The sequence below is a fragment of the Strigops habroptila genome, chromosome 8 (assembly GCF_004027225.2).
Source record: "Strigops habroptila isolate Jane chromosome 8, bStrHab1.2.pri, whole genome shotgun sequence".
Lineage (NCBI taxonomy): Eukaryota > Metazoa > Chordata > Aves > Psittaciformes > Psittacidae > Strigops > Strigops habroptila.
Window position 1 is genome coordinate 2,380,136 of NC_044284.2, and position 64,169 is coordinate 2,444,304.

Below are 64,169 nucleotides of genomic sequence, written 5' to 3' on the forward strand. Positions count from 1 at the left end.
TTCTATTAAAAACATTAGGTTTGTGGAATAATTCTGCAAAAACCAGGCAGCTAAAATACAGTGCCTTATTTTCCCTTCTTAAATTGAACACTGACTTTCTTCAGTAGGTAAGTCTGGAATCCCACAGGGGCTGGGAACTGCAGGACGAGTGCTTCATGTGAAGCTGAACTGCGTTTGAGATGGGGCAATGGTAAGCATGACACAGGCATGTGCGGTACCATCAGCAGAGGTGCCAGATGAGGTGAGGTGTCCATAGAACACCAAGCCCAAAAGGTTGCCCTTCATTGCCCAGCCTGCCCTCACTGCAGCGCTTCAAGCCCCACAGACAGGGTCTCTTAGCTTGTCCTGGCTGTTCCCTTCCCTTCTGTTCTTAGGCAAGTCACTCAGGCGTCATCTTCTTCCCACCTGGAAAGACACACATCCCCTTTGCCTCCCAGACAAAGGCAAGGCAATGCTGCTCCCAAGGCCCATCTGGAGGCCCATACAGATTATATATAGCCAGGGACCTCCTGTGGGCTTCTGGCACAAATGACTCTGTGGAAGACCTAGACCATACTAGCAGGAGGTGACGTGGCCCATACTGGGCCACAAGAAACAGCAACTCTGCAGCATCAGCATTTATAAACACGACTGAGGGCTGCTATCTGTCTCTTTCATATGATTGCTGGACCACAGACTACGGACCATCTGCCTATTATCACAATCTGCATGGAAAAAAAGCCAGAAAACAAGCAAAAAGCAAGCGACAAAACTGTGGTCAACCACTGCACAGGAGGTGCAGCGTCCTGGGTGGTGGGCTTGCTGTCGCTGAGCAGAGGGTGGCAATGTGTGATCAGCGGAGATGGGGTTTCTCAGTGCTGTCTGACACCTGCAGACCATGGATGCAGCAAGGGACTATCCGTCTCAGAGGATCCCACTGAATCCCTAAATCCCTTCTGGGCTGACGCTGTTACCATGAAGCTGGGGAAAGGTTAGGTCTTGGGATTTTACACTCTCCTCATCCTTGCTTCCATTACATGGCCATCGTTTTGGAGCTAAGCTGTTCTGCACACAGCCCACCCTTTGACAGGCTCTACTCCTGGGATGTCACCTTTGGTGAGCCTTCAGGAGAAGGCTGCCTGGGAATGCCATGCTTCATTCCACTAACCGATGGTCAGGTAGGGAATGGGCAGGAGTCCTGTGTACTGAATGCTCCAAGGAAAGCAGGAGGCAACCACTTCCCAGTGCTGAGTACTGTGAGGGTGAGAAGTGATGCTGCCACTTCCACCGTGGGACAGTCTCAGTTTGACCAGTGCTGTTGTCCTGGCTGGAGACCTGAATACACTGTCTGTGTGTACTCAGGTACCCAAGAGTCCTACCTTCCCCAGGTTCCTGTATCATGCTCCGGGTGGGATTCTACAAGGATCCCCCCAAATGGGATGGAGGAGCTGTACAGCATGCGACAGCACCGCCGGGCTGAGCCAGCACAATCCAGCAGAGAACACTTGAAGAGCAATAAAAACCATGCACATGCAAAAACCCTGCACAAGGCTTCAGCCTCGTCTGACTAATTAGTGGTTTCTTACAACAGGGAAACAGTACTGAAAGTAAAAATCCGACTGCCTTAAAACAACAGATACTCTCAACACATTTCTAATTTATGCATTCTTGTCATATGAAAGCCACTTGCTTAAGCTGCTTTTCTATGTATTTGCAGTCTATTCAGACACACAATGCTCAGTGGGGGTCTGTCTCCATGATTCATTGGCTCAGATTTCCTATAGAGTTTACATGATGTCTACTAAGCCCCATACAGTTTTGTATCCATTATAAGCAGGGACAAGCAAGCAGGGCTCAGGAGGCTGAGCATCCATCTAAGAATAGCTTCCTGTCTCCCAGCTCTCTTCACAACAAATGAACAATGGTTACATTTCATAGGCTAGCACTGCACGGTGAGGGGAAATTACAGGAACTTGTCTGAGTTAAATAAGGGAAGAAGCATTTAGAGTGAAGCTCCTTAAATGAGCAGGTCAATAACTAGTTTACTGAGACCAAGGCACATAGCTAATGAGAGAATAAAGAATTATTCTTGTCAAGAGAGAAAAAGACGCTGCCCTGGTTTTGTGCTAAATAATTACATTCATTATGTTTAGGACAGCCCTGCAAGTGGTCTTTTGCACTAGTAAATTCATTAGCAAAGCTAATAGGCAAACTACTATTGGGGCAAATTTAAACGATTGCAGTAGGATGGATGGTAAAGATGGGGAAAGGTAGTATGAGAGCTAAGAGCCAAAGTTAGCTGTAAGTATAATTGAATTTATCTTCTCATCAACTTTAAGGCCTCCTTCTGGGCTTGAAACAAGGAGAGGAAAAGCCATTGAAACGAAAGGATATTCACTTGATTGGATTTGTTGCTGTTTTCCAGCTTACTAAGCTCTCTAAACTGACCTCTTGACACATGACAACAATTATAAATCCAACAAAAAATAATGCATTAACTAAATTGGCTCAATGTTTCCAAATGACAAAGGACCTCCAATGTGTCAGGAAGACATCTCCCCAGCAGAAACACTGAAAAAGTAACCAGGCTTTGAATTTACCCATGAAACTCAGCTGGGCAGCATGAAGGTAGGCTGCAGCATCTCTAGGCAAGAGTCATGGTTGCACATGGGCTGCAGAGAGGGCCACCTCCCATGGCTTTGGAGAGTAGCAGCATGTGGCCCCATGCTGAGTACCACAGAGCACTGGCAGTCCTTCCTGAACGGCAGTGATGGTGGTGGCAGTCTTCTCTGCCTGCCCAGGCTGCAGCCCTCCCATCAGCACAGCCTTAGGTTCAACACACAGTAGAATCATAGGACTAACCAGGTTGGAAAAGACCTTTAAGCTCATCCAGTCCAACCATTCCCAGCACTGCCAAGGCCACCACTAACCCATGGCACTGAGGAGCTCATCTACACGGTGTGTGAACACTTGCAGGGACGGTGACTCCAGCACTGCCCTGGGCAGCCTGTTCCAATGCCTGAGCACCCTCTGGGGAAGGAATTGTTCCTCAGCTCCATCTAAACCTCCCCTGGTGCAGCTTGAGGCCGTTTCCTCTTGTCCCATCCCTTGTTCCTTGGGAGCAGAGACCAGCCCCCTCCTGGCTCCATCCTCCTGTCAGGCAGTTGTAGAGAGCGATAAGGTCCCCCCTGAGCCTTCTCTTCTCCACACTAAACCCCCCCAGGTCCCTCAGCCGTTCCTCATCACACTTGTGCTCCAGGCCCTGCACCAGCTCCGGTGCCCTTCTCTGGCCCCGCTCCAGCACCTCAATGTCTCTCTTGCAGTGAGGGGCCCAGAACTGAACACAGGGTTCAAGGTGCAGCCCCACCAGTGCCCAGCGCAGGGGGATGACCATGTGCACACACGTGGCCTCTCTGGTACTCTGATTCAGGCTGGCTGCATATTCATGCAGAAACCACTGGTGTGAGGTATGTTTAACAAAGGTTTTCTTTACAGAGACATTTTTAAACAAAGAAGTTAGAGTCTGATAAAACTACTGGATGAGCTGTGGGCTCATTAAAGTACTTCTTTAATCATGCCCTGCCTAAACTGTAATCACAGGCGCTTCATAGATATGAATGGAGCACATTCAGGTGAGCACATTGAAATGGTGGAAATCAATTTAGCCAGCCTGTGGAGCAGAGTATTAACACATGTAGGACAGAGCAGACCACTAATGGTGCTTCCAGCAGTGTTGGCACTAACCACCATTTCCAGGCAGGGCTACACAGCCCTCCCTGCCCCATAGGGCTTCCTTTGCCCTATGTTACAGGGGAATGGAGATGACTCATGTTGTTGGGCTCACTACAGGACATAGCTTTGGCTGAAAAAGTGAAAGGGATTTCTTTCTTGTAATGTTGAAATATTCTTTAAAAGTGAGATTCCAAAGTGTTGTGGGTTTTTTTATTCTACAAGTAACTTTAACCCTATGAAATGAAAATGTATTTTGATTGACCAAAATACTTACTAAAAAAAGAGGTGGGAAAGCATCCAATATTTAAGCTCTTTGCTTTGGATGTAGAATAAAAACACCTTCTTTACCTTTCTCTTTTGTTAACCTTGCAAAAAAACTTTTTAAACTGTCTGATCCAGGTTCAGCTGGGTTGGGTTCAGTTTTGCCACTGGACCAGAAAGCTGTTACATATCAATCTGTGTCGAGCTGTTTAAATGGACAGTCAGCGTATTAGCTAAAGGCATCAAAAAAGTAGCTTTTCAGTAACAGAATTTGGGAAAGACAGCAAAGAAGTAGCTGCAATGAAGCCTATATTTGAAAGAAAAAGGGAAAAGAAAAAAAATAAGAAAAATAAGAAAAAATATCTCCTTTGCCAAGTGGAAATGGGAATAAATGTTCTTGGCTACTGCTGCAGCCTGAAAAGCCAGAAGGAGCCTGAGGCTCCCCAGAAAACCTAGTTTAGAAACCTCCTCAGCTGATCTCTTATTTCTTCTGGCTAGTTGCCTTATCCAGTCAAGTTAGAAATTCAGGATCTAAGTCTCTATGGAAAATTGGAAAGCAAGATATATTGTATGTCTGAAAGAAGACATCCAGAGAATTAAGTGTCTTTACCTAAATGAAAGACTGGGGAAATGCTTGCCACCTTTGTCATTTCAGCAAGAGCTGATCCCTTCCTTCTGGCCGTCATGGTCCACCTCCTTTGACAGCAGGTCTGGACTGTGTGGGCTGCGACATGAAAGGCTGCTGGAGATCCCGAAGAGCCACAACACCTCTGTCCACTGCCAGAAGAAAACCAGTGATTGTCAGCCTTCTCCCCCCGCCTTCTTCCATGCATCTACAGCCTTCAAAAACCAGACTGAGAAGGTGGAAAAAATCCCATGAGGTCTCTAGAGAATGGCAAAGATTCCTTCTGAATGGATTTTTGAATAATCATTCCCACAGGGAAGATGAGAACTGATATGTCCCATCCCTGGGATTGTTAAAGGCCAGGCTGGATGGGGCTTGGTGCAACCTGCTCTAGTGGAAGGTGTCCCTGCCCGTGGCAGGGGGTTGGAACTGGATGAGCTTAAGGTCCTTTCCAACCCAAACCATTCTATGGTAAACCTGAAAGATAACTATTAAGAGTATGGGAAGGGTGTTATGAGGTGTTCTACTGAGGACAGGCCTTAAAACATGGGTTTGTGAGAAACCGGCACCTTGTTCTCTCAGAGGTCAAGACCAGGCCTGGACTTCCTCACTAGATTTTTGCAGTTATTAAGTAATACAAACACATGATGCAGTCTTTCTATTTTTAAAGTCTAAAAAGTTCAATTATATGGCTGTTCTAGAGTTGTGATGGTCAGAAAAGTGACTATAAAAATGTCACTGTGTTCCTGCACTTATCTGTTTCCCCAGGTGTCTGCTCTGCTGTCAGTATATGTCTGCATTAGTCATTAAGGTTAATGGAAACCAGGTATGCCAATCAGAGAAGACTGGCCTCTTAAGCTACCCCTATTTTGCCAGCAAAGCTTTATTCTCATTCCAGAACTGGTACACTTGTTGAAGGTTAGTGATGAAGTACAGTGAGGTCATAAAACAACTGAGCTTCATTTTCCTCAACTAGACAGAGCAGCAGGCGCTTAGAAGAAAAATAAATATATATATACACACACATACCAGCTTGTAAATGGAACAACTTAATATGGAAGTAACTGATTGCAAATAAACATAAAATGCCAAGGCAACTTCTCTGTCACTTGCTGTACTCTGTTCCTTCCATTTCTTTCAAAATCAAAGCTAGTGAACTAGAATTTATCCAATCTTACCAAAGAAATCAATTTAGAATGTGAAATATACCCTTAAGAAGGGAAAACTCTGCTCCCTGGCAAAAGAAGGACTGTATCCTAGGCTAGCAGACTAGCAGATCGAGGGAGATGATTCTCCCCCTCTACCCCACTCTCATGAGACCCCACCTGGAGTTCAGCTCTGGAGGGTTGGAACTGGATGAGCTTAAGGTCATTTCTAACCCAAACAAACCAGTCTATGATTCTATTGAAAACCTTCTCTACAGAGAGTGCACTGGGAAGGTCTAAACACATGCAGCTATAGCTAAGATCTTCCAGCCACATAGCTGGAAACACTCTACACTGCCATCCTTTGACAAAGTCATTTGTGTGGCAAAACCTCCTCAAAACAGCAGAGCCTAAATGGTATGAATGATAAAACATCTCCTTGTCTCATTTCTTCAGCTACTTCCCACGTTCATAGATCGTTTCTCCAAACATGCCATTCTTTCACACATGCTCTAACCACCTCCCTCTTTCTTTTTGAATGACATGATCATTGTTATCTACTGCAGCTAGTGGTGCTTGAACCTAGTCACTTCTAGCAGCCAAGACTTTACTTCCTGACTTCCTGCAACGAAAACCATTGGTTTCTGATGGACTCCCATTGACAAGCGAACACAGTCTCAGTGCTGCATCAGTAGCAGATTTTTTATCAATAGGTTTAGCCATAGAAATCTGTGTGTAGCTCCGAGAGGCACTGGCTCTAAACAAAATCATGTTGGAACTGAAGAAACTGCTGAAAACACACATTTAACCTCTAAGTGTGATTTCTGGGCCCGGGAACAGCAGTGGAGCAGGGTCTCAGGGAGGCTGTATCATCTCCAACTTGGAGGTTCACAAGAACAAAGTGCTGAAGGGAACAGCAACAGACCTTTCATCTTTGCTGCAAACCACTCAGATTAGTATTCTGCATTCACTGCTGTTTATACCCTCTAAGTTCGTGATACCTATGGCTGAGTGAACTTGTCCAAAACCCCTCCTTGCTTTATGAGCATGGATTTAGTTTTTATGTTCACTGACTGCTAATGAGGCATCTTCCTGCCATAATCCTGCATAAAATTAGGTACCTACTGTAAAATTCTCCTCCCCACTGCCTTTCATTGATTGCACAGGGAATTAGGATCTGGCAACCACCAATAACAGCTCACTGCTCTCTTGATCTTATAAAGTGAACTTAGTTATAGCAAGTGGTCAGAGCACAAGAAAGAAACTCTTATGAGTCAAAACATAGCAGTAAGGATCCTTGAGATCTGCACAGAGCTGAACTTCAGCAGACCTGAGCAAAGTGCCAGGCAGCGCCAGTGCCCAGACACACCATGACACTGCCACCACTCACTGTCCGCTACCCACTATTGACAGTTTCTGAAGGCACCTTGTGAAAATACAGCAAGTGTTATTATAGCATCCATGGCACAATGCTTCCAGCTTAAGCTTTGCCATGTAGCCAATGCAAAATAAACTGAGCAGCTCCCCAGACGTATCTCAGTTGACTCAATAAATCTGCTTTGGAAGGAGAGGAGGCAGGACTACAGCACTCACACATTTTCCTGTGTGCTGAGCCAGGCTATGGGCTTGGAGGAGGTACAGGAGCTAAGGAAGGAGCTTTAGCTCCTTCTTACTCTGCTGTGCAGGTTGAAAAGACCAAACTCTGGGTCAGCTTTCCACTAGCGCAGATCTATGGGAAGAGCAAAACGCAGCAAATGAGATTTGACATAACAGTCCTAAATTGGTGATGGAAAAGCTGGCTAGCACATCTGGGGCAGAATTTAGTCATTCTGTTTGATGTAGCAAATTATACAATTGTATGTGATCTATATTCTTGGCCTTTAAAACAAAGGATAATCTATGGCTTTTAGATTTCAGTTTATCCTTAAATGATATTAATGGCTGTCCACAGCAGGCACAGCTTCATCGGGGGGAGAACATTGGAAATTTGAGGAAGAACATCTCCATCTAATAGCCTACCTGTAACTGAGAAATCAGCCTTCTTCCCAAGAGACAAAAAGGCTGAGGTTAATTAGGTGATCATTGAACAACGCACACAAAGTTCCTTTTGCAAAATGTGATTTTATAAAGAATTATAGGCACATTCCCACCTTGCCACAGTGCTAGAAAATGAAGGAGAACACAGCACATACCGCCAAATGGATGATGACTTCATAGAACTTGCTCGGAAAGAAAGCAGCCTGTTGTTTACTGCATTTATCGACAATCTGTGAAAGTAGACCAGAAATCAGTCTAATTACCAGAGTGCCAGTTGTGCTTGTTAACACCAGCTTTGTGACCAAATGTTATTCCACAGTTGTCACATCACAAGAAGGTTTCATTACTAACATAATAGTGAACAAGATCACATGCCTGGCTATTGATTGATCTGCCACACAAAGGAAGGACGTTGTTGTCTCTATTATAACCAGTTACATCTTTGTCTGCCTGTATAATATGCACAGGAATGTATCATGAGCAGTTGCTGCAGTGTTTCCTAATTCCTGCCTGTTAGCCCATTAACAGCCCATTAGGATTTGCAGACTTTACCACCAGAGAAGAAATGACCTTGCCACAGTTCAGCCTTGTACAAGCTTCAAAAAGAACATTTTCATCAGCTTTCCTGCAATGGATCCTACAAGGACTGAGACTTACTCAACATTTGCTTTATAAATATATCATTTCTGCCAAATCAAAAGATAGTTTAATTTGTTCCAGACACAATTAGGTAACACTGCAGGAACAGTGGAAATATTCATCATTACTGCAGTTGAATGGCCCTGAAAGAACTATATCTTAGACCAGAGAAATATTCTGCTAACAAGCACCTCAGACAAAATGAACTAAAATTGACCCTCAGACCATCAAGATATTGCTTTCCATTCACTGACCGGTCATAAACACAAACAACAGCTTTCAGGCCTGTTGTTAATATTAAAAGTGAACAGTCTTGTTTATTTTGCTATGAACTCAATAAATATTCTAGTATAAAAGTGGATTTGTTTATCATTGTGAGTCTACAGAAAAACAAGCACGCCTCATCATCTTATCTGATGATGAATGATTTATCAGGCAGAACGTGAATCTGCTTCTAACTGAGTCTATTTTCCTGTTTATGCTTGTTGAACAGATACAATTTAATGAAGAATATAAAGTACTTAAAAATCTGTCTACCATTAATAGTTTAATTAAACTGACATGTACTTCAAAAACAGAGAGACAGAAAACATTCATTTTGGTTAGAAAGGGCATGGCATTATTAAAGTGCAATTAAAAACAACATTCACCTACAATTAATAGCTAAAACAATTTAATTATTAACATCTGATTGTCAGTGCTGGCTAACTTTGCCACCCCAAGGTAGGTATGTTCTTAGATCCTCTTGTAAAGTATATTACACAGCCGCTGTCACACTGCAAAGACTCAAGCACAAGTTGCTCCTGTGCAATACCATACTGTAAATCCCCTGACAAACACCTCACTCTGCTATTATCCCTTCCCATGTCCTTGAGGTGCCTTGAGTTCCCAAAGGATCCTTCCCTAAGCTCTCCTGTGGGGCAGGTAACAGCCTCTGCTGAGGCTGGTGCAAAGTCTAGGGACTGAGTGGTAAACTGGCTCCTGACTTTTGGATTACTTTTCCCTGGTAAAAACACTAATTTGGATCCCTTGGACATACTCAAGCACCAGGTTTCTTCCTAAACTTCATCTCTCTTACAACTACCTCTTTCCATCAAACTTGATGGAAATTGGTCAACTGGCTCAGCAATGATTTGAGGGAAGGCACTGGAAAAGAGGAGCAAAGAAAAGCAGCTCAGCCACACACGGGGCTCGTTTCGTTTGGGAACAGGAAAAAAAACCCACCTCCTGCCAAACTTGAAGTTAAAACCTGAAGCTGCAAAGTGAGAGTTAGCCAAAGAATTGTTGTGGACTGCTTCCCAGAAGCATAAATCCTTCTTGAACAACATAGCAATGGAAATGCCCCTGAAATTCAGCCTATGTCTCTTAAGAACATAGCAACAAACACAGTCAGTAGTTTCTTCAGAATTTTGGGGCCAGAAGAAAACCCAGACTTAAAACACAGGCCTAGACAAAAACAAAAACCAACCAGGAATTCTGTTCCAAAGGATATTTCAGTAGATAGAGTGAGAAGAAAAATCACAACCCTACTGCACAGCCATCCACCTGGGACAGGAGTAACCGTGTCTGGATTAAACCATTATCTAATACACAGGCCACCAAGCATCTGGCTTATCTGGGATACATGTGGGAGGAAGTCTGCTTTCCATGATTTTCTTTTGAACAACTATTTCATTGAACAAGCCTCAAGAAACATTGCTCTAATCGCAATTAAAGAAAACCAGATGCTACAGCTTGTTCCATGTGGGCAGAATGTCATGGCAAGTTCCATGGTTCTCAGCAGGACACCACAGATCTCAGAAGTTCACTCTTTCAAGGGAATTGCAGAATTAATATCCTAGTAACCAAGCACACGTATTCCTGAACACAGCCTGAAGCAGAAGTTGTTTCAGGACTATTTAACTACTTCCTATGAATCCGGTTTTTTCGTTCCTTATGAGTTGAGGTGTGTGGAGTGGTTGCAACTGCTCCCATAAATCAATGGATACAATCCTCTATTCCACCCCCAGGAGGAACAGAGGGAAAGACAAATTATAAAATCAGGTGGAGAAAAATCCAACTGCATAGTTAAAATCTTCACAAAAGCTCTCTTTCATGCCTGTTTACCAATCCAGACAGCGTCATAGCTCTTGTCATGTCTCCTAAAGGGTGCTGACTGGAGCAAAGGTTGGACATGATGATCTTAAAGGTCTCTTCCAACCTAGTTAATTCTATGATTCTATGACTGACTGCTGAAGCTTAGAAGTCCTTCTGCCCATACTGCTGGTGGCTCAGCCAAGCTGGAGCCTCCGGGATTAGACAGAGCAGTGCACTGAGCTTTTCGAGGACAGCTTTCACATTTGGGACCTAGACCAGGTCTCCAGACCTTTACGTTGTCCTGCAAGTTGATAGGACAAGGGGTGATGGGTTCAAACTGAACCAGGGGAAGTTCAGGTTAGATCTAAGGCAGAAGCTCTTCCCTGTGAGGGTGCTGAGGCGCTGGCACAGGGTGCCCAGAGAAGCTGTGGCTGCCCCATCCCTGGCAGTGTTCAAGGCCAGGTTGGACACAGGGCCTTGGAGCAACCTGCTCTAGTGGAAGGTGTCCCTGCCCGTGGTGAGGGGTTGGAACTGGATGATCTTAAGGTCCTTTCCAACCCGAACCAGTCTGGGATTCTATGATTCTATAAGTTGGACAAACACACAGTGGAGGACAGCACCTTGGCTTCCACTGGTAGATGAATTTAGCAGAAAGTTGCTTGGGGAAAAAAATGCTTTATCCATGGTTTTATAGAGAGAATTTTAATGACAAAATATTTTTTATACACCATACCCGTAAATAATGTATAAAACTCAGTATAAAACAATGTATTCCTGCTCTTAAATTGCTCCATGGAGAAGGAACTTAATTTATCTTAATTATAATCTCAGTTAAATTTCACACTTAAATATCCCTGTGAAGAAATTGAAAGGAAGAGAGAAATGGCAAAGGGTGGGAGTTAGAAGGATTCATTATAAAACCCCCACCAAAACCAAACAAAACATAACCGGTGTCTGTCTTTATCTCATTTCCTCTAAAGAGTATTATAATAATAGATGTATTTCCAATGTAGTCATTAAGTCTGCCATCTTCACATAAAACCACCTGCACTGACACAGCTAAGGCTTTGAATTCTGATAAGTTATCCCCAAAAGAGTAAATATATACATAAATGGTCAGAGCTAAAGCATTTCAGCCCACCAGAAGAAATGCTTATGAGAATGGATGTTCACTTGAAGATCTTGTGAGGAATTCACCAACTGAAGTATTGAGGAGTGTTCACTGAGGAGGTACCAGATACCCTCACCGTAAAGTTAAGAGCTGATTTTGCACCAAGTCAAGCAGGGAATGGTGGCTCTTGAGGGTTTTGAGGGTTTTAATGCCTTTAAGGGTTTGGGTTCTGCAATCTCTAACCACATTGAAACCTTGTTCACATTCTTTTCAAGATCTGTAACTATGAGATGTGATTGAAATCTATTATAGACCACCAGAGTAGGCAGAAGAGAGTATTAAGTCTGGAAAAACATTTGAAAGTAAACCAAGAGGTATGGACAGCCTATACACCATTGGATAGAAGCTAGAACTAAAATCACTTGTGCCTGAACCAAGCTTCTTTGCTTGCATGAGAATCTCTATCAAATATCTCTAGCCACACCAGTAATCAGATGTTTGCATCTACAGAACAAAACACCAGGCAATTACTGATGTTTATTTTCTTCATCTTCTTTACTCACTATTACGCGACCAATGCAGCCTGGAAAATCTTATGAAACACTGTATTAACTGACCACGGGTTTCAATCTTTTCTTTAAAGACAGAATATTGCCTGTCATTCAGTACTTCATAAATACACTTCTCAAACTTTACACATTAATAATATCTTACAGGTTTTGTTTTTAACTTTTCTTACAAGTCTTACAAATCATCGGAAATATATTTTTAGAGTGCCAGTTATAAAATTATAGTTTGGATTCTTTTTCTTTGGTTTTAAACAGTGCAAAATCACATTCAAATACTATGACCTTCTAATTAAGGCTCTTCCCCCTCATAAGACTCAGGCAAAGCATGTCGAAAGTATTCTGACATAAAACCTTCACAAAGAAACTTCCTAAAGTGTGTGCTTGTCTAGGTGGCTTTGCAAGTGAAATCAAGGCACTGGATGTAGATCTTGTTGTTATGACTGTGTTTAAATTAGGCTTAAAATGCTGTGCAACTGAAATGAAAACCAGAAGCAGAGCAGGGTATTGTTTGGTTTCTGAATATGAAATGTAATCAAAAGGTAATGGTACTCAGAGATTTTTTTCATATACAAACAGATTTATGGAACTGATAAAAGCCATTTTCTCATCGAGCTTCAAAAATCTGGACAGTTTCTTCTGTGACTAAACAAATAAGTTAACTCAGGCAGCTTCTTTGGTGCAGTGCTACAGACATACAGGCTTTCTACTTAAAGAGCTAGTATTGCATAGAGGTCATCTGTTTTAAAAAACAAGGAACTTTACCATATATGTCATTTAAGATAATAAGACAAAATATAGCGTAAAAACTAAACCAGGTTGATAGTATTCACAGCTGATAAAAATAGCAAGTCAGCAAGTTTCATTGTTGTTGCTAATCCATTTTGCTTTCAGGTTTGCTTCCTTGAGAATCAAGTTACAACACCTGAAGGCAAACACCATTTACTGTCACAGATTTGTTTCTACATAGTTCATTTTGATCATTTTACGAAGATAATGTTAATTAAAGTTCCTGGAGAGCTTTTTTCAGGTCAGACGAATCTCTCACAGTTGTTTTTCAGCATCTCTGATTATTTTCAGCAACCTGCTCTCTCAGTAAGAAAAAGGCAGTTTATTGACCCAGAATGTTTCTGCGAGACCTTTTCAAGAATTAGTGTTTTACCAATATTAGTAAAATCAGCATTAGTATTGACGTGGTTTTTTATGTTAAAATAAGCCGAATTGTCCTGCAAACCTTAGGGGCCCTCGTGTCTTTTCAAGACGCAGGATGCCTCTTCGCTGTGTCAGTGTCACAAGGATGCTAAATAAGGAGAGAGAAATCCCTTCTTTCAGAAATAAAAACCAACAAAACCAAACACCAACCTTAAAATACTGGAACATTTCAAAACTGTGGGAAGAGGTTTCCGAATCTATCGGCTGTGGTTTTTATATTCAGGTTCTGTTTGCCAATATTTGGGGTACTATTCTGAAGCTGTGTTTTGAGCCCTTAAGGACTTCCTATCGCTTCAGCTCAGGTTTGACTCAGTCTGGGAAATGCCAGGACAACAACTGGGATGAAATGTCACAAAAGCAGCTTTTCCTGTCAGATTTTCAACAAATCTAAGTTGAGAAAAGCATGACGGAAATAAAAAAAAAACAGATAAACACAGGAATCTGAGAGAGTAAAACCTGGAAGTGGGAATGGGGTAACCAGAACGGGAGCGAGGGAATACACGTGTGTGGAAGGACTCAGGAGCCAAATGGGGAAACTGAGAGAAACACTTGGGAAAAAATCTGAGGAGCAGAAGGCTGACAGAGGAGGCAAAACCTGCGAGGGGGGAAAAGTGGAGGGAAGCAACACACAAACACAGAGAGGAGTCTAAAAAATAGCGCTGAGAGGAGGCAGAGGAAGGACAGAGGGCACAGAGACAGGAACTAACCGAGTGAAACCAAAATAGCTGGGCAGAGAGGTGGTGGAGAAAGTCATTTGAATGCAGGGATCAAAAATGCAGGCCCAACTTATAGAGCATCCCAAAGTTTACAGGAAGTTCGTTCTGGGGAAAGCCTGACACATTTCTTTACCTTCTCAATCTGGGTTCAGGTTAACAGAGCCTCTGTTTATAGCAACCGCAGCCTATTGCAACCGGACATGGCATAGCTATTGCCTTCTCTCCACGAGCAATGCAGGCTCCTCCTTTTGTGTCCTGCCTTTCAGAACAGGAGGAACAAACAGGCAAAATACAATTTACAGTCTTGGTTTATCTGTATCCACAGCCCATCTGCTAAGTCAAACCGCAGCAGAATGTGTATGTGTGCACTCAGAGAGATAGCTGTCATTAGACCAATGAAGTTAAGCTACGTATAAAAGCCAGGATCAGATCAGTAATAAAGTTTACACTTCATTAAGGATGTCAAAATCCTTGCTACAAGGATTTAGCTTATTGAATTTCACAAGCAAAACCATCCAGCGAGCAGTCAGGAATTGGTTACTTGGAAGCATTCAGGATTGAAACCTGAAAACGGATATTCCCTTAATAAATTTACAGAATTAGAAAAACTGGACATATTAACATACATCTCTGTATTCAGGGCTGTAAAATGATTGGATTCTTGTCTCATCAAATTTACATTGTGGAATCTGAATATAGTATGATTAGGCATTATTTTAACAACCACATTACAATACAATTTCAAATAAAATGGCCCTTCATATCGCACTAATATCAGTGTTTTAAATAACAAAGGGGATTTTTTTTTTTTTTTTTTTTTTTTTTTTTTGGTTAAATAAAGGAAAGGATTAGCATTTAGTTTCAATCAGTATAAGCAATGCTGTACCAGTTGGTGTCTCAAAGATTCAGGATTTTATTAATATTCCAGAGATGCATTTGTGTTGCCTCTGGGTACACTGAAAAGCCACTTAAACTGCACTTAAAGCAGCACTACAGGATCAAATTGATGTGCATCAACCATTTACAATAAAACTTGATTATTATAAAGGCATACATATTTGCATAATTACATGTTTGATTTTTTGATAATGCAGCATACACTACAAAATGTTGCTTCATGTAGAAAGGCATCGTCAAAAAGCACCATCTGCTGTAGTGTTTAACGCACTGCAATGCCCGAAACATTCTGAAGGTAGATTTGTGTGGATCAAAGGGGAAAGCAAAGGAGTTTTGCTAGAACAAGAGGCTCAGGGCTGGAGGAGGGGACATGGTATGATGTGGACTTTTTGTTAGGCTGTCATCTGTTTCTCTCTGGCTATTTTTAAATAGAATTGTCAGGGAGAATTGTTAAATAGAATATTTTTAAATAGAATTGTCAGGGAGAAAGGTAAAAGACAACAGAGCAGCACATGCTATTGTCCCCAGAACACAGGATTCGGCACTTGAGAGCATTTGCCATAAACACAGTTTTGATATTTTCACTCAAAACAAAATCAGTATCCAATATATGCACTGAAGAAATCGGACCGCGGAAGGTGGCAAACAGAACAGATAGATTCTGATTACTTTGACAAGAATGAATCGTTTTAGGGGAATATCTATTAAGCAACACAAGAGCTTAAAAGACACAGAACTTGAAAGTAAAAACATCTCCATATTTGATCAATTCAAAAGGCAAAGCCATCTGTTCTTCAGTAATATCTGACCATAAACCCTAACAAGAGCCCAACGTGTGCAGGAAGCCCACTGTTAAGATTGCAGAAGTAAAAAGCTTTCCCTGGAGCACAAGGGAAAACAAGCACTTCTAGACTCAGCACACTTAGCCCAGAGTTTTTGCATCCTAAAAACATGCATCATTTTGATTAGCACTGCGTGTCTATCATTTTAATACCCGAGGCTGTTTTTCAAAGCGGATTTTGAAAGACATTAATCAAATGCAGTTGTAACTGTTTCTAATATTCTGCCATCCCAAGGAGTTTGTATGCCTGCATCCAGAAACACACACACATACACAAAAGGGTCATCTCTGGCTTTTTCTTAGGCTGCTGCTACCTCCGAGCTACCCTGTGAACATTTTTGGACATTGTTCTGAGCGGTAAATTGCAACACAGAGCCAAGACAGGGAAGATCTGGCAGGGATGTCAATAGGCATGTACTAGCCTGTTGCTTCCCAGTAGGAGCTCATTCCTTCACAAATTGGCCTTTGGTAAGCAGTGTGATTCATTGCTCAGGGACTGGATTACAAGCTGGAAACCAGCTGCCAGAATTTGGGCAACTCATTTCACTTCCCCACGCTTTCCATTTTCCTTCCTCCTGTTTTTCACATCACATTAGTTGAAAATATAAAACACTTCAGGGCAAGGACTTTTTCATAATACAACTTTCCAACACGCTGGGCATTAAACTAGCTTTTATCTCCACGGACACCTCAAGGTACACCAGGATACCAACAACAGTTGGATTATTTGCTGTATGTGGGACAAATACCGAGTCAATTAAAACCACGTTTAACCCTTTAACAACATAATCTGACTATAAAGTCCAGCAGTCAAGAATAGCATCTGGCTCCAAGACATATTTGACAGTCCAGTGACACAAAAGAACTTCAGGAACAGGCAAATTTTTGGCCAGACACCTGAAGGAAGAACATGGTGGCGTATGTATGAATGCAAATATCTCAAACCTTCTGCGCCCAAACCACAACAGCTTGTATGTAGATTCATTGAAACCAAAGCGATGGCCACAGAGCTTCAAGCCCTAAAGCTGCATTGGTGGTCTGTTAGCTTATGCTACATCTGGACTATAATCAACTTCTATTCCCACCAAGATAATAGCCACTGTTGCATAGTTATAAGACAGATTTTGTTTCACATTACGAGGCAGAATGTGCTTGAGTCTTCTATTATGCACAAGATTTTTAAACATGTAGGTTCCTTACCCTGGCTTATCAAGTCCAATTATAGCTTGGCATCAGAGATGCTGAACACCCACACTGTCATTGACTTAGATTAGCGCTGTGAAATCCAGTGCTTCTGAAAAATCAAACCTTTTGTGTGGCACGCAGAAGAGCATGAAACATTTTTGAAAGAACCATTACATTGTTGTGTGTATGTAGTTCACAAGCCCTCAGAAATATTTATCTGTTGCTATTTTCCCATAGCCATCATTTTCCGAGTTGAATCGCATTTCGGTATGACACAGTAGCATTCCCTCTGCCTGCACTTGAAAAAGAACCTGCATGCTTTCTTGCTCTTCAGGTACCCACAATGAAAAGACAATTACCTATTTATAGCATAATATTGAAAATAGCCACAAACTATAATAAAGCCTTAAATACGTCTGCATTTCTTTCCCACTTAAGACTCTAAGTGCATCTGGTCATAGCACTCAAACAGGAAACAAAACCAGCCAGGCAGAGGAAAATCTTTACAAACAATGAGTTTCCGTTTTGTGCCTTAATATTCAGTTCTTGGTGAGCTCCCCTAACAAAGTCTGTGCTAATCGTTGCTGGAACCAGCACACCAGCGACTGCTAAACACAGTCTTTTCCTCCACCCTCTCTGCACGAGGCAGACAGGGTTTTTCATTACATATATCACTTCCAACTTGCTGCAGTGATTCCACAAAGACAGGAGGATTTAGAAAGCTAATGAATGGGGGTGGGGAGCAGGCTAGGATTGGAGCTTCAGTTCGAATGTCTAAAGCTAGATACCATGAGTGGATTCACACACGGGGCACTGCCACCGATTTCATTTTCATTGCATGGCACTGACAGACTTTGACAGGCAAATCATTCATCTCAAGTTAATAAATCAAAGTAAGCAGTGGGGGTAGGGGGATTTGTTTGTTTGAACATTTAGTGCTACAGGATTTAGGACAAAGCTCACTGGGCGTTGCCTTGCCCTGACTGTTATTGTGCTGCAATTACAGCAAAATTATTTATCTTTTAGTTGCTAATTAAGGACAGAAGTGAAGAAGAACAGGTTTGGTCTGACTATACTACAGCATCTAGGGACCATTTGCTACATCATAATGAGATGCCATAGATGGTGTAACTCGGTCTGTCTACAAGTCTCTTGCCGCTTTATTATTAGGAAAAAATTTCATCTTGCCAGTTAACTGACATAAAGTTAATAGTTTATAAATAAGATTAACCTAAAAGAGAGAAACAACATCTCCCCCCACACCAGTGAAAAGACCACATCCCTTCCCAAGCTCCCTCCTAGCACAGAATGCTCTATTTCACTGGTATCAGTCCCTTGGTATTCAGCACTTTGGTACATCTAACCCTCCTTTTGCAGACATGTCATCAATATTGCCTGCCACTGGGGAGAACAGGCTATTCTGATTACAAAATACTGGTTCTATAAATCTGACCATTTTAATGATAAACCAGGACATTTTAGGCTTTCTTGTCCCTGAAGAACCAAGAACAATTGCAGATTGATTGGGAACCAATTAAGGACCTTAGAGCTGTAAGTTGTGAAAATCATTTCTTTCTCTTAGGAAAAACAAAACAAACCAAAAAAAGGGGAGGGGGGGGGATTTTCTGGTTCTTAACTCTCTACAAAATAACTTAAGATGTGGGTGAAGCTGATAATTCAGATCTGAGTGATGAATTAGGACTTCCACTTTCTCCAACCACAGCAATCAGATCCCACTCAGCTGCCCCTCATGGCCCCTGTCATCAGCACATCATGAGGAGAGGGAAGAAAATGCTACCTCCGTGAACATCAACATACGACCAAGCACAAGCAGCTCTGGTGCTTGGTGGAGGTTTTCTGCCATACCTTAACACAAATTAATGAATGCTAGTTACAGTCAGTGGCTCTACTTCAGTCCTAACTGCAGCAATTCCCCTGAAGTGCTGAATATGTGACAGTGGAAAAGCCCCAAAAAAAGTCTGGTACAGACTTTTCTCTGGTACAGAGTTGGCCAGACTGAGCACAGCAATCTACTCTCATAGTGGCAGGTGAACACTGTCCTAAGACCTGAATGGAAACTACATAGGTTAGTCGATGCCATTTGCTTTATGTTTAAGGGCAGGCTAATCCCTGCAACTGTATGTTGCCGCCAGTGCTCACTTAATAGGCTCCTGTAGTGAATAACATCATGTGCCCTGTCAATTATTAATAATGAGACAAGCGTTTTCACATCAGAATGCCACCCTGTAATGTGACGAGCCTGTATCATATTAGTGTATCAAAGCTCAGGCTCTTAACATTACCAGTTTACTAAGCGAACTCTGAACGGGATTTATTCCCCAAACAGTCTGCCGAGTCCTAATTTTCATGAATTTTGTAAATAGAAAATGTCCCTTTCTTGGCAAGATTCTTAGAATATGGTCTGTATTTTCAGTGGTTGATTTACTGCTACATTGCATTTATTCTAACACATCATTGATCCCCTGTCTCATACATCAGATTTAGTTACTTTTTTATTGTATAATTTCTAGGTGACAGTGGCTATCCAGGACAGAAACAGCTGATGGATCTAATTTGATTTTGCCCTTATACCAGCAGAAGTTCACTTACTAGTTCACTTACTCAGAATTCATTGATCACTGCAAGGTCTACTGGGATTGTGAAATCTCATTCTCGGTGTCTTTTCCAATTGTCAAAGCACAGACTCAATACTGCATCTGACATCCTTGCAGCCTGCCTCGTTCTGCATAACACAGCAGTCAGCCATGGGGTTATAGTCAATGATGGGGCTCTCATAAAGGATGACAAGGCTAACTCTAACTGACTTCAGACATGGCAAAAAGGTAGATCTTTCTGAAAGGTGGGTTCGCTGATGATAAGCAAGGAGCAGCTCAGTGACAACCATATCTTTAAATAAGGGAAAGGAAGAACCGGGAAAGGGCAATGGGGGACAAAAAAAGCAATAATAAAGGAAGAAGAAATGTCAGAAGGAGTTTTACACAAAGATCCACAGGTCTAAAATCAAAGAAATTGCACTAAGCATAGCAAGATGATTGAGTTTCTCAATGACTTCTTTACCTCAGTCTTCACTGGCAAGTGCTCTGACCATGCCGCTCAAGTCTTTGGAAGGCAGATGCAGGGACTGTGAGAATGAAGATCTTGGGCCCACTGTAGGAGAGGATCAGGTTGGAGATCATCTTAGGAACCTGAATGTGCACAAGTCCATGGGATCTGATGAAATCCATCCGCGGGTCCTGAAGGAGCTGGTGGGCGAAGTTGCTAAACCACTGTCCATCATATTTGAAAACTCATGGCAGTCAGGTGAAATTCCCGATGACTGGAAAAAGGGTAATATAACCCCCATTTTCAAGAAGGGGAAAAGGGAAGACCTAGGGAACTACAGACCAGTCAGTCTCACCTCTGTGCCTGGCAAAATCTTGGAGCAGATTCTCCTGGAAAGCATGCTAAGGCACATGAAAAACAATGAGGTGGCTGGTGACAGCCAACATGGCTTCACCAAGGGCAAATCATGCCTGACCAATTTGGTGGCCTTCTATGACAGGGCTACAGAACTGATGGATAGGGGCAAAACAGTTGACATCATCTACCTGGACTTGTGCAAAGCGTTTGACCCTGTCCCGCATGACATCCATGTCTCTAAACTGGAGAGACATCAATTTGATGGATGGATCACTCAGTGAATAAAGAATTGGCTGGATGGCCACACTCAAACAATTGTGGTCAACAGCTCAGTGTCCAGTTTGAGACCAGTAACGAGTGGTGTCCCTCAGAGGTCGGTGTTGGGACCAATCCTGTTCAACATCTTTGTCGGCGACATGGACAGTGGGATTGAGTGCGCCCTCAGCAAGTTTGCTGACGACACTAAGCTGTGTGGTTCGGTTGATACGCTGGAGGGAAGGGATGGGATCCAGAGGGACCTGGACATGCTTGTGAGGTGCGCCAATGCCAACCTTATGAAGTTCAACCAAGCCAAGTGCAAGGTCCTGCCCCTGGGTCGGGCCAATCCCAGGCACAGCTACAGGCTGGGCAGAGAAGAGATTCAGAGCAGCCTGAGGAGAAGGACTTGAGGGTGTTGGCCAATGAGAAACTGAATATGAGCCACTTCAGTGTGTGCTTGAGCTCAGAAACCACCCATGTGCTGGGCTGCAACAACAGGAATGTGAGCAGCAGGTCGAAGGAGATGATCCTGCCCCTCTGCTGTGCTCTCCTGAGGCCTCACAGCACTGTGTGCAGTGCTGGTGTCCCCAGCATAAGAAGGACATGGAGCTGTCGGAGCAAATCCAGAGGAGGCCACAAGGGTGATGAGGGGCTGGAGCACCTCTCATATAAAGGCAGGCTGAGAACATTGGGGCTGTTCAGCCTGGAGAAGAGAAGCTGCATGAAGACCTCAGAGCAGCTTCCAGTGTCTGAAGGGGGCTACAAGGATGCTGGGGAGGGACTCTGCATCAGGGACTGTAGCGACAGGACAAGGGGTGATGGGTTCCAACTGAACCAGGGGAAGTTCAGGTTAGATCTAAGGCAGAAGCTCTTCCCTGTGAGGGTGCTGAGGCGCTGGCACAGGGTGCCCAGAGAAGCTGTGGCTGCACCATCCCTGGCAGTGTTCAAGGCCAGGTTGGACACACGGGCTTGGAGCAACCTGCTCTAGTGGAAGGTGTCGCTGCCCATGGCAGGGGGTTCGAACTGGATGGTCTTAATGACCTTTGCAACCCGAACCAGTCTGGGATTTTATGAAGTCTTTTATCTGTACTGTTCCTGGCTAATACGCAAGATAACATCCTGTGCACAGCCCATTCAGTTCAATGGCAAGACAGCAAGCCTCACCGAGGACACTGTCAGAACAATAATCACTTTTAAAGTGGTTGTAAAGATCTTCCAGTCACTAAGTGCACAAGAAGCGGCAAAAGGAGGTTAATGAAACTTCAAGAACTGTTTGTGTTCAGTGAGGTTACTTTGTCTTGAGTTCTTGAGAGCAGATAAGGTGGAAAAGAAGATATCGGGAAGGCAGATGACATTTAAAAGAAGCAGTATTAAAGTTCTGCACTACAAGAATAAAGCCTATTTTGTCAACAGTAAACACATTCATCTTCATCTGGGAGAAACAACTGATAGTTCCTGTTACCCAAGAGAATTCTAAACCTCAGCTAATCTGTGCACCTACAGAGCAATTTGCAAACATGCATCAATATTTAGGTTACCAGTTTTGGAACAAATGCATCACCAAATATGAGTTTCAGAAACAAACGTTAGAATCAGAACAGAGCTGCTTTAATCACAAATTGTTTTCTGAACACATTCACCAGTCTAATTTCAAACTGTTTGAGCACCTGAGCTTCCATTTCCCCTTCCTGGAAAATATTTACCAACCTAAAGGCAGCCAGCTATGCTGGGTAACTTTGCTCTGCATTGTTCATTTTCTCCTTTTTTGCTCATTCTTTAGATGACATGAGGGTATTTTTCTCTCTACATGCTTGAAACCCATCCACAATCCTCAGCTGCCACATCTTTTCATAATCTTGTTAATACTCAAATAGGCACTAACATTGCTGTGCTCCATCAAGAGACTTGGTCAATAGTTCCAAAAAAGCAAGACTACCAGGGGAAAATGATGGGGAATTACATAGCCAATAACACGGTATTGAAAATCCCTCGCTTGGTTTGCAGCCTATAATACTTACATTTACAACTGTTGCTTTATTTTCAGTGGAATTTTATTTAAGCAAAGTGAAAGTGTAGCTTCTGAAGCAAGAGCTGAAGCCTCAGAACAGAGGGTGAGTGATCCCATACTTAACATCACTACTCAGAGCTATGATCCTTCACTATTTTACTACAAACATCTTGTGCAACCTTAGTCAAGTTGCTTAGGGGTAGGTTTTTTTTGTGGCTTAATCCCCCATCTTTGAGATAAGCATGACTTAGCCTTCCTATCTCACAGGCACACAGTGAGGATAAATACATTAAAGAAGAATTCATGTATCACAATATAGTGATAGGAGTTCAATACCCTGAATAGGGAGTAATTTATCTTTTTGTCTCCTGGATCAAGCAGAGTTTCTAGGTGTGTGCAACAGGAAAAGCCTAATCTATTAATATATAAAGAAAGCAAACAATCTCCAAGTCCTACACTCCTGTATACGAAACCATGACCAGAAACATACACGTGTAGGTGTAGAGTGGAAATGCTGGAGTAGAAAAGAACAGATTTTTTTCCTTTACTGCAATAGGCTTAGGACAGGGACAGGAACCACGAGCTAGACAAAGAAACCTATTAATTCCAGCAGAATAAAGCAGAAAGCACAACAAACCCAAACAAATGTACATCAAGTTCATATATAAACTAGATATAGAAGTATTTAGACACACACATTTTTAAAAACCTCCTTCAAGTTATCTTGTGTAAGGAATACACTATAATTTACCAGCATATGAATTATATACTGTTCCCAGGATGAAACCTCCATATTTCTTACTCCAGGCTACCCTCCCCATAAAACAGCTTTATTAGAGTTTAGCAATGTTAGGAAAAAAGCAAAGATAATGTCTATAGCTCCCATTAAAAAGCCAATCGTACATTTCACAGTGATTATAGAGCAATATACTTATAAAAAATGAGTTTTCACCAAATATTCAAAATTATAGATTTATTCAGACTCCCAGAGAAAAAAAAAAAAATCAAACTTGTAAATTGTGCAGATTATATATCCAATAAAATATTTATTGTTGCACAATGTATATCGTTAACTGCGTTGACTACTTTTCACCAAGGTGCCAGAGAAATGAGGAATTAACCCGTGTAGAATATAAAATAGGTTTTTTCCAAGTCCTAGAGCTAGTTCACGAGCATACAAAACAGATTGTATTCAGAGCTGTAATATAGAAATTTTTCAGTGAAGAAGACACTAGAGCTGAATACCTGACAGCAGAACAAAACAGAGAACAGCATTAAAGCCATGTAGCTGAGGTGCTGCATGCAAATGCAGGAAGACCTGAATTAGTAATGTTGAAGATCTAGCTACAGCAGACAGTAGCTGTGTAAATGAATGTTTTAATGACATCTTACTAGTCTAAGGACTAACAAGTAACTCAGCCTGATGGAATTCTGGAAGTTCAGGGAATGTGTGGTCTAAAATCTCTTCGGCTTTCTAAAAGCAAGTAAATATTTGAATATCCTCCTTTTCCGCAACTTCACCAACTGACCTGTGAAAATCACATGCGTGGTTTGAGGTGCACATTGTTTTCAGTGTTAATCATAATCACAACCAACCCCCCAGTGTCTATCATTTATTCTTTTTCAAAATTCACATGAATATTCATTTAAACTGCAGCTACACGGCACCAGACAGCGGCAATGCTATAAAAGGGAAAACTACGCAAAAATTCAATATTGAAAAATCCTCTAGTTACTTTGCACCTTAATGCTGTCACTTCAAATGTACCTCTTTGTCACCGTACTCCTTGTCCCCTGCCTTTTGAGATGACCACTTTCTAACACGGAACAAGACTAACAGGCCAGGGTGGGACTTGGGCTGTCACTCAGGCTGTGCGATGCTCTGCACAGGGGACGTTTCTGCCGTGCCCATTCCCGAATTACCATGGTTAAAAGAATAAATGCACCAATGATCTGGAGGGAGGGGGTTCATTCCTGCCTGTGCTGTCTCTCTCTTTTAGCTTTTTCCTTTCCAGTCCTTCGCAAAGACCACAACCAGGCTTGGGAATGTGATTATATGCTCGGAGGTGTGGGCCAGCCTGACAAAACAGAATGTGAGCTCAACCTTACTCTGTAGCTGTGGCCCAGAAGCAGGTTACTCAAGCTGGAGGCAAAGAATACCTCTCCTTGGCAGGAGAAAGTCCAGGCTGCTGAAACAGCCAAAATAAGTATGTTCTGCCTTACTCTCCATAACCCTCCTCCTCAAAGCACCACGGTGCTGAAGATTGGGCAGGGAAAGCAGCTCCCTCATAGGGTTTGGGATTTAACAGCTAGCCATCTTTCTCCTGTCACCCTAACTGGTTGCGCTGCTTGATATTAAATACCACAGGTTTGCCAATGAAAGTGTGCCGAATATTTCAGGATTAGCAATCCTAAAGAAACTGGTCTCTAAATTACACTGCTTTGTGTTAAAAGAATAATTACACCAGGCAATATCAGAAAGCCCTTGGAGAAACGTGCTTGCTTTCTTACCCCAGCCACTTTCTGAAGGAGGGGACAAAACGGGCGGGATTGGCCAAAAAATTCAGGTTAGATGTTCTCTTAGGCTCTTACAGTTGCTGTGTTTTTAAATGCTTATTCTGACAGCACTTGGTACCTGCTCATTTCAGAATCTTTTCTGATTTACACTGAAGCAGCGGGGTTATGCCATCAGCCAGCATGAACTCGGTACAAAACACTGCTATTGTCTGCGTGCTCCTGGTGTGCAAGGCAGGAGAGGGGAGCACACGTACACCTGGATGAGAAGAGCTCTATTCCAACATCTTTCTGCTTAGAGAGACTAACAGCTTGGAATCCCACCGAGGACTGCAGGGCTGAATTCAAAAGACTGGATGTCTAAAAGTTTATGTTTCTAAATCAATGTTTGAGATGCCTAAAAAATAACCATCCTGTGAAATTTAGACTGTGAGGAAGCTTTTCTGAGGCCAGACAAAACTCCAGTGCGTTCAGTATCTCTGGATGCACTTTGGCACCTAACTCCCAGTTTCTAGTTTTAGAAATCCTGGACTAGAACCAAACCCATCTTGACATTTAAATGCACTGCAGAGCAGAAGAAGGTTACTGCTGTGGAAGGAGCTTCACTGCTGAGGATAAAGATGGGCAAAGCATAGGAAATATACAGCTTTTTACACACACAAAGTAGAAGGATTAAAAATACCATATAGAACAAAGATCAAAGATATACAATGGCTCAGCCATGCATGTCTCTGGAAGGGACAAAGGGTTTATAAAAGAATAAATGAAATATTAGGTAGCTGGAGCCTAAAGGGTACGGAGCTCCCCAGAGAAAGACTTTTTTTGTTGTTGTCTTTGGTTTTGAGCATGTTTCCTTCATAAGGCTTGGTCAGAGGCTCCATTATGTTTTCCAGGTAGAGGTTTTATTACCAGGGAATTAGTGACATTTTCCTTTCTTTTGACTATTCCCCTGACTTGAAGGGTTTTGCAAAAACCTGATGTTCAGTTAAACCATGGCCAGACCTGTGTTAGCAAACAACACACCACAACTTTTTTCTTTAACAAACTAATTCAGGCCATCAGCTGGATGAGCTTTTATTTCCATCTTCCATAAACTCTTTCTTTCACTCTACTCATTTCCCAGTGGAAAGGAAACCAACAGCTGAGTTATTCTTTTTTTCACCTTTCCTCTATATTCTTTCTAGCTTAGATTTTACTATCTGAAGATCAAAGCTTACTCCCTATTTCCATATAAAAGTACAGTGAGGTGGAGCTTTTGCAGAATAGATGCTTATTGACATGAAACAATTCACCATCAATAAATGCCTTTACCAAGATGTTTTCTTCCTCAACTCCCGCACAGCTTCCTCCCTAGCCCCAAAGAGTACCTAAGTGTGTGGCACCTGATCTTCTCATCCACATGGCACTGGTGCAGCCATGTGAGCTGAGCTGGTCTCAGTAAGAAGTGCTTTAGCACGTGATATGATTTTGCTTGTCTATTTTTTTTCAGTCTCTCATTAAGTGATAACAGAAAAAAGTTACCCAAACAAAAAAATAATCAAGTCAATATCTGGAGTCAAATTCTCATACTTACTTATTTTGGGCTGCTCATCCAAAGCTATGGGAATGGTTGCATGGGCAGTGCATGGACTGAAGTCTGTATGCACCCAGAAACACAGTTCACTTTTGTGACCATTTGTTCTCCAGGGAGCGCCGGCAGCAGATGTCAGAGATCTGTGGTAAAGACAAGCTCATTAGTTTAAAGCCTGAGAAAAAACCTCACACGGGAATACCTAGAGAAACGCACAGCCGGAAGATAAGGCTTCCTTTTATCGGGAAAAGAGACAACCCACCACCATAAAAACACCCATTCTCTTCATGGGAATGCAGCCACAAAGCTCTCTGCTACAACCCCCAGTGAGGTTCAGAGCTCCCGATCGGGGACAGCACTACCAGAAGCAACAGTTCATTCCCCATGGTTTATCCAGTGCAGCAAAAGCCTATTACTTTTTCCATTACTCCATTTGTTCTTTAAAGTAGCATAAACCTGCATAGATTAGTGAGAAAGTTGTTAAAGTATTATATAAAACGTTCTTCTTTGGAAAACCAAGAATCTGGCCTCAAGGAAGACCTGAGTGAGAAGCAATGGAAACATACGCCTACCAGACTTGCACACAGCTTTCTTTAAAGAGCTATCTAAATAACTATATGAATCAACTTTAAATTACTATTAAATACAGCAGAATTGCTTCTATTCTAAAATCACTATTTTTCATTATGTTGAACAGTAACAGTACAATAACCTGGATAGTTCTTACCATTCTAAGTTTAACTGATGAGATGACAATATGTAATTTATTATTGAGGATGTAAACTGTTGGTTTTACAAGCTCCAGTTTTTCAGTTAATCCCAGCTCAGGATACCAGTCGTCATTCAATTCCTATCATATGAAGACAACACAGCCATTAGGACAGATTTTACATTTGCAACATACTTGTTAAATTAAGTTCTTGTTAAGAGAAGCTTTTCATAGCAATACATAAAGTACACATTTTTTCTAGAAAGGATGGCAATACACACACACATATATAAAAACATATCTATTTATATATTTCTACATTAAAAAAAACAACATTAAAGAGCTCCATTAAGGGCAGTGATACATTTACATCTCAAGAGTCTAACAAATATCCCACTAAAACTCAGGACAGGGCACAGAATGAAAACAAAGGATAAATGATGTACAAGAACTGAAAAAATAGCTTAATGAGAGGTAGATAATTCTCACTTTTTATGAAAGATAGAGCGTTTCCTTTTCCATACAACTGACTCAGAATAGGTGACTTCAGGTATCTTGTTAAAAACAGAAGAGAAAAACATTGCATGTTGTTGACAGATGCAAATACTGAATCTGATTCAAGCACATGATGATGCTTCAACAGGGTAAATTAGCACAAGGAGTTATTTTCCTATAATTTAAAGGTGGTCTGTTATTTCTTGCTAAATTTACCACGAAATAGGCAAGCATGTACATACAAATGTAAATGCATATGCCAACACCAAGAGCAAGGTTCTACTACACTACTACAGCAAGGTTCAGACTGGATGACCTGGTATTCCAGCTGCTTGCCCATATACAAATAGTAATTTAAAGCATGTGAATAAATAAAAGCACATGGTTTTCACTACTCTGTACAGATCCTGTATGCACAGGCATGTGCATACCCTGCGCTACCAAATGAAAAGCAACCATGGCTCACCCTCCATTCTAAGACCAAGTTCTGACTTTTCCACATACAGTTTCATGCGACTGCTCTGAGACACAAGACAGATGGGATAGAGAGATCTGAAGTGTTACAAATAAAATCTAAAACTGAACTTTTAAATATTCATTCTGAACTATAAAGAGAGCCGTGGCTTTTGTGTGCTACAGATGGCTTGGAAATTCAGTGCAAACAAAGGACCAATTTTTGAATACTCATAGCTGCTCTACTATAATAGCTGGAGGCCCAAAACTCCAGGGGTTTGAGATGATTCAACTAGATCCTCTTACCTGCCAAATTTCATCAAAGCAACATTGCTTTTACCATCTTATAGGGATGAAAGAAATATGAATAGTGTAGGTTTTTTTTAATGAAACGTGGACTGCCTAAGCTTGAACAAAAAATTACAATATGAATGCAAAGTGCAAGGTAAAGGGAAAACTGTCTTTTTATCCTACGTACTAAAGCATCATATAAGGTGAAATCTGTACTTTTTATAGATTCGAAGATTAAACAGAAATATTTTGTATATTTAGATAAATGAAGGAAATAAAATGAAAAATAAGAATAATAAAAATCCCTGCAGTCATAATCACTGAAGAACTGCTGACTGATTGCCAAGTATGGCCTTAGGTTTAAATCTAAGAGAGACACATGTGTTTCTTTGTAAGGTAGCAGGGCACAACCTCATCAATCAGAGATTATCCTCCGCATAATAGTTTATGGAAAGACACCACTAATGCCAGCTCCTCATCTGCCTTGACACAGAGGGAAGCTGATACAAATACAGCTGGAAAGGGACTGATCCCAAGTTATACTGCTGCTAAGGCCATACACTGCTGCATCTACATAGCAGTACAATAAGCATTTTCTGATGCTATTAGCTATTAGTCTAGTCCAGACTCTAAAGCTTTTGGCTTTATACCCTAGGATGCATACAGAGAGGCAGCCTGGTTCACCATAAGAAAAGGGTTGGTTGCCATGATGCTCCACGATGTTCAGGAACTAGTTCCTGCCTTTGTCAAGATTAGAAAGAAGGATGTTGTGAATTAGAGGATGGGAGTTGGGGCAAGCATTTGAATTGCTTCCAAGAGAGGAAGAGTGGCAACTTATGGCAGGGAACCAGCCTGCTGGTTTTGGGAATGGCCCAGATAAGAGGTGCAAACTGAAGAGCAGACCTGCAACCTCGCTGGAGAGAGACAGCATCCTGGCACCACTAGCAAGACTTGAGAAAGCAGGCAGGAGGACCAGGGCCTCCCTTTCAGCTGCTGGATCCATATCCATCCGAGTACAAGCAGGGATTGCAGGCTGAAAGCGTGGCTTGGCCTCTGTTTGAAGATAAGGTGAAATAGCAGCAGATGAGCAGAGGGGAAAGGGCAGAATCCTACGGCGCTCCAGCAGATAGGAGAGCTTTGCCAATGACCTCCCTGTCCTTTTGAGAGTAACTGCTTTCCAGGATGGAGCGTCCCAACAGGATACTTAAATGCTTCAGCATAGTACAATATTCAGAGATAAAACCAAACAACTTTTCATGAAATCTGCCTCCAATAAAAACATCTTTATTGCCCTGGGCTAACGTGTAAGTTAGCGAGAGATTACAGTTCAGCTTCTAGAGCCATTTCATGTGATATGGAAAAAAATAAAATCCATAGGGACCTTATCTGTTAGTCCTCTAAAATATAAAACGTAGTTTTAAGCTACACTTCATCATGGTAATAGGCTATCAGCTATTCTCTTAAACCCTCAGATTCACTGCTGTCAGTCTAGCCAGAACCAGACAACCTGACTTAATCACCTGGTGACTTGCTGCACTGTGCCCCTTCGTTTTGAACATATATAAATCCTAATTATTTTTTAATCCTTTCCTAGAACACTGGCAAAATGACTGCTGCCCCTACAGCATACAGATGTGGACACAGGCACAGTGCCATGGGGCCTCCTTCCCTGGGGGCTCCATGTTGTCTGCAGAGCTTGGCAGAGGGTACCACCACCTTTCCAGGAGCAACCCTCTCTTAGCTTCTCCTGCTCCTCTTCTGGAGGGGCAGCATTTGTTATAGCCAGGCTATATTCTCATTTTATAAGGCCATAGCAGCTTGTGTTATAATAGGTTAAACCTAGCCCCAAGGTGGGTTTTGGTTGTCCATACGACCGTGCATTTGAATGCTTACACAAACTGCCAAGCCTCCCTCTCCAGGACATGGTTTCCTCAGGGACACCCTGATCTGTCTCCCCACCACCCCATGCCCACTTCTGGACTGCCTCTGCCCATCTCATCTGATGGAAATGGGGTTTCCCTGTGTCTCACTTCCCTCTAGGGTACTGCCACCCCCAACCTAAATGTGCATCCCTAGGCTTGCTCATGCTGTGCATTACTAAGAGAAAAGTCCCCAAAATCAGAAGACTAGCTTTAAAGAGATGAGCTGATTGCAGTCATCCAAATACTGCTCAGACTGCAGTTTCGGCTCTGCTGTTCATTCCTCTGCTGTGGAGAGGGGAAGCCTAGCTCTTCATACAACACAAAGTGTTCAGTGAGAACCAGGGTGAAGGATGAGTTATTTTTGTTGGTCTGTTGCCTCCTCTAAAATCTGTAATGTAACAATTCACACATTCACATCACAAGAGGTGGCAGGACTGTCACCAGCCTGCTGCCTAATGCCTCATGTTCGCAGTAACAAAGACCTGGCCCCTGCCAGCTCCTGCAGTGAGGCAGGCTGGGACCAGGGATCCCACAGGGATAGGTGCTGTCCTGTGTCTCCTTACCTTCATCTATAGACAGAATCATAGAACGACAGAATCATAAAATAGTTTGGGTTGGAAGGGACCTTCAAAGCTCATCTAGTCCAACCCCCTGCAATGACCAGGGACATCTTTAACCAGATCAGGTTGCCCAGAACCACATCCAGCCACATTCCAGAGGTGGAACATGCACCCTATGCTGCCATGGCTTCAAAAGCACTGCCTGTGCTCTGGTCTCTTTGCTTCTGCTGGTGAACTGGGAACTGTCCCATAGTGCCACAAGTGGCAGATACACGCAGAGGGTGGGTTCACTCTATATTCGTGGAGCAATTCCAAAGGAAAGGACAGTCCAGTTGCTAGAGTTGTCTTAACACGGATGTCTAAGCAGGACTGGTGCTTACAAAGAGTTTTGGGGCTCTCTGGAAGTCAGATCACAAGAGTGTAACTTTGCCATCATCATTCCTTTCCACTCCCATCCAGAAGCTGGGACTACCAGCATCCCACCACTCTTCATTCCCAGCTCTGCTCCGTATGCAGTTTTCATTCCTGTCATGAAAATCGACAAACTGCAGACAACTCACACTGCCTCCTCTAACATCCCAATTCCCTGGCCTGTGAAAGACTGTCTACATTGCTGTATATTTCTGTCCAAGCCTTAACAGTTAACTCTCCCCCAGGAATTCCGTATTACTGGGGAAGGAAGCGCTGCACAAGCAGGCCCCTCGCTGTGGTCAATTATAGACCAAATCACTGATGCTGGGAGACCAACGGGATAAACACGGCCCAAGGTGCTTCCTGTATCATCATGGCCAACTTAAAACACACTCTTCTAAAATCTACTTTAATTGGAGGAACTTACTTTTTAATTTGCCATTTTAAATGTGAGCGTGTTATAAGCTTGTAGCTGAACATTTCTATAAAGATAATTACATATGGCAAGACAGAAAAACTTTCCGAAACATTTTCTCTTGAATGTGTGCCTGAATTAATTTACAACTGTTGCTGCTTTAAACACTTCAGGCAGAATAAGTGGATGGCACTAAACAGCTTAGCTGCAATTATTATGGAATGTCTGAGGTATAATTTCCCCTGCGGTTTTGTTAGGCGTACAAAATTCATAACTCTGATTTGTGGCAGGTACTTATTACCCATCGCAGGTGGAGATATGCAAATATTATTCTAGTAGGGGTGAGCAGCCTTTATTTCAGTATTCAGCTATTAACGAGATTTGTGAGTCTGGTACTCTGGGGCCATTTAATTAATTAGATGGTACAGATAAAATATAAATTGTTTTGTAGGCTACACAATTCCAGTTCTAGAAGATGTAAAATGTGACTAAATGAACTTAGTGGGCATGGATTTGTTGTTTCACGTATGGCGCAGGGTACGGGCAAGTTCAGCTTGTTATTTTTGCCTATAGTAAAGTGCAGAATCCTTGCATTGTAAAGCACTGTGGGAAAGAGATGTTATTTATTTGTCATTATTATTAAGAATGTCTATCAGTTATCCTCTTTATAAAAATTGCTGGCATGCCTCAGACAAGGAAAAAGCCAGGCATGTTCTTTTCTGAAAGCCAATATGTGCATGTTTCAGAATAAGCCCATATTTTGAAGACATGCAGATTTGGTAGGATATTATTGTCTCAAGGTCTGACACTTCTATTTTAAAGAAATCATTTCCATGGGATAGATAAGCTGAACTTGCTAGGGCAGAATGGAGATGGAATCTACAGCAGCATGTTAGTACTAGATTTTCAAATCATCCTATTAATTGGTTCATTCATTTCATTCTTTTCCTGATTATGATGTCTATACTCCTCCAGATTTCTGGAAAACCTTGAATACAGGAATTGGGGAAGGGGGAAGAAAGGGAACCCAACACACCTTCATTCCCCAAAGTGATAGCTGTAATGGTCACAATGAAATCATCAGCATTTACCAGGAGTTACAGCAAACTACATGGTGAGACGCTCACCCTACCCTTAAATGGAGGAAATAAAATGCACGAGGCATGAGACTGGAAAATGTTAGCAAACTGTCAGCGTTTAAAGGCAGGCATTGACCATTATATTAGATTTAAATTGCGAGTAAAACACTACACTGCACAATTACAGTACTCTAAACATTGAATGAAAACCAGTTCCTTTTGCTAAAGTAGGAGTATAATCAGCAAACACTCTTATTGGTTTATTGAACATATTTTGGGGTCCATTCCAGCTGTCTTTATTATCTCTAATGCAAATGATTTTTACACTGCTATTTTGCCAAGCCCTGGTAGCTGTAGTGCTGCAAACACACCCCACTGCTTTGTGTCTGCTGGAGATTTACTGACGAATATGACAAAGGGTACATAAAATAAATAACAATATAGAACTAGAGCCATACTAGAAAATGAAAACTAAGCATTTAGGAGCTATTGTACTGTTTCAGACACTGTACCTCAAAAACTCACATGTTCAAAACTAGATACATACCAGGATTTGCTCTGGTCACTTCCCTGCAGGGTGGGCAGAGCCAGGCTGAGAAGGCTGGAAGGAGATCCAGGGATGACAGAGCCACCAAGGGCTCTGATGGAGATGGAACTGGACCAAGAGTACCTGAGTGGGGTGAGCTTCTGGCAATGAGAACAGGTCTGCAAAAAAATATAAGGACTGAATCTTATTCTAAGAAAATACTTCTGACTTTGGCGACATCCTGAGTGGGAGAGGTGCAAACCTGATCTCTTTGAATAGGGGGAGGAATGACCTGGGAATCTGCCTGCATAAATAAATAAGCTTAAGGCAGAAAGTAGAAGCGAGTCAAAGGGAGAAGGCATGGATTGGGGGTTAAGGAAAAGGGCCAGTCACATCTCGGGGCTGAACTGAACTGACCATGGAAGAAACCTGCTGTAGCTCTATTTTCGGTATGAAAAGTCAATTGTGGTGATGCAGAGGAGGCTGCAAACCCGTGATGATGTATGGGAAATAAAGCTGTGGGGAATGCAGTCTGACAAAAGGATTCCCAGCACAGGAGAGCAGTGGGTCAGAGCACCGGCACTTCTTGGGTAACTCCATGGTTTGGCTGAATTGTCAGCTCTGATTTGCACACTGAGGAACGCGGGGAACTGCATCCTGGTGCAACGGCAGTGCAAGAGATGTGCCCTCATGTTGCATTCATGGCAACTCCTGGGAACATGACAGTAGCCAATTCATAAGCAAACCCTGCAAGAAAGCAAGCAAGCAATAGAGATTGAGTGAATAGCTTGTATGGACAAACTGAATAGAAGTACAGTGACCAGAACTGGAGAAAATCTCAAGGAGAAAAATTAATTTGGTTATAATACAGAATGGGACAAAAGACAGATTTGTATGGAAGTATCTTAATAGAACCGTAAGTAATACTTAGGATGTTCAGACACAGCAAGGCCAAGTTACCTACAGGCTTTTGACAACACAGAAGAGAATCGAGTTCGCTTCAATCTCATCTCTCATAGCAGCTGCAGAACGTGGACTGCATCTGCTTCACATAACAGCAAAACGCTTGGGGAAAAAAATTTAGTCTAGATTTCCACAGAATAAATACACCAGAATAATATTCTGCACTTAAATATCTTACATTGGGTAAACAATACCCCATGGGTAGAACCTATAAAATGCCATTCCTGCAGAAGATGAAGTCTAGAAAGCTGTTTTAATTAAATCTTTCTAAGGACTTCATAAAAACCCAGGCACAGCAGCAGTGCTACATGCAGTACCTCCACAACAGCCCTGAGCTACACAGAGGAGGAATTCTAGCACGTAAGACTTGGTATATGTGCAAATACTTATGTATGCACACACAAACACATCATTAGTTCAAAATCAATGCACAAATGAGAGATGCGATCAGAGAATTGCATTTATTCATGGTAGCAAAGAGAGCACTGCCACGGGCCTAAGGCAGTTCCTGAGCTGCTGAGGAGAGCAGTGCTGCAGCAGGCAATTGATGCCTCTGAACACAGAGGGAACTGCTGCCTGCTGCTAGGTGATTATCACCAGCATTTGTTCTGAATAATATAAGGAAGCAACATTTTAGGTGGCACTATAATAGCTACCAGGCATTTGCAGGGAATACAACGGAGCAAAACGCCTATCTGAGGAACCTCTGAGGATGATGCTGGGCAGGCATTGCTCCTCCTCGGTGCTGTGTGAGCCCAAACCCACATGCAGAGAGCCAGGTGAGTCACTTAAGAACACGTCCCCATGCTGAGCAGCACGGCATGAGCAGGAGGGGACCAGGATCCACCAGATGAGAGCCACACGGTGCTTCAGTCATCGTGGTACCACTGTACCAAGGTGCACAAGACAAGCAGAAATGCTTGTTCTGGGTTCAGCTGAAAACATACCCTGCCAGAACATTAGCACTGCACTTCTGCATCACTGTGGATTACAGGAAGCACCGATAATGGTGCAAAGGTATGGGCTAACTGGCCTTTTAGAAAGCACTGGAAATCACCCTAAAGCTCTGTGCTGTATGTATATGTGATGAGCTAAACTGAGAGGGTATATTTGAGAAGAAACAAAAACAACAACAAAAAAACATTAACTTGGGTGAAAAATCCAATCCAATGAGAAGCTTAACAGCCCAGCCTCATCAAACCACCAGTTTGCTGGTGATTCCCCCTCTTTTCTGCCTCCTAACAGCAATGGTTGATTCACATAAAGTGCTTTATAAGTTATACATTCAGCCAGCACAGCTCAGTGGAGGTCCCCTGCCACAAAAGCATGGCAGGGCTGCAAAGAGGACTTGGGCAAGGTAAGATCAATTTGCACACACACTGTGCAAGCATTCAAAAATGAATGCAAGTGATTTTCTGGTTTCACCTGGCAGGAGGTAAATTACTGATCTTTACAACATGAAAGCACCAAAAAGAGCAAACTCAGAACCGGGCACGTTCATGTGCACCCTCACCTCCCCTTGCCAAACTTAAACCACAGTCATAGCCAAAGGGCTGCAGGGAGATTTGAGAAACACATGTTCCCCCTGTACGATTCAATCATGGTGTGAGCACAGGGCAGATGCCCCAAGAAGCTGATGGTTGTGTTGAACAAGAAACAGCATCACCCAAACCTGTGGCACAAGCCAAACTTCATAGGAATACATGTAGGGAGACTGGCAGTATGGGCTGTCCAAGGCTTTCCTTACTCTTTAACATGTGGATGTACAGCTCTACAGCCAAATTTTGCATACCTGAAAGCCTGGTACAGTCACTGATACATCACCAATGCTCCTCAATCAAGGGGCAAGCCTGCTTTGTAAACCAAACCTCCTTCTTCCCCATTTCCCCCCCTCTTCTGGCAACTCTTTACACACAATGGCATAAAGCAGAGCTCCTGTAAAGCCGCTGCAGAGGATGACACTTCAAGGGATAAAATCCATGCTGCACAGCAACCATTCCCAACTTTACTCCTGCCTGCTCCTCTCCACGTACCACCACAGAAGTGCAGCATGGGGAATTCCATCCCCAACATGCAATATATAAGAAGGGAACAGAAAATAGTCTTACCAGTAGTGACCAATGTTTTCCCTAAGTTCTTCACTGTGGAAAAAAGAGCAATTCCTCCAGGACAGGTCCTTGTTCCATGACCCTAAACACACTGGGTGTCAAATGATACAGGTCAGCATCTGCTGATATTAACTAAAGAATGGTGGGGGGGAAGGCGGAGGGGTTATTCTTAGATCTCTCTTCCTCTCTGCACATCATGTGCACCACAGTGCACCAGCTTGAATGATCCTTGGATTTCACAGAAGACACTGAAACCAACAGGTTAGAAGGCAAAGAAGGAAGGATTATATTTCTCTTTCTACCCATTTTGCCTATCTTTAAGCCTGTGAATTCCAGGTCATATTTAACTTTCCAGAGAATTTCAGTAGAAGTCTCACAGCATCCACCAGGTACATCACACCCTCCACAAAGCCCATCACCAAAGGAGGGATGTTCCCTGCACTTTGTATAAAACCCACATTATTACAAACTTGAGCTGTATATTTAATATACCATACTCAACTGCATCTCCCAAAAATGATCCTAACTCTTTGCTTGGAAAGGGATAAGCTTTCCTCCCTACCCTGTAAGGAAAAATGTTATCCTGCATACCAGGTCAGTTTGAGCACTGCACATTACAGAACACAGCCACAACTTCAGGAGCAAACCACACTATGGAGAAATTTGCTTAATATTTACCCTGAGCTCTTCCTGCATTTGCCACAGGCATTCATTCTTGTCTCCATCTCAGATGCTGAATAATTCCTTTGTCTTTTGCACTGCTTGTACCTTGAAGGTGTTCTTGATTCGGGATAGGCCCTTTAGATCTTTCCAGTTTCTATGCATCTCTTGGTACCATTTTCATCAAGGTTTGTTTTTTCCTCTTCTTTTATCTAGTGCTGTTTTCTCCTCCTGCCCTTCTACCTTCCTTACAAGAGCTGGAAACAAGGGAGATAAAACTCTTGATGCTCCTCTACTTACCCTGGTATTTCAGCTTGAGTGTTGGCAGTAGTACACACTGAGCCGCTACACCATGATTGCCTATTCTGCCTCCAACATGCTCACGTTCACCTGCAATGATTGCTCTAGAACAAGCTCTTCTCAAAACTTCCTTACTAATGGCACACTAGTAACATCGCTCTTTAAACAAAAACCAACAAAACCAAAATCCTCTGGTTTATGAGAATTTACAGCAACATTCTTCATTATTATTCTGGCAGCTCATCCCTTAGCAAAACTCTTGCTGCAGACCCACTGAAAAGACTAATACGTTTTACTGTTTTAATATATGTATGTAATTCCAGGAGGAATACTACAGACTAAAAGTTATTTATTCTTGTTTCGCAACATACCAAGTTCTTCCCTTTAAGCTTATATGAAGTATTCTTTCTTCTTTAATTTTGATTCATTATCTTACTTGATCAAATCTCCTATTTCCAGCATAATCACAATCCTTCTCACCTCCACTCCCTTTACCCTCTGCATCTTGATCCTGTACAGCATTCACTCCTGTGAACTAAGGAGATGGAAGCAGTTGAAAGATAGGGGTTTTTGCATTATTTTATCAGAAGCTTATAATCTTCTCCAAGGACTGAAGTGGCACAGAATATTGTCAAAGGCTAAGAGTAGTTTATCACATTCTCATCTCAGCGCTTTACAATTAATTTGCATGCCATCTACTTTTAGCCCATTTGAAATAATACATTCTGTGCCCTGAACAATGTCCTGGAATGACAGCAGCATCTTCAGCAGACAAGTTACCTCAACACCCAATGGTTTGCACTCTCTGTGTATCGGCAATACCCTGTGTTGTACACCCCATTGCATCCTGAATGTGCCCCACTGGCAGCCTCAGCATTGGATTGCATTAAGTCCTGGAGCAGGATATTCCCTTTTGGACAACGGCTGCCTTGTTTCCCTGCACCTTAAGGTGCAGCTTCTTGGCCACTGGGCACTCCTGCTACAGAAGTCATGTAAATCATATCTTGCTGCTCCCGGTAATAAGTGTCTTTTTAGCCTGATGCTATTAGGAAGGTAGAGTTTCCTCTAGTTACTCTATATCCTCATTTGCACAGCTCCATCAACACACACATATGTTGATACTTTGGGATGTCGTCAGTAAAACCAAGACTGCCCTTCCCTTTGCCCTTTAAAAGGCAAAGAATGGTACAAAAAAATTCAACTTCTCTAAAAATCACCATCCTGCTCATTAACATAGAGTATTTTATTACCTTTAGCACCTCAAATAGCTACAGTCATACTGACATGCACCATAAGGTGAATTTTTGATTCACAAAATAGAAAGTACTTTTGTCCCTTCTCATGCATGCTTTAAGTGGCCTATGTTGGCAGGAGCTAATCCTTATCTGCAGATTAACTGTGCTACCGTTGGCAGTTATCACACTATAGCTTCACTAAAAATACATTTGATGGATAATTCAAGTTTGGATTTTTTTGTCTATAAAGACAGACAGGATTGTTTTTACAATGCTAATACTAAGCGCTGAGGACTTAATCCTCTGTCATTATGCAAGGTATGCTTACCTGCAGCTGAAAAATTCCCAGCCAGTACATACAGCAAGTCTGTAATTGGGGGCAGAATGTGAGATTGCCAGTCCAGCATCCCTAAAGGGCTCATATGAGTTCAAACATGCTATTCCTTTCAGGAGTGGTGAACTGGAAAGAAGTTTCTGTTTGTGATCCTGAGGAACAGGAAAACCCTCCTGCTTTCAGTTATGCGCGTGTTGTCTCAGCAGAAGGCACTGTATTCAATATACTTCATCATTTCTGCCTGTTTTCAAGCAAAACATAAGGCAAATGGAGAATAAAGTGGATGCTTAAAAGAAATATTGTTTTCACAATCACACTCACAAACCAGCTGCACCAGGGAATGGTGTAAAAGCAATGGAGAAGAGATGTCACAGCTGCCCATAGGGTGATGGCCCTCTGCCCCATGGGGCCCCCCAGGTCTGCCCAGCCCCACACAGTGCCAGAGAAGCCACCTCTGCTCCCCTACCACAATGCCATCTTACCCAGCGCTGGTCTGCCAAAGCTTTTCACATCATCTTCTTATAAACTTTAGATAAATTATTTACACTTTCCTCATCTTAAAACTACACTGACAAGCTAGGAGCAGCCCGTGAGTTACTAGAGGTCAAAAAGAGACACAGCAGAAGCTGTAAAGCCCATGTTACTCTACCACAACCTGTAAATATATCCTCTTTTGGTGTGCTGGGAATCACCATCCCTGGAAGTGTTCACATACCATGTAGACGAGGCCCTCAGTGACATGGTTTAGTGGTGGCCTTGGCAGTGCTGGGGAATGGATGGACCTAGTTGATTCTGTGATGCCGTGTTCATTCCAGCTTGCTGGACTAGCACACAGAGTCTGGTTACCAACCATACCCTTTCTCTCTCTGCGCAGATGCATCAGGTCATTTGAACCCCACGCCTCTGCTTTCCCACCACAGATGCTGTTAAGTGCAGCTTCAGCACATTGCGCTCTGCTGCAAGTGCCCACCCAAATCCACCAAGTGCCCAGCAGGGATTTCTTCAATTGCTGTTTCGATCAGACAGCAGTGATTTGTTTCAGTGCCCAGCCATGAAATAACATGGTTGCATCATACACAAACTATTGCTTACCCAGAGGTGTCGTATCCTTGTTAGAGCTCTCTGAAAGGGAAACGGCTCCGCACATGGTGCTGTCCTGTTGCCTCCTGAACAGCCTTGAGACTACGTGTCATTTTAGCTGAAATGTCATGTTCTGTTGGCAAGAACCACTATGGGACGAATTAACAATAAGATCCTACAATTTTGTCCAGTGATTTAGGGTTCATATTAAAAACTGCAGGAGCATTAAAATCACTGTAGCTTTCACTGTAGCTTCTGCAGTGCATGTATGCATGCAGGTTAGGACAAGGCATTTGTGAACAGTACCTCTACCTAATGTATGGCAGCCTGATATATACTTTATGTCAGTCTTAATTAAGCTTATTTAACCTTTAAAATGTCACAACTTGCTTTCTAGGAATTTTATGAAAACTCCAGTAAACCAATCACACATTTGTAAAAAATTGGTGCTAAATGGAAGATTTCACAACTCTCTCCTGGTATCCGTAAGAGATGCCAGCAGCAGAGAGAAATACGGGGAAGGCTCTCCTTGTGCTTCCATTAGAGATCTCAGACAAATTCATTTTGATGTCAGTGGTGGAAGGTTTGGCTTTAGAGGCCTTATATATGGAAATGCAGGGTTTGCTCACCGCACCACTGAAGAGAAGTAGGATAATAAAGTAAATACATATGCGCAATTAAACAAAACAGTTTCCTTCAGTGCCTTCTTCGTGGCAAAAGGAAAACCTTCCAATATGCTCATTGGTTGCTGATCAAATACAAAAGGCAAACCTTTTTTGGTTGACTGGACATTGCTGGCAGCAGGGAAGGAGATCACCAAAGAGGTGCTCAGGCACTGGAAGGGCTGCCCAGGGCAGTGCTGGAGTCACCGTCCCTGCAAGTGTTCACACACCGTGTAGACGAGGCCCTCAGTGCCATGGGTTAGTGGTGGCCTTGGCAGTGCTGGGAACGGTTGGACTGGATCATGTTAAAGCTATTTTCCAACCTGGTTGATTCTATGATTCTATGGCGTGTCCTGCACAGGGACTGGAAGGCACCCACTGCACAGCTTCTTCCAGTGGAAACCCTAATGGGACATGTTTAAAACCTTCATAAAGAAAGGCAAGCAGACAGTAGGTATAGCTTAGTTTATGCACAACTCAAGGGCTTGCACCACCGATTTGTAGCACAGAGGTATTACTGCATGCAAAGATTACTGTTTCTGCGTGGTGGTAAGAATATCCATCTGAAAGCAGGTTAACCAGCAGTTAGAGCACAGCTTGATGAATTACAGAAGGTTTTATGACATCTTTTTAATTTGATTTTTACTTCTCAAAGAAGAACTTTCTGGTGTGCCAAGTACAAGCCAAATATTATCTATTAAACAAAAGGGGGAATATTTTGGCTAACAGTCTTTTACTCTCTTTTTGAATGTCAGCACATGTCCGCCTGGCAGATGCCATAAATTCAAGAGCTACCAGATGGTTGTGTAACAAGTGATGCCTGAAATACACTCTAGAAGTTAAAGAATCCCAACAGAAGACAAGGAGGAGTAGCTAAGAGACATGAACAACATCTACTCTCAGTCATTACTTCTATTGGGTGGACAGAGCAATTTAAAAGAGCCAACAGTGTGACCTGGAAGAGAGTGGAGCACAGCCTGCCTTAATACGATGCATACCTGGTAGGGCACACTATACAAAGCAGCACACTGCAGATACTGCCTGAAATGGATAAATTTTAGAAGAGCTGATTTTAAAATCAAGGCAATGAATAGAAAACGCCGAGAATAATTTTCTTGCAGCATTTGCCTTGGGAATGCTTCATCTCCACACGCAATGCTCATTCGGGTTTTGAAACTTCAACACCAAGTTTTTCTTATTCTTAATTAGGCATTTTACATATCCCCTCTTCCAAATCTACACTCAACTTCCTTTCTGGTTAAGGTTTTTGGAGAGGTTTCTTTGCTGTGTTCAGTAACTTTCCCACTTAAAGGCAGTGTTACAAGAAGTGTTCTCGGTTACAGGTATGCAGTTCAGTCATCAGGGATATGTAAATAACAAATTACCCACAGCTTTTCCCCTTTCTAGTTCATAGCTGCTCTACAAAACCTTGCCTGACAACAGTATTCTTATGAAAACTTAACTCCCATCGACAGTACATCATTGATTTAGGAGATGTGCTCTAAGTGAATATTTATATCCTGAATTTCTGAGGAAAACAAAAACCATTATCCAGGAAAACAGGATACAATAGCATAAAGCTTTCTTTGCGAGAGGGCTGCAGTATGTGAGTTAGACACCACAGCTCCTACATAAAAACACAGGATTTACTTTAAGAGGTGCAAACAGCAGGGCACTGAGGACTTGATGATCTTAAAGGTCTTTTCCATCCTAGTTGATTCTATGAGTGGCAAGGATATAGTACTAGTGTTTGTGACTAGGACAGTGCTAAATGCTGAAGCCATTCATGGTGCAGCAGCACGTGTTTACAAGAAGATCTCAGGCTTGTAAACAGCAGGGCTACAAAGCAAGCAGAGTTCACATTCCTGAGAAGGGAATGCAGCACAAAATGTCCTGCTTCTTTGCAGAGAGTCGCCCCACTGTCTGAAACTAGAGACACAGTCATTGTTCCAACAGATAATCAGGGCTAAGAGCTTTTTTAGGGCATCTCTTGACAGCATAAGGGCTGGTACAATTTGGCACGTCAGCTCAGCTGCACTGAAAATCTGAAAAGGCCAAATGGCAGTTTTCTTTTCCTCTCTATTTCATTACAAAGATACTAACAGAATCAATGGGATTAATTTGATGATAGTATTAAAGAGGTGTTAACATCTTCTAATGAGATCAATCACATTCTGAAAGAAACATGAAACTTTATCAGGAGGGAGTCAGGGGAGTGATTTGAGAACAGGTTCAATGCGAGTTCAAAGTTTGGTGCCCATAAAAGATTTCTTGCAGAGTTTTTTAATTCACTTTAATCTCCACATAGTAGAGCCTGTGGAAGTCCATTAAGGAGAAAACTATAACATTTCAGTTTTGAAATTAGAAGGCACCACAGTAATTAACGTTCCCTATCAGCGTCTGAGGAGAGAGCTTTCAGTTGCCCTGCCCTGGGATGCTGATAGAGCAACAGCAGAAATGAGCTCACTGAAGTAGAGCCCCTGATAATACAGGTACCTGCTGAAGCCCTTCAGACAGGCCCAGCGCTCCTACACAGCAAGTAAAAATGGATGATCAAGTGGGAGACACCACTGTGAAGTGGTTTCAAACTAATATGTAATTTGTGCCATACAGGACATGGTAACAATAAACATGTAGGAAGAATAACACAGAAATCCCAAAGAGCCAAAACTGGGTAACCCAGGATCAACAAATGACAAAGAGGGGAAATACTAGTTGGCAAGCATGTCTGATAACCATAAATTAGTCATTAAACATTACAAATTATTCATAAACTTTCTAAGTTAAATTACATAAGGTCTTCCTACAGAAATCCATGCCTCTGCGGTCCAAATTTGCATATCATATGAGCAAAGAACTCTTCATGCAGCAACTAACAAAAAAATTACATTAACAAAAAAGTAATTCTAAACCATTAAATATAAGCCATTTTTGTGCTCTAGAGCAATGATTTTTCCTTTCTCAGTGCAGTTATGAGTAGGTTTGCTGTCCAGGTTATTGTGAACACACCGATTCAAGGTCTCACAGACCTTGATTCAAACTTCAAGCAATCATCCTATCCCCTATAACTTCAGAAGACTATAACATTTAGAGCTTACTATTCCCCAAGTTCACTGGCTGCCCCCTCCACTTTGAGGAAGCTCAGAGAACTGCATAATTGAGAAACAAGTCACCCAGTCCCCCTCTCCCTCTGCAAACAGAGGAGAAGGATTATCCAGACTGGTTTGGGTTTTTTTACTGCTATGAGGGGTTTAGGTTTTGCACTTTTGACTTCTAAATTTGCAGTCTGAAGGAGAATTACTATTCCGAGTAGGAGCTTACACCATACTTGATTGCATATCCCACTCACGAAGCTATGCTCACGTGTCCTACAGATCTTAGAATCATAGAATAGTTTGGGTTGGAAGGAACCTTGAAAGCTCATCTAGTCCAAGCCCCCTGCAATAAGCAGGGACATCTTCATCTAGATCAGGTTGCCCAGATAATATACCAACATGTTCCAAATACACTCTCCGAATATACTGACGCAACTGCACTGCAGTCACCCTACTTTTACTTGCAATCACCATCTCTAAAACAATTCTGGTTGCTATTAACAAACACCACAGGACATACCGCAGCACTTCTCTTCCTTTCTGCACCACCACAGAATGCCTGTGCACACACAAAGGAATAGACATTTACCCCTTCAAGTCCCATGGTAGGTATGAGATGTTATTCTGTGGCCCCAGCTCTCCATGTCACAGCTATTTCAAATTAGACTCCTTTAGGTGGTCTCCTCCATTTCCACCATACAAAACCCCCTCCACCTTTTTCAGCCCATGCTCTTTTTACCTCTCCAGTCCCACAGCATTCCCTGCCCTAGCCACAACCGTGCCTCTCTGTTTCTTTGCATCCTTTTAATGACACATTCCTTTCTACCTTCCTTGGGTGATACTTGTTTACTGATTAGGACTGCTCCAGCCTGATCAAGTCACACAGGATTATTCAAGATAATTAACATTTCTATAGGGCACTGACAATTACATGCAGATTTGAGACCTAGAATACAAAAGAGCAACACCAATTACAATTCTAGGAGGATTCTTGTTCATTATCGTGTTTACTTGCAAACACTAAATTAGTGGTGCCTGGATTAAGATTAGAAACGACATGAACTGCTATCACCAATAAAATCCTTGCAACTGTATTTCACACATAGTATGTCTTAAAATATGAAAAGTCATAGTAGAACGATTGTCTAAGGGAAGGCATTTTTGATTAAGAGTAGAAATGCAGCTATACAGAACAGAGAAATTGTGAGACTTGATTTAGATTTCTTTGCTAGCAATGTACTTTTAAGAAGAAGCATAGCAAGCTGTAAAACAAGGTATGATATTTAAATTCCATTTTGAAGCTCAGCTGTGCAATTCAGAATCCTTAAATATATATAAAAAAAACCCAGAACCCCAGAAAAATGACAAAAGGGTCATAAGCAGAGTCCTCCTTGTTTCATCAATCTGTATGTGAATGATAGAACTGACCTTCACTGTTGGAAGTCAATTTAAAAGAACTTTGCTGTATGCCAGAAGAACACAGTGCACCAAAGACATCAAAGTTGTATTTCACCCCTACAAAGACAGTATTTTGTTCCCTGGTCCAAATCCTGAAGGTGATTATAAATAAGAGGAAAAAACCCAGCAATAATTAGCAGCACTTAGTAAGTCAGAAACAACAAACAGGAGCCAAGTGAATGGAGGGGTTCTGAAAGGCGCATATGGCGTGTTTTCCACTGACAAAAGGCCCCACGAGCAGAAGACAGTAACTGTGAGCAGTTAAAAACCCACCACCCTCAGCCTTACAACCTGACGGTGGAACAGATCGCAGGGACCTAATTAATACACATGGTAGGAAATACATTCGAAAATAGGGGGTTTAATTGAAATCTGTTCGTTCAACTCCTTGGAAGAGAGCGTGCATTCTTCTTTATGCATAATTCAATTATCTCCCAACTCCAAGTCCCTGGGAGGACCCACTCCCATGCTCCAAAATGGTCCTCACACCCTGGATAAATTCCTGACTCCTTTCCTGCCTGCCTTTGCTTGGCTTCACCTAAGACCAAGCCTGGAAACATCCTGAAAACATCTGTGAAGGCACAATAGAGGCAATAAATACAAGCAAAGCAGTAGGGCCTCTGCACTTAAACTGGACTTTGGTTTGTCAAGCTCACAGGGACCTTCCCAGAGCCGGGGGAGAGTGGTTGTCCCAGGGCTGCAGCCTCCCAGATGCTAGTGGTTTGTAGATTACAATTGTAAATCAAATTCTCTCCTTATTTTAGGACAGCGACAGAAGAGTAAGAAAAGCCACACGCCAGACTTGGGTTTGAAGAGGAAGCAAAAAAAAAGAACCAAAAACAAAAACCAACTTAGTATTTTCATTCCAGACCTAAATTTAGACTGTAACGATTTTTAAGTGAATTCTCAAAGTAACAAACTGAGTTCTTTCTCACCTCTTCTTGTTTACAGTCTCATAAACTGGGATCCCACACTACCAGTGTCACACAGGATGTCATTTTTTCTCTTGGCAAGTAAACACATGTGAAAGAAAAGGCATTGCATTTATAATGATAGCATTAGAACTTGCTAACATAGTTTTTACCAGGTTTTGACGGGACAACTTCAGCTTTCTGATGTACAGTGCAATGCCTTAGATCCACATGTATTTTTTTTTCCCCCACCCTGCTGAGCAGAGTTTAAAATGCAGAAGCAGCATAATTCAGTATTAGGCTATTTGACAGTAGAAAACAGAAGAAATAACATTAAAAGCAGTGAAATCAATCAAATGATTTATCTGAAAAATAAAATTAGAGTATAAATAAAACAAAAGTAGGCCCAGGAATAGACAGACTGTCTCCTCTTTTCCTCTCGGGACAGATTTCTTTTAGTATGGCTTCAGTCACTTGCCCTGACATTTCCTTAGACTCCCCGGAGCCCCTTGCAAACCTGGGTCAGGATTGAGCAGTAAAGTTGGAAGATGCTTCTTAGCATTTACTTAGCGGGAAACAAGGGAAAGCAGACATCCTCTTAAAGCACCGAATACCTGTGCATTCTGAGAGGATTTCCTTAATCTTTGATTTAATACAGAAGTAATTTTCAAGTACTTTTTGAATCTCAAAAACACATTCCTATCAGGACTTCTATATATTAGCTCTCACCCTTGATTCTCCCAGACTTTAGTCTTTCTCCTCTCCAGCACGCTGCCAGCACCAGACTGTTGCTCAGCTCCTGCTCCTAGCTCAGTTCCTGTGATTTGAAATAATTCCTCCCTTTCTCCTCAGATATTATCTGCAGTGATTGATGGTCAGTAGCTGCTCTGCTCCTACAGCCGCTGGTGGCAGGCAGGGCTGCTGCCGAGCACCCGAACTGCAGTTCCACTTGAAACCCAGCACCAGGAACAGTTAAAACCAGACCTTGAAGACAAGGAGTGAGAGGTGTCTGTTGGCAGATCTCCACGTTTCAAAGCGAAAGCCCAGAGCGTGAGTTTGGTGAGATCCTTCCGGCACGAAAGGGAAGTTTGGGGGTGTGAAACCTGGTTCGGGGGGGGACGAATCAGGAATACATTAGCAAAATGTGATAGTGAAAGACAAGAGTTTGTCACAAAAGGAAAGAAGAATGAAGAAAGGAGATATGCTTAAAGGCAGCCCTAAAGGGAGCAAACTTCTGTTTCTTCTAAGCGGAATGGAAAGTTATTGCTCCTACATGACAAGAATAGCATTTTTCACACTCCCCTTTTCAATAAGAGCAGCCACATTCTCCCAGGATTCGATGTTTACGCTCACAAAAATCAATTTTCCCCCTCTTATTAAAAAATTACGTCCAGTAAATTGCCGCTACGACACAATCTACATTGTTTAACGTACCCTGCTTTGATTTACCGCTCCATTCATAATCTGCTGATGATTAAGCTTCTCAGAAACAATCCACTAGCCTTTCTAAGTGATATCAAGTTGTTTGTTTTTAATCTGCTGAAAATCATCCTGTAGACAGATGCATTATTGAAGAATTACATTTTAATTTATTTTCATGCAGAGCCTGTGATGGGCATTTGGATTAACAGGGCACAATAATGCTTCTTTATGCCTCTATCTATTCAAATCAGAAATTACCTGCATACACTGTCTCTGATGGTGGTCAAAAATCGTACAAAGAACTGAGAATAGTGCTTCTTAATATCACACAGCCCTGCTGCTCATCAATGAGCCTTTTTCTGTTCTAATGCTTTTGTCATGTATATGAAAGTCATTATGTAGTTTAGAAAACAGGAGATGAAGTGAAAGAGGAAGATCAGGGACCTGGGATGCATTAATATTCTACCAGCGTCAAAGATATTTCCCTCGAGGGGCTCCTACAGGCCACACTGTTATTACAGTGCCTATCCATTATCTTGTGCTGTACTTGGTATTAAGACAATAATGGAGAGAATAGGATTATGTGCAGATGATAGGAAATGCAAAGGCAATTCAGCAAGATAGGAAATGAATGGAGACATGATTCTTTCATCGGAGCTCGGGACGGTTTAGCATAGGGTAAAGGGAGAAGATAAATGATGCAAAATGAAATCTTTACAGGTTAGCTGGGGTAAAATGAGTGTTTACAGCGAATCCCATGAGTTTAACCTTTTTGATACAGAATATTGCAGCATCTTTCTTTAATGCACCAGTGTATATCCCTTCAGTCTGGTTTGATCTGAAAACTTACTTGACACACATGGAGAAATGACCAGTGTGAATTTGATAGTGGTGGCCTTATGAAGCGGATAACCAACCCTTTAATTCACCCCAAGAAAGAGAACATTCTGAATGCCACGCCAGATTTCTGCATTTCAGCTACGGGCTTGAAGAATCATGTTCCACCCACTGAACAGACAGAAAATAAATCAAAAGAAAGCAATAAGGAAGGATCGAGCACAACTAAGTGAAACCCTGATCTCATATTGAAATGCTCACATTCTGCTTTACTACTGCACACCTTTTAGACCCACAAGCAAGAGCCTGTGGCTGATAGCAAGCAACAAAGACTAATATTTTCAGGAGGCCAGCAATGCATTATGATAGTGATAAACAAAGACAGGACCAGATTGTGTCATTTACAGACGTTTCTCTGGCTTATGTCTGTCATATTTTTTTAATTAGGACAAATCACACACACCCGCATTTGCGATAACAGCACGATGCCAAAAGAGATCATTTTTGCTCCCTGAAGTACAACTGTAATCTTATCCTTTTTAAGCAGCGATTGAAGGCTTTTCCTTCGCTTAGGTTAAAACCCAACAAAGTAGATCGGCAGCGTGATACATCCAAACGAAAGCAGACATCAGAGAGGCACAAGGCAGCTCTATCACAAACCACACTGGATAGCAAAGAGGGATGGAAAGTTTGCAGCACAGCGATTAACGCGCGCTTCACGGACCAGAAACGCCACCCTGTACACTCCAAGTCAATCCTCACTAACGTGCTGCCAAGTGATGAAACGTGCTGGTACACATAGCAGAGCTCCCAGCTCTGGAAAACCCTACTGCTATCGCTATTGCCCACTGCAGATGCTGGCCCTGCCAGCACAGCTCCATGCTGCTCTCTGCTGCTGTCTCCCACTCACCGCCTCGCCACGTGTTCCCACTCCTCCCTTTGTCTCAGGCCCTGCTGTTTGTCCATCATGGCTTAAATATTGGCTTGCCTTGGCCGGTGCTGCCGGCGAAGCCACGTGATGTATTGATCCTGGCTGCTATTCCTGCTCCATACCTGATCTCCCTTCCCAGCACTGCGGCAACCAGCAATCACTGCCTGCCAGCCACTGGCTTTTACACCCAGCCTGATGCAGCAGCAAGGCTCTCCTTAGCTCCCCACAAACACCCCCTTTCTTCATGAGAGGTTTTCTGTGTTTAAACTCTGCAGGCCAGACCCTGAGCAGGTGAAAAATCAGCATTATCCCCCAGAAGCACGTGCCTGTATGCGGCACTACATTAGCGGGCAATGGCAGAACACTCAGCTGTAAAACAAACCCTGATTTCTGAGCTTTTAGGCACATCCTGCACTACTCATAGCACATCCTGCAAGGGGGCACAGCCATCTATCCAGTGGTGACTGAACCAGGGGCTTGTGGCAGCCCCTGTGCAGCAGTGGCAGTGCCCGGGGAGAGGAGCAAAGGGCATTTCAGAGCAGAAATGGAAACTCCAACAGCCCAGTAAAGTAGGAGCACACCTGATGCAAGGCCCCATTCCTCAGTTCAGGACCCAGACCTGGCACTGAACCTGCTCAACCCTCCCAGTCCCAGCAGTACCAGGAAGAGGAAGGCTGGAAAATGCCAACTTTCAATACTGGTACACAGAGAACTGGGAGCCCAGATGCATCCCACAGACACCAAATAGTTCAAGGCCCCATAGCAAGGGGTTGAGACAGTGAAACTGCCCAGCTCTGAGCTAGGGGGTCATCAGCACCACATACTCCAAAGACACTGCTAGAAAAGCCACAAAGAAAACCATCCACTGAGGAGCAGCAGCCCAAACTACGTGGTGTGGCTGGCTGGTGACTTGAAGAATAGTGTTTATAACCATGTTTTTATGCTTCTTAACATAATGAACACTTCTTTTTATAAATGTCTAATTAAGTTTTGATTTAACTAAGTATGAGCCTAGACTGTCCCATAACAACACATGGGGGCAATGACAGCTAATGATGCATTATATCCTTTTATCCTCTTGCCTTTTAATCTTGTGCAATGTTACTAGCTCTTACATTATCAGAAAGAGTTAACAAGAAAGGCCAGTTGAATTAATCTGCTCTGCTTTGTACACTGCCAGTTGTTTCTCAGCCGAGGGCAGGCTGACTACTCATTTGCACTAGAAATTACAAGTGAGTGAAGCAAATACCTCCATGAGTCATAAACTTTACCCATCCCTTACATCAATATTTCTTGTCAGAAGTTAAAGGCAATCAGTTGATGAAACCACTTCCAAAAACTATGGATGGATGAAGCACTTTCCAACCCACCAGTTTCAGTACGATAAGGTCTGACTGCTTTGAATGACCCAGAAGCTTGTCCTAGCATAGGGTGAAACCCACTGTTTTGGTTTGCTGCATCATATTTTGTTGTCTGTTTAAGAAATAGCTTAAGGGTTTTTTTATCTGGCAAGGCTGAGTAGCTAAAAACAGTCCATGAAACCTATGTAAGGGGAAAACCTGCAGTAGCATTTCTTCCCCATAGTTAAAGAGCTCAGCAAACCATACCACAGCCAGCTTCCCATGAGCAAAATATGCCCACAGACACGGGTTGGGGTTCCTGCCTCTGAACAGGACTCCTATGTCCCTTGTAGCCTCCCACTAAAATATCACCAAAGCTCTCAACTCCTTCCCTGCTGGGACTTCTGGATATGCACGCAGGACAGGGCCATTTGAACCAGCACCAGACTGTAACATCTTGGGAATCTTTCTGCTTCCATTCTCAAGTCCAATGCATATTCAAACTGGGTGTAATGGGGTCAGAGAATTAGTTTAATGATTAAATCTATAACTCAGTGGCAACAATTTCCTCCTTCAAGGAAACTCCAGGCTTGAGGAGGTTGTTTTCTTGCTTGCTGCCCCCAAGGAACACATATGCAGGCCAGAAAGCCAAGGTTTATGGGCATAAAGTAATATCCTTTATGAGACCAACTATTAGAGTTGGGGGGAAAAAAAATACACACGCAAATAAGCCATTCTTTAGGTCTGAAACAGAGGTTGAAAACTGCAGTAAAAGCATGTTGGGAAGATACGCTCTGGGATGAAGTGTTATATTATCAATCAGACAATATGAGAGGAAAGGACAGCTAGCACCTCTGGAGCAGCAAGTGGCCCCTGCATGAGCAGCCATGCAAGGGTTGCTCACTCCCATGGGACAGCAATGGGACAAAGGCAGTTCGACAGGAGCGCAAAGTTAGCAGAAGGGAGCGAAAATGACAAAATGGCATAAGCCAACCCTTCTCTGGTGAGTCCCTGCTCTTTAGTATGTCCTAGAATGGGGACCACAATATGGAAATATAAGATGGACTACAAAAAGATTAGGGCAGTACTGCTACATAAAGTAAATATGTGTGTTTATCATAAAAATATCAAAATAATTAATGGAAAGAGAGTAAGCCTTTCTCTTTTCTTATTTTGGTTTAGCATTAATAGATTGAATCAGTGAAAACTAATTTACTTCTGATCTGCAGATTAGGTTTTTTATCTTTCCTGCTTAGCCTATACATTCAAAATCATGTGGACACCAGCATAAAGAAACCCAAAATACCTTTTAGTCTGTAATCCCATTTATGGAAGATGAATGTCCCATTTTACTTCCCTGCATTCCAAAGCACTCCTTGCCATTTCTAAACAGAAAGAGCCCAAAATACCTTTCTGAGTGTGAAATAATGCTAAAGTACCAGCTACTACATATCTCAACAGACTGTCGCTACCCTGGCTTCCAGCTTTCTGCATTTCAGCCTCTGGAGGAAGAATAAAAATGTTTGGAAACACATAGAGCAGGCAAGAAAAACATTATCTCAGATTACAGAACCTTTACCAAGTCTAACCTAAGGTAAGGATTCAACCTCGGTTTCTTTAATCCAGTGGACATTAAATGCCACCTTTCCACTGACCCCATCAACTTCCAGCTCAGACCCATCACCTCATTAAGATGATTCCAGCATTTCCATGCATCCAGCTGCTATGAGCAGAGGTGTCTGTAACAAATGACTACTACCCTGTACCCAACTCCCTTAGCTATAAGGTACTTTCAAAGAGAAATACAGACTGCACTTCTTAAACCAGCTAACAAGGACAACAAAGAAAGCATAACATCAAGATGGAGCACACTTGACCAGCAATATTTTTGCCTCTACTAAAATATTTCTGCTTCACAGATAGCAAACTATTAGTCTGATACACCTGATCTGATACACTCCCCATTGTTTTAATTTCTCCTCTGATTGTAAGGAGTTGCTGGGTGCAATGCTCCCCATCCAGCTGCAATCTGAAAGCCTCCTTCAGCCATCTTCTTCCCCAACAAGCACTGTGGATGCTGATGGCTCTCAGACTCTGGACTGGACACAGCTGGTGCTCTAGTATCTTTGTTCTCCATTCTCTTACTTCTTAAATGCCCAGTCACCTTTGCCCATCAAAAGACTTTAAAGGGAATGCTATTGAAGATCTAAAATCAAACTGTATTTTGGTTGACATCACTTTCCCTCCTCCAAAAGACAACATTTTCCTTGGCAGGTGATAAGCACCACCTCCCACGTTCTACCATAGCTGCTGCTAATTAAACCACAGTGAAATTCAGGTAATTAGCAACCTTTTTGAACACGGCAGGTTACTCATTCTAAACCTTTCTCCAGATGAAATGGTATTTGAGACATCTTCTAAAATCAAATATTTTCCATGCTTGCAAAATTATTTTCTGTTCTAATAGGAAGCAAACAACAAAATAGAACAAACCATATAGGATCCTGAAAGCAGGGGAAGCAACCACCACTCTTTATTAGCATTTGCATTATTTGGCCATGTGAATGCTGCAAAGAGTATGTTCAACCTCTCCAGCAAAGACAGTCCCTCAGATTATAATGATATGGCATTTTTGTTCCATTTAAAACAAAACAATTCAATGCCTATATACCTTCAGTGGATGCTCTTTTTCACTTTCAGCAACTTATTACACATTGCCAACGTTTGGTATGTGGTGCATTACCTAAAACTCAAGCACACATTGCTGATGTTTCAGTAAAAGGAGATTTGTTTATATTTAGGATTCATATAGGGTTGGCATAATTACTTGGATGGAGGCATGCCTATCCCATAGGAAATGCTTCATGTCCACCAAATCCTTCCCTGAAACTGAAACCTCTGCTCCCTCACTCCAAAATATTCACGCTGTTGTTCGAAACAGTGGCCATAAAGAATACAAACCCCCTCCATTCCCTTTTTCTCCTGCCTTGCAGCCACAACTGGCCACTCCATCCCCTTCCCATCGCTCCATACCCTGTTCAGCAGGACGGCTGGAAAGGATGCAAAAGCTGCTCTTGCTGCAGGACCACAGCTGACCCTCACTCATTACACTGCAATTCATCTGAGAACGGGAGGGGGGCATGGTTACAACTTTTGCCCTCTGCTGCCTCCAGCCTTTGAGCACCCCTAATTACTATTAGTCAGCTGTTCTCCCACTTCCACACACCTCTAATCACACTTCTCCCTCATCAAGCTGGGAGCTCTGCAGGGGTTAACCCTGAAAAATTGTACAGTAAAGGCAGCTTTTATTGTAGTGGCAATTACAGAAAGAGAAAAAGCAATTTAGTCTTTTATGTGGCTCACAGTTTCATTAATGCCGTACACTTTTAGCTGACTTGAGTTGTTATGCATCAACTCCAAAAGGCACGGCACACAAACACTGCTAAAATACCAAATAACATCAGACAGGGCAAACTTTTAACTCCCCAAATACAGGCTTAATACCTCAAATACCAATAATGCTTTTATATAACAGCTTTATTAGTGCCCTCAGCTTCAGACCAAAGTCACTGCAAAGTAAACTACTCAAACAAGGCTGCAGAAACAAGAAAGAAAGGTTTAAACAAAGAATTCCTCACTCCTCTCGTGGCATACTGCCCTTCCGGAGCATCCCACACTAAAAGCCCACAGAAACTCACTCATCTAAGCATAACACTGCTTTCTTTTGTTGAACACTAAGACCTGGTATGGAAGACCAAGAAGTGGCTGTGGGGCTTCCTGATCACAAAGCTTTACAAAGCTACCAATGGTCTCCTGAAACTTACCATCCTGGAGGCTAGCATCGTGCTGAAGATAACTTCCATTCCTTTTGCCTTCGTGGCCAGTTGAATCAGCTGAGCAGCAACAAGGACTCTCATTGCCATGGGACAGCCCTGGTAGTCAGTGGTGCTCTAATCCGTTTAGAAGTAGCCTTCCATAATAATGTTGGTTTCTGCTGACATTGTGCAGCGTTGCAGGCCTCCAGCACTACTTTGTCCTGTTGGTCGCGCCATTTGTCTGGCATTAAAAATGTCATTCCCTCAAAGAAAACAGTTCCAAAGACACGCTGGACACAGGTCTAGTGAGTGTTTCCTCTTCCCTCCTTTCCCCCACCAGGTATGGATCGAAACTCTCCACACAAGTTGAGAGATGTTTCTGGCATTCTGATGATGATATAACCAGGTTAGGCAAAATTACCCCAAAGTGATCAGCATCATTTTATCTTTGGCCTGAAAAAAAACCACAGAGGATAGAGTGAACTAAGAGTAATCACAGGAATTGTTTTTTATGAGCCTTAGGCCCAAAATTCCAGGATTTGGAATTGTGTGTGAAGAGTGGGTGCAGTGTCCAGCATTGCAAGCAGATGCCAAGCACTTATATTAAAGCTTTCCAAGTATTTTTGGACAGTGCAGGCACAAATAAAGAATTAAATCTGTGACCCTGTGGGATCAGGATGTATGTGAACAGCTTTCAAAGTAGTTCTCACCCCTTAACAAGGTTTCCTAAAACCCCTATTACATTAAGGGCATGACTACATGACTATGCTTTAAATAAAACTTGTACCATGTATCTATGTCTATGGAGTTTTCTACAAAAGATCATTCAGGAAAGTTAAGATAAATGAACTAAACCCACAATGAAAACGCATGTAAGTTTAAATGCATTAAATTCCTGCGTGGATATTCTCACTGAGAGGTAAAATGGTCTGACTTTACTGTAAAAGAGGATTAAGCTACCATGAACTAACACCATTTTCCTTTTGAATTAGATCATCCACAGAGGAGCTTAAAGCACTGTAGGTTTGGGGGACTTACTTCACACATTTCCTTAATTTGTCTGAATTTTTCTACAGTTGGTTAAATAAAATTCTCTCCTACTGTATTTCTGGCTGATCTTAAACCACATTACCAGATTATTTGGTTTATAAAGGTCTTGTAAAATGCACCTAAAGCTGTTTTGCAAATAGCAGAACCACAGCCATCCCTTTGTTCTGCAGACGGAAGCAGCATGTGTCCCGGGTTCTGCAACTTCAGTGCTCCTACTAATCTGCTGCTAACCTCAAAAAGCAAACAAACACAGGAACAAAACTTGAATTCAGTGGTACATCCCATCCGACAACATCTCCTCCAGACACGGAATGACAGAAAACCAAGCAGTCTCACTGGACAAGGATGTGATGGCAAGAATCCAGCAACTTTGTCCTCCACAAGCGTCAGCTGGGCAGGCAGAGCCCTGGGGTACCCCTTGTCACTGAACAGAGGATACATTTTTAGGGGTTAAATAAGATGCACTCTGAAAGGTACCCATCCCAGGCCACAGATGAAATGTTAACTAATGAACAAGGAAGAGCAAGCACTTTCTTGGTCTGATACTGACTCAGGTGTGAGCTTATCTGAACGATACATTTTACACTTGACTAAAAAGGAATCGATACAACTCCCATTCCTGATTATTGGCAGGTAACTGAGATGTGGCAGATAGAAACGTAAAGAAAACAAAGCAAAACACATTAAACAAATAATCCTTTTGATTGCTAAAAAAGCAGTTTGGCTTCAAATGTGTCAGGGAACAGAGAGCACTAACTACAATACAAAACCAATCAACAATTATTGTTAATATTGTCTTTGTCCGGTTTTCTCCACAGCAGATATAGGCATACATCTGTAATACAGATTTTGCTCTAACCTATCTATTGCTATTCCCAACAGATCTGAGCTACTCACATTGACACCGGAAAAGCTGAAGAGAAATCTAACAGATGTTGAGCTTCTGTGCTTCATTTCTCTTTGTTATTCCTTGACCTTCCCCAAAAGAACAAGAAAGGATCTGCCTACCCAAACAGGGGGATAGCTGCCAGGCCCACTGCTGGCATGACATCTGCAATCCAGATGCCAGCTAAGGCAGCAGCTCTGTTGCCAGCGGTCCCACAGGAGAGCTCTAGAAACTGCTGTTGCTTTGACTCCAAAGTGGGTTACAATTGCCTCCCTCATGCATCTCCAAATAACCAGTGTCAAGACTAGGTTCACGTAGACTAGACTTTTACACCACTTCATCGATGAGACAGCTTCTCTGATCTCTGTGATGGTAGGGTGATCTATGGCAGGTTAAGAAAGAGCCAGACCTGGTGTCTGGCATGAATTTAGCAGAAAACACTTAAAATAGAAGCAAAAGACTACGTGTTGTTCATGAACTAGGGAATATGCTCCCCTCATATGCGCTAGTAGAATGTTTTAAAATTGCTCAATCATCCCCTACAAGAAAACAGGATATTCAGATAATTTTTCATACAGGTCTCTGCTTTATCAATGCACAAGAAAGGGCACCCCTACAACTCCCTTAAATATAAGGCCTTTTATACTAGCTTATAACAGAGATTTTTGCTTGCTCTTTACACCTAACATGCTGGAATTGCAGTTTGCACTGCATTGTGTTAAGTTATTACTTTATGATTTAGCTGAAAAATTTCCTGCAGGAAGTTTGGAGAGCATACTCTTGGCCTGAAACTCCCAGCTCTGTCCTCTCTCTATGCCTCTATCTGACCTGGCTCAAACCTCCTTCCATGCCCATGGAGCTCCTCTGTGTCCTACCACCTCGCACTCAGTTATCCTGAGGGACACTACAAGAGCTCTATCCCTAAGGGGATGGCTCCTTCTCCAGGCTGTGCCTGCTGGGATATGCTATCAATGGGGCTTGAATAGGGCCAAGTTAAGATGTGCCAAACATACCCGTGCCAGGTGCTTCTGTCTGGCACAGCTTGAATCTACTGCATCGCAGAGAAACATCACTCGAGGGCATGCGCGGCTGCAAGGGACCAGTCATTCAATGCATATTCCTCCTGCAAAACTTTCTTCAGCATCTGCACTGCTCTATGATCATCTGAATGCCATTCAATCTACCTCTAACTTGAGTTGCCTAAGTATATTTGCATGTATATTGTAAGCATTATACTAAATGAGATGGCACTGCCTGTGTAATCACGCCATGACTTTCCCTTAGGGAAACCTGGTAAAATTATGTTCCATTACATTTGTAAAACACTACTCATTAAAAGCAGGAATAAAACTTTTATGTTCATGTGAAACAAAGCAGAAAAGATTCTCCACTCTTTAACTTGTATCAATTTTGAGATGAAAGAAGCATTTTCTACACAAGCAGGGATTCGGAATTTGACTTCAATGTTATGTGCTTTTGGCTTTGATTGTTTGACAGTTAAACCTCTTTCCAAACTTGTCTTTTTTTCTTAACTTAATATTATGAAACAACACAGGACAAAACCAGTTCATCTGCCTTGAAGAGGACAGACATCAGCTTTGAAAACTCTTTCTTGGTGAATTGTTCTTATTTATTATTGTCCATGCCATGAAAGAGAAAAACTATTTCTACTGTACTATGCAGTGTCCTTAACTTTTGCTGCTGGTCAAGTCACTGTTTTAATTCCTTGGTGCTCTTGCAAACTTTCAAGTATGTCATGGGAGAATTTTCAAAATGAAGCATTCATTTAGAAGTCACACAGTGGTGATATATATCCAGAGCTTCAATTTAAACCATTATTGCATACCATCCTTTTCCTTTTGTAATAATCCATTAAATGCTTTCAAGTATGGAGAAAGAATAGCAACCTGTAGATCTGAATGGAGCCCAAATGACCTATAAAATATATCCTGCCTCACTGCCCGACTAGTTCCAGCTCTCATCTCTAATGCTTGCTATTGTTATTCCACCATCTAGACAACCACACGCATCAATTACACGTTCTTCTGGGTCATGAATCCATTTTCTTAGGCAACGTTTCTGTCTTAATGCACAATGCTTTCTCTTCGACCTGTGAACAGAGTCGAAGGTCTCAACATTTAAAAACACATTACTTTCTCTTAAACTGTGTTGATAATTGGAAAACACCTTCATGAAAATCAGAAGATGCAGCTTTTTGAACTGTTTCGAGGTGTGTATCTAGACCATCTATTGTCTCTTTATTACACCAAATGTATTAGGCGGTACTTTGTGTTGTAGGTGAGCATTTTTTCTTTTGTTATATTGGTGCCAGGCAGCATAGCTATAATTAAATGCCCTCTGCCTCCTCTATTTTACGACACTTATGATTCAGTCATCCTAATTGGACTTTCCTTAGCATATAAATAGCTGGCTCAAGAAGCAAAACCTTCCCCCACCCCGTGAAACAAACTCAAACCCTACACTATGGACTATCTCAATGACTTTTTTAGAGACTTTGACTTATTCTTACCTTTTTAAAAATCATCATGATGACAAAAGCTTCAGATAATTCCATTTGAAGTAAGTCTAAGACAGCTCTCCAAATTAAATTTTTCACAGCTCCTATTCTTATAAGCAAAGTGCTCATTATTACATTCCAAAGGGGTAAAGTCATTTCACTTTCCTTCTTGACAAAGTTAAATAGTTTTGGGAAGGCAACACATCACTTCCCTGGTTTTCTCACACATCACGTATATCCTTAACATAGTTCCATGACTAAAAAGTTAAAGTGCAGGTTTTAAACACCAAGAAAGCGAAGCCTCCTCTTGTAGCCTCCTCAGCAGAATATGATGCCCAAACGTCAGCTTTGCTCAGCTGCAGAACACCATGGAACCCCAGCAGCCAGCATCATTAGCAAGGCCTCACCAGTACTCCCCGGGGTCTGGAGGAACATATCCAATGCAGGATCACTTGTTGGAGCAAAGACAACTTGCCTCAAGGAGTTTGCTTCCAGCCGCGGGATGCTTACACTGTCTGAACAGCCCAACACCACATTCAAGACCAAGCCAGCAGAACAACCCCCCCAGCAAAACTGTTGTATTTTCATCATTGGCAAGCTCTTGTCTCAGCAGCCTACCCGGTGTAGAAGCAGTTTTGCTGGCTACAAGATTACACTCCTCTCCTACAGGCACAAAGGACACCACAACAAAGTGATGGTGAATTTAGGTGATGCAAACTGACCTACTGAAAATAGAGAATTGAGATGGTCAGTGAATCTTGCAGCTGGCTAAGTAACTCCACAACCAAGAGCACAGTGAAAGCATCCATTCACTGGCAGACATACCTATCTACCAAACTGGAAGAAATCCACTACGGAGACTACAGAGAGCCAAAATTGCTTTGTGTGTGTCTACACACACACACGAATGTTCAGGTTCATACAAATGCACATTCAAATACACACACACAAACTTTAACAGAGACCTCCTACCTTTTCTCCTACTGCTTCCTCCACCCTTATAAGCAGCTTGCTTAGGATGGTGTTGCAGTCTCGTCAGGGCAGGCTCTGCTCTGTCCCAGTCTGGTCCAGGAGCATCCTCCTCCTATGCCCTGTCCCTGCTGCCATCCTCATGAAGCAGGTCCACTGAATTGCCATGCACAAAGCAGCTGTTGCCTTTGAAGAACCGTGACCAGGGGTATGGCATCATCGCCCAAACGCTTTAGATATATATATCGTATGTTCTCTTTGCTTCTTTCTGGGAAAAGAAAAAATGAACAACCAAAAAAACCACCACCAAAAAAAACCCCAAACCCCAAATATTTCTGAAGCTAGCTTAGAAAATGTTGTCCTTTTCAAGCCTACATAGGAATGTGATGCGTCACCTTGACTTGCCTTGTCGTCCTGGTTCCTCCTTCCCCTGATAGGATCAGTCAAAGTAGTCCCATCTCTCTAAGGACATCCACACACAGAGGTTGCAAAGGGATTTATACCCCATCTGAACACATACAGTTTTCAGTACAAGCCATTGCTCAGCATTTAGGACTTGCATTTTCCATACTGCATATCTCAAGTGAGGGCCTTCAGGTGGTGGAGGAGACAAGAGAGGATAGTAGCAGAGCAGATTTAAACCCCTTCATCGCCACACCATGAGGACCATATTAATTTCCAGTTTCCGTCCAATCTGTGCCTTAAGAAAACTCTGGTTTTATCCATGTGAGGACAGAGGCGGCCTTACAGGAGAGCTGAAGATGGAGAGGCAACCATAGCTCTGCACTCCTGCATTTCATCTGATTACCAGTTTTGGGCTTTTAAAGCAGCCAGTGGGAACCATTTAGCTGAATCCCATTCAGATCTATGAAAATTGAGGGATAAGATATTATTTTAACATTGAGGTTTCTGGTTGGCTGGTCGGTTTGTTTGTTTGCAGAGGCAAGGGGGTGTGTTAAGTTTAACTTTATTATAACTAAGCCTATATAAATGCAAATACTGTTTCCGTAGATATAATTTCATAAAGCAAAACTACCCACAATCTTTAGCAGTGAAATTCAAGTGGCAACTGTGACAAGCAAAGAAAAATGAATGCAGTTAACTTCAGCCATCCCTGCTCATCTGAAAGCTTGTGTCAGTTCCTAAATAAGCTTTTCATTTTCCTATTCAGTCTGCTGATATTTGTTGATTTACAGCATGAATGAGCATGGCACATTGCAACTTGTAGAGTATATTTTCCCGAAATAATAAAACATTTATTGCAGACCCATCAAGCCTGCTAGTAGCTTTGAATTATTATTGCGATGAAGTGCCATGTTAACAACTCATTTACATTGGTGCAGACGACTGCGTTAACACTATATGTAATTTAATCCTATTCAGGAGAAAGAACTCCCCAAAAATATATCTAGGGCTGATAAGTTACAACTTGATGCTATTTTTCTACTCAAGCCTTTCCCAAGATGTGGCTGCTTTCATTAAGTCCATTCCACCCCTCACTTTCTATAGGGGACATCCTGCGATTGCCTCTGGAGATGGTGATGTGGTGACAGAGCAAGCACAAGACACACCACCACCACAATGAGCAGTTAGACTGCCACCACGCCACCCTGCTGCTCTTCCATAGTTAGCTGTGTACAAGACCACTGCAGTGCACTCAAACCAGGCTCAGCCATCCCAAATGTGATGTGTATGGACCCCTGGGGACATGCTCATGAACATAAGATATACATGTTACGACCACTTTTGCATTGCGATACCCAGGTTTTGCTGGATACCCCCAAGCTATTACTCCTGGAGACCTGTGGGCTTGTGATTGATTTATATAAGACCAAGAAAATGATGTTTCAACAGTATTGTTTCTAGTTCTTCACATTTAGTTCTGTTATTTATGAGAAATATGTCCTTTCCTGAACATCATTTAATCTCAATCGCAGCCGGTAAGTCCAAGTCCTTCCTACATAACCTTTCATTTCTGTCTAATACGTAGTGAGAGGCACATGTTACTAACTTCTTAAGCTGTCTTAGGTACTGTCAGTTCTCTGAATTTCAACCAAGTCTTGCCTAAAACATGTTTTTTACCACATCAGGCACCCAGTCCTTTGCTGAGATTATTCATTAATAATTTATCTCTTCAGTCTTTTTTAAAGACATTTTAAGGTAGGCGAACTTCTTAGCATGCTAAAGCGTTACTGTAATTTCTAATTCCCTGGCACTGCTTATAGTAGAGTGCAGAATTTTACCTCTTATCTACTAGTTTCACTTGCAAAAACATTGGGGTTTTAGGGCTTATTTTTCTCCTGAAGAGAAAACATTAGTCTCCTCTGTAGAGCTTCAGGATGAATACTGACTTTATTCACTTGACAAAAAGCCTCCTACTTCAGCTCCAGTTCAATCTGCTTCGAAGGGCTGACGAAACCAGCAACACGCACATTTTAATCTTAAACTCCTCAAGTCAGAGCCTCTCTCCTGCCATCAGTTGCCTCATTCAGTCCAGCAGCAGGAGCCAGACGTTGCAGGCACACACACCACTTCCAACGTGCGCTTACCTGCTCTCCTAACAAGCATCAGTGAGAGAACAGAGAGGCCATAAGAAAGCAGTAGCCATGCAGGAAGAACTATTAAGTCTGTCCCATTAAATACAGAAATATTCCTGCGTGCAGGAATCACATTGCTGTTATTCAGCTAAAGTTGTATGGCTCAAAAAATACAACCATAAAACCCCTTATCCTCCCAACAAACGGCATTGAATATGTTAACCTAACATGATTTCAATGTCCCTTCTACATGAATAAACTTATTCTGCTTTATTTCAAATAAATTGCCCAGTTAGAAAAATTACTTGAACAGTAAGTAAAATAATACTTATTTAGTGAGCATTCTTTTTTGCTGGTTGACTAAATAAGGAGTTAAACATCTAGAGGTGAAGTGGAGGACAATTAATGTACTAGCCTGCTCAATTATCATACAATGCCCACTTCTCAGGGAATTAGAGCTATTATGATCTACTCCTATGAATAAATGAGAATTTCAGCTCTCAGAGGGTAATGCAATAGGTTGGGAAATAATCTTTTTATGAGAGTGTGGCTTTATCAGTTATGCGTTAGAGTCAGTATAAACACTTGTGTATCATAGGATAAGAACTTCAGATAGGCTTGTAATGTTAATTTATGTTCCCGGATCATTATAGTTCACTTTTCCTATGCTCTTATTCTAGAAACCAAGGGGAAAATTAGTTGTTTTTTTCAGTCTTCTGGTAACGTTTTATGAAAGAAGACAAGTAATATGTAAATAAAAACACAAATAATGACTCGAGGAATACAAATTCCACATAAACTGTTTTCCAGGGAACAGAACACCCAATGAAAGTAGTCCCGATGACACTCAACAGTGCTGAAACACTGGAAAGGTAACTCAATCACAGCTTCAAAGACAAGGAAAGATGAAAGGACATTTCTTTTAAATTTCCACATGATCCACTCAGGCATTTGTTTGTATTCAATTTTGCATAAAAATATTCTTTGTTGGACATTTTGACCCGAATTCTTTGAATCTTGATCAACAGAATTGCTGATTTCCTCTACAGCTGCCAAGTTTTGGAGATTCATAGCCAGACAGAACAAACTTAAAACATGTGAGAGTTTTAAAGCAGCCTGACCACAAAAGAAAGCTTTAGGAGACCCAAATAGTGGACCATATGTGATATCAAATGGTCAAGCCATTAGCATCAGCGGTGAACATATTGTACCAACTGGGAATGAAAATAAAACATTCAACTACCAACTGTTATAATCTGTAAATAGTCAAACCAATTCCTCTGGGTTCCAAAAATACATGAATAGGGCGACTCATTGGGGCCCCATTGTCCTGTTCGTAGGTAATGCAGCAGATTTGCTCCCCAGAAAAGAACAACAAAACTGCTTAGTGAGATCTGATATCGGA

General features: G+C 42.2%; 2 long non-coding RNA genes across 2 annotated transcripts; both read right to left on the minus strand.

The window, feature by feature from the left end:
- Positions 1–7,938: 7,938 nt before the first annotated feature.
- LOC115611690 lies at positions 7,939–27,634 on the minus strand. The gene is made up of 3 exons (XR_003992663.1): positions 27,520–27,634; positions 26,796–26,935; positions 7,939–8,009 (listed from the first exon to the last, which is right to left on the minus strand). It is a non-coding gene; the product is annotated as an uncharacterized LOC115611690 (long non-coding RNA).
- A 6,639-nt stretch (positions 27,635–34,273) lies between these two features.
- LOC115611689 lies at positions 34,274–60,475 on the minus strand. Its single transcript, XR_003992662.1, has 3 exons — positions 60,231–60,475; positions 54,814–55,257; positions 34,274–34,400 (listed from the first exon to the last, which is right to left on the minus strand). It is a non-coding gene; the product is annotated as an uncharacterized LOC115611689 (long non-coding RNA).
- Between the last annotated feature and the right edge of the window lie 3,694 nt (positions 60,476–64,169).